The 68,434-nt window shown below is 53.0% G+C and overlaps 15 protein-coding genes across 15 annotated transcripts; 10 read left to right on the top strand and 5 right to left on the bottom strand.

The window, feature by feature from the left end:
* Positions 1-501: 501 nt before the first annotated feature.
* On the top strand, positions 502-1,643 carry UCRPA7_1656 (putative pheromone receptor 1 protein; the record flags this gene model as incomplete). The annotated part of the gene is made up of 2 exons (XM_007914235.1): positions 502-1,081; positions 1,135-1,643. 2 exons carry the CDS (start codon positions 502-504, stop codon positions 1,641-1,643), a joined length of 1,089 nt encoding a protein of 362 aa, XP_007912426.1.
* A 13,386-nt stretch (positions 1,644-15,029) lies between these two features.
* Positions 15,030-16,358, top strand: UCRPA7_1655 (putative pak-box p21-rho-binding protein; the record flags this gene model as incomplete). The annotated part of the gene is made up of 1 exon (XM_007914234.1): positions 15,030-16,358. The coding sequence occupies one exon, from the start codon at positions 15,030-15,032 to the stop codon at positions 16,356-16,358; it is 1,329 nt and encodes a 442-aa protein (XP_007912425.1).
* Positions 16,359-28,048: 11,690 nt separating this feature from the next.
* On the top strand, positions 28,049-28,834 carry UCRPA7_1654 (putative der1-like family protein; the record flags this gene model as incomplete). The annotated part of the gene is made up of 2 exons (XM_007914233.1): positions 28,049-28,216; positions 28,277-28,834. 2 exons carry the CDS (start codon positions 28,049-28,051, stop codon positions 28,832-28,834), a joined length of 726 nt encoding a protein of 241 aa, XP_007912424.1.
* Positions 28,835-29,692: 858 nt separating this feature from the next.
* On the top strand, positions 29,693-30,415 carry UCRPA7_1653 (hypothetical protein; the record flags this gene model as incomplete). Its single annotated transcript, XM_007914232.1, has 1 exon — positions 29,693-30,415. The coding sequence occupies one exon, from the start codon at positions 29,693-29,695 to the stop codon at positions 30,413-30,415; it is 723 nt and encodes a 240-aa protein (XP_007912423.1).
* A 204-nt stretch (positions 30,416-30,619) lies between these two features.
* Positions 30,620-31,302, bottom strand: UCRPA7_1652 (putative -dihydroxy-3-keto-5-methylthiopentene dioxygenase protein; the record flags this gene model as incomplete). The annotated part of the gene is made up of 3 exons (XM_007914231.1): positions 30,620-30,751; positions 30,818-31,189; positions 31,273-31,302. The coding sequence occupies 3 exons, from the start codon at positions 31,300-31,302 to the stop codon at positions 30,620-30,622; spliced, it is 534 nt and encodes a 177-aa protein (XP_007912422.1).
* A 1,474-nt stretch (positions 31,303-32,776) lies between these two features.
* On the top strand, positions 32,777-33,709 carry UCRPA7_1651 (putative retinol dehydrogenase 8 protein; the record flags this gene model as incomplete). The annotated part of the gene is made up of 1 exon (XM_007914230.1): positions 32,777-33,709. One exon carries the CDS (start codon positions 32,777-32,779, stop codon positions 33,707-33,709), a length of 933 nt encoding a protein of 310 aa, XP_007912421.1.
* A 918-nt stretch (positions 33,710-34,627) lies between these two features.
* Positions 34,628-35,959, top strand: UCRPA7_1650 (putative gdp-mannose transporter protein; the record flags this gene model as incomplete). The annotated part of the gene is made up of 4 exons (XM_007914229.1): positions 34,628-34,897; positions 34,951-35,041; positions 35,099-35,467; positions 35,520-35,959. 4 exons carry the CDS (start codon positions 34,628-34,630, stop codon positions 35,957-35,959), a joined length of 1,170 nt encoding a protein of 389 aa, XP_007912420.1.
* Positions 35,960-36,987: 1,028 nt separating this feature from the next.
* Positions 36,988-38,905, top strand: UCRPA7_1649 (putative mboat family protein; the record flags this gene model as incomplete). The annotated part of the gene is made up of 5 exons (XM_007914228.1): positions 36,988-37,009; positions 37,074-37,118; positions 37,184-37,283; positions 37,350-38,371; positions 38,439-38,905. 5 exons carry the CDS (start codon positions 36,988-36,990, stop codon positions 38,903-38,905), a joined length of 1,656 nt encoding a protein of 551 aa, XP_007912419.1.
* An 881-nt stretch (positions 38,906-39,786) lies between these two features.
* UCRPA7_1648 (putative serine-rich protein) lies at positions 39,787-40,835 on the bottom strand (the record flags this gene model as incomplete). Its single annotated transcript, XM_007914227.1, has 2 exons — positions 39,787-40,040; positions 40,097-40,835. 2 exons carry the CDS (start codon positions 40,833-40,835, stop codon positions 39,787-39,789), a joined length of 993 nt encoding a protein of 330 aa, XP_007912418.1.
* Positions 40,836-45,949: 5,114 nt separating this feature from the next.
* On the top strand, positions 45,950-46,954 carry UCRPA7_1647 (putative prenyl protease protein; the record flags this gene model as incomplete). The annotated part of the gene is made up of 3 exons (XM_007914226.1): positions 45,950-45,967; positions 46,029-46,409; positions 46,469-46,954. 3 exons carry the CDS (start codon positions 45,950-45,952, stop codon positions 46,952-46,954), a joined length of 885 nt encoding a protein of 294 aa, XP_007912417.1.
* Positions 46,955-47,382: 428 nt separating this feature from the next.
* UCRPA7_1646 (putative mitochondrial outer membrane protein mmm1 protein) lies at positions 47,383-48,704 on the bottom strand (the record flags this gene model as incomplete). The annotated part of the gene is made up of 2 exons (XM_007914225.1): positions 47,383-48,601; positions 48,667-48,704. The coding sequence occupies 2 exons, from the start codon at positions 48,702-48,704 to the stop codon at positions 47,383-47,385; spliced, it is 1,257 nt and encodes a 418-aa protein (XP_007912416.1).
* A 538-nt stretch (positions 48,705-49,242) lies between these two features.
* UCRPA7_1645 (putative vacuolar protein sorting-associated protein 45 protein) lies at positions 49,243-51,079 on the top strand (the record flags this gene model as incomplete). Its single annotated transcript, XM_007914224.1, has 2 exons — positions 49,243-50,301; positions 50,438-51,079. 2 exons carry the CDS (start codon positions 49,243-49,245, stop codon positions 51,077-51,079), a joined length of 1,701 nt encoding a protein of 566 aa, XP_007912415.1.
* A 3,728-nt stretch (positions 51,080-54,807) lies between these two features.
* UCRPA7_1644 (putative mitochondrial protein) lies at positions 54,808-56,931 on the top strand (the record flags this gene model as incomplete). Its single annotated transcript, XM_007914223.1, has 2 exons — positions 54,808-54,920; positions 54,975-56,931. The coding sequence occupies 2 exons, from the start codon at positions 54,808-54,810 to the stop codon at positions 56,929-56,931; spliced, it is 2,070 nt and encodes a 689-aa protein (XP_007912414.1).
* A 372-nt stretch (positions 56,932-57,303) lies between these two features.
* Positions 57,304-58,290, bottom strand: UCRPA7_1643 (putative phosphatidyl synthase protein; the record flags this gene model as incomplete). The annotated part of the gene is made up of 4 exons (XM_007914222.1): positions 57,304-57,421; positions 57,516-57,762; positions 57,860-58,182; positions 58,274-58,290. 4 exons carry the CDS (start codon positions 58,288-58,290, stop codon positions 57,304-57,306), a joined length of 705 nt encoding a protein of 234 aa, XP_007912413.1.
* A 2,034-nt stretch (positions 58,291-60,324) lies between these two features.
* On the bottom strand, positions 60,325-61,459 carry UCRPA7_1642 (putative gti1 pac2 family protein; the record flags this gene model as incomplete). The annotated part of the gene is made up of 2 exons (XM_007914221.1): positions 60,325-60,375; positions 60,497-61,459. 2 exons carry the CDS (start codon positions 61,457-61,459, stop codon positions 60,325-60,327), a joined length of 1,014 nt encoding a protein of 337 aa, XP_007912412.1.
* Between the last annotated feature and the right edge of the window lie 6,975 nt (positions 61,460-68,434).

The raw sequence follows: 68,434 nt of genomic DNA, 5'->3' as shown, positions 1-68,434 counted from the left end.
CCATAGACGTCTACTAGCCAATAGCCAGGCTACCACCCAAACTCAACTCAACTCTCTCTTTTGTCTTACTGTATTGCTCATGTGTTCCGGGTTCAGCGGACCCGGTTTTGCCTTTTGTTCTCCTGAATAACATCCCCAGTTCGACCATGGCTTTGCCTCCTTTGGGTGGCGGGTTACCGGAAGCCCCCATCTCTCCCCCTTTTCTATATCAAAAGACGGGAATTGAAACTTTTCTTTTCCAAGATACCCTTTGACTAAAGAGTTGGAGACAGCCGGGCTCTTCTGTGACCAAATTGCTCTCTACGATATCCTCACGAAGAGGTTATATGGCAGCTCTTGTGTCTAATACACTGCACATCTCTCTCGACGATCGACCCAAGACCTCGACCAGGTGAATTGAACACGGCTTTGATCCTCACGGATAGTTGAGTCCTTACAATCGACATTACTCCTTTACTTTGGATTTCCAATATGGACGCAACAAACTCCACCATGAGCCCCATGGATGAGAGCGGCAATGGGTCCACGAACACCAGTCTACTCGTGAACGTAATCATCCGAGTCATATTCAGCTTCATAGCTGTTGGTGCATGCTGGGTACCTATGAGACTCCTGTGGAAGAATCGCGAGCTCGCTGGCACAACACTAGCCATCGTTGTCATCATCCTCAATCTCCGCGATGCAGTCAACCCTCTGATATGGCACAACGACGACATAGAGCACTGGTTTCGAGGCTATGGCTGGTGTGATCTGCAGATTTATACTGTCATGCCCCTTCAGACTCTATACGCGGCCTCCGTCTTCTGCATCATGAACAACCTCGCCAGCCAAGTGGCCCTGAATAGGGTAACTGGCTTGACCAGCAGCGAGAAGCGCAGGAAGTTTATCTTTCAGTCCTTGATTCTCTTCCCTGTACCACTCTTACAGGTTATTTTGACGTACTTCGTGCAAATCAAACGATATGATATCTCGGCTGTCATCGGTTGCTCGGCTCTTGGTGTATACTATCCCAACTGGATGTTCCTGGTGTTCTTTCTCCTTCCTGCTCCGATATTTGCATTTCTGGCAGCCGTCTTCGCCGGTAAGTACACTCCCTAATGTATCTAAAGGAAACAAGCTAACATACCGGACAAGTTGTGGTTTACTACCGCTACAGAAAGGTGGACCGGGCAACTCGAGAGGCTGTGTGGAATACCTGTAACTCCAACGCGCAGAGCCGAAGCGCGAGAACCAAGCGAAAGTTGTACTTCATGGCTCTCTGCATCGTCATTCCTTACACTCCGCTCCAGCTGGCGTTTGCCGGCCAGAATATAGCGGTTGGATGGCCTTGGAACCTGCCTTACAATTTCTCACAACTTCATGGGCCAGCATGGGATATCATCTCGTTCACCCCTTCCGCCTTTGTCAACTCTTTGGACATGTACTTATGGATCGTCGTATTCCTTACGGCCGTTGTTTTCTTCGTCTTCTTCGGAAGGACTAAGGAGGCACATGACACATACCGACGATACCTGAGATTTGTCGGACTTGGCAAGATCTTCCCGAAACTCAATGAGGAGTGGTTCCCATCAGAGAGTCGCAACCGCGGTATACAGTCTGGTTCGCGATCATGGGCAAACCGCAGCTCCGAGTATGTCAAGTAATCTCCTTGTCCGTACTAAGAAAGTCTGATTAAGCTAACATTTGCCAGCAACTCGTATACCAAAGGCTCGTCCGTCGCTGTTGTAAGTCATTACACAGCAACAGATGATGGGCACGGTCTCAATTCCCTCGAAGTTGCTCGACCTACCGCCTGCCCCTCTCATACGGACTCGATCACACCGGTGGCGAGTGGATTGGCGGGAACATCGACCAACCTAAGGGAGCCGAAGACTGAGTTACCACACCGCAACCCCTGGATCTTCCGGACCGGCCTCGCTCTTCAGTATCCTATCAGATTTCCGACATTTTGGAGGAAGAAGACGGCAGCAACTGATCTGGAGGCAGCCCCAGCAAGTTTGAACATGTTAAGACCGCCTATCACGGAACCACTACCAACTTTCAGCCATATTGGCGAAAGAAGCGCCAATTCGCAGTGGGACGACCAAGGGAATAACGAATTCGTACAGACGAGGATTTGGGTGCCAGAGGACGGTGATGTTGCCCGAGGGGATAGTCCTGATATACCATCCTTAAGGTCTGAAAGGGGTGTTCACGTTCGAACCCACATATCCCACTCAACGGAAAGCTCTCTGGGAGACAGCCCAAGATGCTGATTTTGCTTCTTCACACACATGCAGTCGATTCAGTCTTCATGAGGTCATTCTTTACATATAGGCTTCGTAGTTTGTCATTGGCACCAGTCACTACCTCGATCGATCATGGGTTAGAGACCCAATTGCGCGAAAGGAGAGTTCCCAGATTCTCTAATTGCTATAGTTTGATTTCTCGATATCAAGTAGGAGATTAGACTGGCATCACTCCGAATTAGAAGCAGCTTTATTAAGTCTTTCGGCGCCTTGAGTATGAATAGCTTTCTTGTGCCAGCTGTATCTCACGTGAATATCTGATCGTGAACCATAGTCGATCGTATCGTCTTTTCATGATAGCCATACCTACTATAATATGTGATACTTCAATGTGAAACCCCAATCAATATGAAGAGACAAATTCAACTCATGGTGATAACTAATAATCGGACATGCCCATATGATCCCCTTTACCGTGGTATGATGGGCAAGTAACACCAATACATGAAGCTACTACAATACATTTAAGTATTATACAAGCTGCAACAAGTTTGGCATGTCACAGCCGACAGGCATTCATAAACATTGGCTTTTTACGACAGCATATAATCGTGTACCAGGCTCTCTCGCAAGCACACGCGTCCTGCAGGGCCAAGTTTTACGCGTTTGGTCGCAGTCCGCAATGCCGCCCAAGCTCCGTGCATTCAATGCATAACGTTAAATGTAGCCCATGCAGACCGGCCGGTACAACTCGGACCAATGGTGGAACTGCCCACAGTCTGTGCCCTGGCGTGCCTGCACCTCTCGTTCGTCAAACGGCAGACCAAGCTCGATGCGGCAAACAAAAGGAGAGAAAGAAACGTCTCGGTCCCCGCACGTTACCTATTGGGCGGAGGCGGCGCTGGACGAGCCTCAGACAAACCACATCTCACGATTTCAGCCTTGCCGTCTGTGCGGTCGAAGCAAGCTCGGCAGAACCAATGCAGGTGACGGCTGCATGGGAGTCATTCTATAGGAAGCGGTGTGACCGACCGGAAGGCAAGAAAGGGGCGTGTGTAAGTCTCTCACTTGAGAGAAGCTTTTCGGTAGAATTTGAGAGGCCGGGAAGCAGTATGCTGTGCTTCCGACCGAAACATCAGGATTCAATAGTTCCCGTGAAGAGGCAGGAAACAGGACGAGACAGACCCATCGCAGCGCCGTTGATGCCTGACAATACGAAGTAAAGCCCTGCACCAGATCAGGGCCATCCTTGACGATGGAGAAGGGCATGCAAGAGACAGGACTAGACAGCTGGTGCCTCACCTGTCTCGTCCCAGCGCTGTGATTCGAGTTCGTGTCGCTAAGGCGGCAGTGTCCGAATCACCGTTGAGAATGATCAGCCATCGGCAGCCAACTCGGCAGTATAACGGCCGGCAGTAGTTTCTCCAGTCAATGGGGAAGACAACGGGGTGCCTTGCTTGGGTGGACCGGAAGTTCTCTTCCACTTCCCGACCACCCATCGCCGTCGACTTGCCCCTGGCTGGCGTGAGACTTGTGTGTCGCGGGCTGCATCGTCAGTGATTATCGATTGCCCTTCTGTAGAAAAATTTTCAGCGCTCGGATGCCAGCTTGCCAATGCCGGTGACAGGACCCTTAGGATCGCTATTAGGATCTTAGCAGCGAGGATCATCGCTCGTAAGGGGCAAGGTGGGAAACAATGAGCGTCCGAGCGAGAGCAATTGCAGGGCTACCTAGTGGCATTCTGCAGCGAGGTCCAGAGCTTCGCAAAGTCCCAGCATCACAACCCCAGCGCTAAAAGTGCCCGAGTGTCCGTGTGCTTGGAGAAAGCCAATCCGGTGGAGGCCACGTCTGAGCGGACGAACGCCGTCTGCTTCGGGAAATGAGAGTGAGGAAAGCCAAGATATCTCATGAGCCATGGGCGAGATTGAGGGTTATATGATGACCATTCTATCGCGACCGAGCGAGATGAGCAAACCACTCACTGAAGTTGTCTGTCTGCGTTGCGACTCTCCTCCCGCAATCGCGATCGCGCGTGATGAGGTTGCATTCGTGTGGAAGGAATGTCACGTCAATAGCCGTGAGAACGCTGACCGAACTTTTGACCGTGAGGTGCCGACCCAGGGCCGGCGCGATCCTACCGTCTTCCTCCCGAGACATTGCCTTTTTGGGGTGAAGGTGTGCAATAGTTTTGGTACTGGGTGCACCCGAGACGGCAAGAAGATGAGCGCTGCGAGAAGGCTGGCGTCAGCACCATGTCTACCATGGCATCGTCAGAGACCGGTCAAGCCCGCTGTCTTATTCATCAATACGGCTCTATGACTGACGATTAAGAGTGACGCTTTGTAAGAAGATGATTGTGCCTTAGCGAGATGAGAATCTCGCCAGCAAAAGGATGATCTTGACGTTGGCTGAACGAGGGACGAGAAGCGGATTGGTTTTCGGAGCTATTCGTAGTGTTGTAATAGTCTCTACTTTCCAGCGATTGCCTTTCATCTCCTTTGTCTACCAGCATCGCTAAGAGTCGAGTGTGGCTTTCAATAATTCCGACCTGATAGGGCTGAGATTCAAGCCTTGTGCTCCGTGAGATCTGTCATTTTTTATCTTGATTTGAGCTGTCCTGTTGGCGGCCAGTGGTAATCTAAGCTTGCCAATACTGCAACATGAAGTATGTCAAGCATATTGACTAGGCTTAACAGACTTTCCAGTGTGACATTTACCAGTGAGGATGTGCGCTCATGACTAGTCCGTGGGGAGTTGAAAGGGGTCAACAGCAACTTCCTGAAGCACACCATCGATATGTGAAAAAGTCCCCAATCTACAAGACTACGAGGTCATAGATTCGTAACTCAAAGAATAACAAATGATGAAGTCTACACCGCCTCATTCCTAAAGCCATAAGTATGCCGAGAAGAAGCTACAAATGCTGTCTTACAGCTTTTTCACCGTGCTAAAGTGGTTGAGAAGCGTGTCTGAGACCTCTAAAGCAACGTCAACGTCCTTCGGCACCCAGAACTTGCTACGGTGCCACTCCAGCAATCAGGTCAACGTCAGATCTAGTACTCATATGCCACTTAAGTCGTGTAGAGCCAAGGTGCGCGCATTAACTGAGCTATAGCAGCTATTACGCTAGGCATGCTAGTTGCAGAGGCGAAAGGTTCCGGTCACTTCGGGCGCGTCACAGCGGCCTGTGGCTGACTTACTGCGGCCAAGTGGCGGCTCAAGGCGCCCCAGACCGTCGGTCCGTTCATTATTTTGGCCATCCAGGAAAAAAGGTACTCAGGGAGTCAGGGAAGCTATTATCGGGTAACGGAACCTCGTTTACGAGTTTGCAGGTATAAGTTGCAGCTAGGAAACGCAAGCGAGGAGCGCCGCTTTTCGCCTCCTTATTCCGACCGTGTTACCAAACTCACCGGGCAGATGAAGTCGTTACTTCTCCATGTGGTGTCGACGATGCTAACTATGCTCGGAAATGGTACCCCCGATGATTCCAGGCGTCCAGTCTCTGGAGCAATCACATTCCGGCGGGTCGCCGTGGAAGAAAGGCCTCGGGACTGCTCCGATGCCTTTGATGCATTGACTGCCACAGGACACTTATCCCCCCGGGATGCGTCACTCAGGGGAGAGTATGATCTGAGTGGCTCGCCTCGCATTTTGCTTCGGTACCTCACCTGCGGGTAATGGAACGCATCTGAAGCCTGCAGAGGCGTGCCAGCATCATTGTGGTCGCGCAGGAGGTTAACCGAAGGGCCCAGTTTTGCCATTCATTCTGCTGGTTTGCTTTTGTCCGGGCATTAGTCCTCAACCCGAGGATATCTCGTTTCGCTGTGGTGCGACTCAAGCCGCTTGATGTTGTGCGATTTTGTCTCAGCCATAGCACATAGCTCAGCCCAGCAAGGCTCGGCCCTTCGGCACATGGCTGGCGAAACAGAAAAACGTTGGATTGTGATGGTGGCATTGAGGACAGGAGGCTTCAGCGGCCACTTCTCTTTCCACCTCGATCTTTGATGGCAAGGTCGCACGGAGTGTAACGGTATGTACAACAACCCGCTCATGAGCATGCGTGTCATTGAAAATCCCATTATGTACCCCGTTGTCGATCGTCGTCAGCGAAACACACTTGGATGGGGTCGCTCCTATCTCGTTATCTAAGGCTCTCTGATCACCACACCGTTCCCTCTCCTTGGGTCCTAGGGCAACATTTTCATGGGGTGGGATCTCGGCACTTCCGTTTCATTCGAGATGGAGACAGGCACTCAGAATGTGTTCAGAATTAAGGATGGTGACGATGAGACAGCGTGGCTGATTGGAGGTACTACCTGGGACAAAATCACGACGTTGTGGAGTTTCAGGAGACAGACGTCTCGCAGTCACAAATCCACCTTCTCGTTCTCGGCCCAGCCGTGGTTGCTCGTGATAATGAGAATGAGATGTTTTTTCTCGCATGTGGTTCTAAGAGAGCGACAGATCTGCTGCTCCTTTGGGACATGGCTGTTTCCAGACAGCATGTGTGACGCATTTACACCATGCCGAAAGAACAGCTTGCAAATGTAGATCTCATTCTGTGCGACCGGGGGTGCAGGGGACAAAGTCACCAAGTCCAGCGTAGCGCGCTCTAATGTGAAGATACCTCGAGTTCTGCATCCGTCCCCATCAGGCGGCATAGTTCATGACAGTGCATAACAGCTAGTCTGCTGGCTTGCTGGATATGTCGTAGTTCGAGCTGCACGATAGAAGGATTGCTCTGCTGTCGAGACCTTCCTCGACCCCTGCTGTGCCTCCACTGTGCCTTTCGCTATCCTTGCTAGAGGTCCCGACATTGATAAACATCGCAGAGGGACTGCTGTAGTGCGTGGTAGCTTGCAGTGGAAGCGCATTGGCGTGGGTGCTGGCGTGCAAGCAGTGCTTCTTCTGGGGCAGGCGGCCGGGAGAGGAGTGAGGTCCGGCGAGGTGGTGCGCTGCAGAAGAAGACAGGGGAGAAGGTTCCATCAATCCTTCGAAGTGCATGGCAAATCCCTGTCTCTGCGTCAGGGGCAGACGGCCACCCGGCCACCGAGCCGCGGCCCAATTAGAGACCCTGTCAGGTCTGTGTGACGTTGACGCACACAATGCCACGATGGTACTATCCATCCATCGGTGCCATATGGCACACAATTCTGGCAGGCTGGGGAAGGCGAGCCAGGAAAAGATTGTGCAAAGGCAGGGGAGCGATGCAGAGTTGCCAAAACAGAGATACATACAGCAGAATCCTGCTCCAGGCGCCGCAAAATTGATTAATTGCTTAATGCTAAGCTTAAGATCCTGGGGCATCTGACAATCAATCAATCAATCAATCAATTGAGCGACGGTTCGTACCGCCGTCCGGTACGGATCGGGACCGGTTGCGGGTAGTAAAATCGCAGGTAGCGGGCGAGAGCGAGGAAAAGAAAAAAGGTCGCCTTCATTCATTACACGCCGCCTGGTCAACCAGGAAATCAGTCTCTGATGCCATATGCCTGTACATCTGGGCCTTTTACGCGACCTGATGCCGGCCAGTGTTCTCACCTCCACATAGTCCACATAACTCCATCGTTACACAGTACACTGCCCCCGAGCCCCCAGATGGATTGCGTATACCCAGTGCTACTGTAGAGTATGCAGCGTGTATCCGTACAGTTCGGACAGGAATGATCCCTGGGCTGAGGCTGGAGCTTGCCCGAGTACTGCGTAGTTTCGTCGCTCTTTTCCCTTTTGCTTGCCAGTCGTCACGCGTTATTTCTTTTTTGGCGCACTACGCCATGGCCAAGCGTCCCGTTGCGTTGGTACGGCCCATCAGAAAGCAAGCAATCCCCTGTCGGCGAACTTTAGGAGGCAGAAGGAGGAGGACCATTGCACTGGAGCAGGAACCACCAGCAATGGTCATTGCCTAGTTGGGCACTCCTCTGTTCTCATGTCATGTCAGACCATCGGACTCTGGCCGACAAAATGGCAAGTGCCATCACCACGTACGCCCCATTGCCCATGCTCGAGCCATGTCGCACCTGCCCAAGCTCGACCTAATCAACCTACAGTAGGGAGTGGCAACAAACCTTCGCCTTGCCCTGGCTGCCTCGTGTCGTGTCTGTCCCTTTTTCGAATGCATGCGGCGGCATATCCAAAGAAGAGGTGCCAACCTTGGAGCAGAATGCATGCCTAGGTACCTAGGTATCTCAGACAACTCACATCAACAGCTTATCGTATCCATCAGATCCCAGGCCTGAATCTCGCTGAGAAGGGAAGGCGGCTTCGATCCAACATCAATCCAGCATCGAACCCCCACTTCGATGGAAGGGAGGTCCACCAGGGCCACCGACCTACCTACCATGCAGTTCGTAGCGACCAGGATTGCCCAGCAAGCCATCGCGCCTGGGACAGTATGAGGCTTGAGAAAGCGGCGTGCAGATTCTCAAGATATCTCCTCTACCCAGCAGAGTGCATGTACGGACCTCGAAACGGCCCCGTCCAAGACCCCACGCTGATCCGGCGCCCCCCTTTACCTTGTCTATTCTTGCTTCGCCGCTGTGGGATTGGGACAGCCAGTTGGGACGCCATCTCGCATCTTGCTGCCCAGTCTTCAACATGGTCTTCATTTTTTCTCCCGGATCCATTGACCTCAGTCTAGAGTCGAGAACTCCCAGCGGGCGAGCAACCTCCTTTGAGCAGTTGTCCACATATCTGACCCGGTCGGAATGGCGTTTGATGACACCATGCAAACAACACACCAACTTTCAGGCGGCTGAAGCACCTGGGTGACAGACAGATTGCTCGTTACAGCCACCTGAGCCTGCTCAAATAACGGCGCCAGAGATTGGGGGTTTCCGTCCACGGCCTTGCCCTGGAGGGCAGTCGGGTTCTAGGTAGCGCCAGGGCAGCCAATTGGAGAGCCCTGCCAGTGTCTGATTGGGCAATTGAGAATGAAGCAATGCAGGGCTGCCCCGCCAAATGCACTCTCAACCTCACAAATTCTGTTTCCACGCTGTGATACTTAGTTGTGTAAGCATCGGCGATGCCTCAAACTCGCCGTCAACTCCTAGTGCGCAGACCCCGATGAAGCCCAAGTCCCCGATGTCGTCGTCGGCCAGGTTAGTAAACATGCGCCTAGGGTCCTCTTTTTGGCTATTCACGCCCGACGGATCTGCAGAACGAGGCACCAAAATAGTCCAACAACCGACTTGTCGACTACCAGATTACTATGGGTATAGGGGTATCGCCGACCTAGCCAAGGAGGGTCCTTCTCAATTCAGGAGCTATGAAAGCCGTCCGGTCGCACCATTGACAGATGGTCTGCCTCCTAGGCTGTACTTGTCTTCATATCATCGATTAGCGGAATCTCAAAACGCCCCGTTTTAGTGGACACTCTCCAAATGATAAATCATCTTGACTCCACGTCCTGTTCCGATGCCTATACGGCACTTGTCGATCCCAACATGACAGTCACGCTATTTTAAAGCACAGAGTTTTGGGACATGCTTAAGTTCCATGGCCCATCCAATTGGGACGGCGGGTATGGTGAGAGATACTACCGTTCTCCTCAGTCGCATTCGATTGCAATAGGAGCAACTTATCAACTCGAGATCAATAAGCCCACCAGACAAGGCAGAAAGAAGAGTGTTTTTCAGACTTCGTCCATAATCCACAAGACGTCTGTGGGTTTCTTGAGGAAATGGCTGAATCTTAGATGATGAGTCCACGTCAGAGTGGATTTCGAAGAAGTACCGCTCTCACCGGGCATTGAGTTTACGCCCTAGTTCAAGGAGTGGATTCAGCCTGATGAAAACCTCAGAAAGAGACTACTCTTGAGCATGTTGATCATCGTATGCAGCAGAGGATCGTGAATATGCCCCAGCCCGTGCCCACCTGCTTCGTGGGTACTCCCAGATCCCGTTGCGGCCCCAGCCGGGTGGCTGATTCCATTGGTCTTCTTCAACTTGATCCGTGCGAATGTCTCGGTCTCAAACGCATGGCAAGAAAAGTTTTCTCTTCCCATATGCAACGCTTTTGTTCTGCCAACAACAGTCCCCATAACAGTTGTAGCATTAGGGAACGAACACGATATCGGCGCCAAGTATCTCAACAAGGTACACCTCCGAAGGGCATACTCCTTAGGCAACATCGCCTTGGTTCAACATTTCAAGCAAAGACCCAACGCCGTCGAGGTGGGTCAATAGTCTAGTTTTACCTGAAGTCTTGAGGCTGCAGCTTGACGTTCAATACAACATCTTCCCGGATTGGTCACTTGCTTTCTAGGGGGATGTCCGCCAAACCGTCCATAATATGCACATGGATAATGTTAGGATTTTGAAGCGGACGAGATGACAATTTCAATGTGACGCCTCGGCTCGTGAAATACGTGAAAGACCACTTGAATCGTAGCTATCACACATGACAGGAAGTATGGTGGATGGAAGAGATTGCACCTGTGATCAGACACCCAACATCAATGGAAGACTTCCCAGCCCGTCAACGTCGCCAACCTCCCTGTGATAGACTTGGACTGCTCAGAGGCAGCATTTACAGTGGCTTGGCTCGACTTTTACAGCCTTCGTTGAGGCGTTGAAACCAACCAGCCCCACCGGGCTGGCGAGCCAGGGTGTCTGAGACAGGAAGCCTATCCCGACGACCTCAGCTCGTGGGAATGCTTGCTCAAGGAAGAAATATCGAGCCAGTGTTCGACGACATTCTGCGGAGTTGTGTTCCGTGTTGCAGTGACTTCCCAACTGGGAAGAGAAACGGAAGACAAGACAGGCCTACCTTACCTGGAGCCTGGCTCGCTGCTTGTCTTATCATGCGATGCGGGGGTGTAAACCACCCACCCGAAAAGGCTTCGACCCTCCATAACCACCTTTCAAATTCAGGATGCCTGGCAATATTAGCTGTCAGATATACCAATCAAAATCGAACCCCCTGAGGATGGGAGCGCCGCCAAGTAGCCGATGCGCCACAACATCGCGCGCAACACCGTGTATCCATGTCGTTATTAGTTCCGGCCCTCAGACCTAAGACAATTTTGAGTTTTCGCGTCAATGATATTGGGCAGCGTGCTAGAGGGACACGACGGTGCTGATCGGAATCTCGTCGGCCAGCCAGGTCCTTGTGACTTTGCACGTCTCAGCGCCGGGGAGATAGCCATGTCTGCTATATTCATTTCTGTTTCTTTGACCGCAGATAGCAAAGAGACAGTGACAAAGGAATTCTCAGACCAGGTTTGGCGACCGAACCATGTTGTGGTCCTGACCCCTCTCCCACACCCCGCCAGCATCAGCACCAGCACCAACGCCAGCCTTTTCTTCCAGGCTTTTCCAACACCCCGGTCCGGCCTGGGAGCCCTGTAATCCGCCATCGACCCGCCACGCCAGCCTCTATTACGAGCTAACGTACTTATCAAAGGCCTGTAGGTTGGGGTCTGCTTGCATGCTGCAGAAAGGTACGAGAGAGGACCGAGAAATTGTGAACTGGCATGCCTCCATCCACATCGGCCAACAAGACCAGCCTACCATCGATGATGGGAAGAGGCTTCTAGAGGAATCAGTTTGCAGGTATTTTCGCAAGCTATAGCTGGCAAGCGGCCCGCGTCGTTTTTGATGTCTCAATTGGCGGATACAAACGTGGTTTAGAAACACTACCTAGGCGCAACTGCGGAAGTTGTCTTAGTCCAGCATCATCCCGCCAACAAGGTAGAGAAACGCCTCAAGTCTGAGACATTTCCCCCATCACCGCCGCCTTCCGTGGCCTATCTTTGAAGCCGCCAACAGCCTGCGGCGGCGCGGCGCCAGTAGAAGGAAGACTAGTTGGAGACCCGATCGGGAAACCAAGGCCAGGCTGTTCTACGCCCATTGGATCTGGCGCATCTCACCACCCGGTGGAAACGCTTGCAGGACTTAGAAGTCTCAGGCCCCAGTATAGTAGGGGGTACCGTTAGAAACACTCCCGTCTTTTGCTGTGGCCGCTGTGTGCCATTCAACCACAACGCGATCGCCGCACGCCATCAATCTTACTTGAGCAGAGTATAACTCTAGCACGCGCATCCTGGCACTCACCAATCATTGAGAGGCTATCGAACAGCCGATCAGCGACTTACACACGAGGGGACCTGCATCCGCTTGCATACCTCTTCACATTTCCTATTCTCATGTCGTTGAAGCGGCAGTTACAACTCTGACTTCGTCCCATCATCACGCGTTCTGGACAAGCAACTGAGACACTTGCCTCGAGGCCTCTTTCTCCCGGAAGCAAATTCCCTGCTGCTACCTTGTGAGTATTAAGGTGGCAGACAGGCTCGTTTGACAGGGCCGAGAGTCAAAGTGGCAGTCCCGGGAGTCTGTCACGGCGAGATTGGATATATATCCCAATTGGCCCTCACTCACACAACGCCAAATTGATGCAACTCGGCAAGACAATCGCTAGCATTTTCTCGCAGCATCAAGTACCTCGCCATTCCCGCGTCAGCAGAACCCCAGGTCAGGTCCAGTCTGACCGAGACGGACGCCTCTGCAACTTTCCCTGCCGGTCTTCCTTCGCTTCTGCATTGCATTCACCCAGCATTTAAGCCGGGCACGCGCAATTTATATTAAACCCCCCAGGCAGGGCCGACCTTTCAAAAAATTGGTCGACATTTTCCCGGCGAGTACTTCCCCCGGATTCAGCTCTCTCCCGACCAGCCGGGCGAATTGACCAGCGTCGTCAATTGGGACCAGCCGCAACACAGAAGACAGGTGTCGTTGTGTCTCTGTCTGCATTGGAAAGTGAAGGAGAGATTTGGTGTGTCTGGTTTGGCCCCAGGCCCAGGGATCCCACGACTCCGCACTAATACAGCACCCACCACCACCCCCTTTGTGCAAGGCCAATCTTCTCACGCGAGCACAACTCGAGTTGTACATCGCCCAACACTCTTGCAAAAAAGCCAAGCAAGCGAGCATAATCGTTAGTACCCTCGGAAAACGCCAGGAACCACCTTCAACGTTAGCCTCTCATTATTCCTAGGCCAGGAACCCACACCGGAACACCCACACCCCCCCGGGACCACAATTCCTTGCCAGCCCAAACGGCTCTCCACGCAACGGTCCGCAGAGTGCTGCACGCTTGCAATTTCACTTTGGGTCCTCTCCCAGGTACCACAGCCAGCCCAAGCAGCCCCTGGCCTGTCTGCATTTCCCAGCAAGCCAGCATCGCCATCCCCCCCAATATATTGACCCGTCGTATCCCCCGCAAAAAATCTCTCCTGCTTGCTTGCGCATTGTTTTGCAATTCGACACGCACAACACGGGACGCTGCGTAACTCGACGGACGAGAACCGTACTCAGCGAGCGGACGCAACGCACGTCCTCGACGACTTAGACGTTCCATTGCTGCACACTGGACGGCTCGGCATCTCACCGCTGTGAATAGGTGAATAAAAAAAGACACGGGCCACGCAGGGACGGGACCGTACTGGTCCACAAAACGCGAGCAGGATACCCGGCAGAGAGGAAATAACAGGTCAATCATCGTCCAGGCTCCCCTAGCTGGTACCCACGTCGCCCATCCTAGAGATCAACAGACAAAATGTGGGTAGCATATGCGCAACCGCCTGTGCCCATTTACTCGGTCCCACGAGTCTCGAGGCGCAAGGCGAAGAAAAATGCCCAAGCTGCCGCTGCCGCCGCCGCTGCTGCTGCCGCCTCCTCTGACCTGTCCCCGGATTCTTCATCCCAACGGTCGAGTGAACAACAATCGCCAACAGCACCAATGCGCCTGAACACTCAAAACCTGACCGAACTACTGGAACCGGCAGTTGATGGCCCACCGTCTCCTGAGCGAATTAGGGCCCTAAGCAAGCAGATGAAGCGTGGTTCCGTCATGGATAGACACCAGAGTCACCAGACAACCTCGTCTGGGTCGTCTTCCTTGCGATCGCTTGCCTCAGCCGATAGACCATCATGGGAACAAGCTCTGGAAGGTATCTCGCTGTCGAGACGGTCGTCTCAGCGCTCAACATCAAGCAGCATGCCGTCACGGGACCGACCAGAAAGCGTGCAGATTTTTGGTAAGACGATCTTCAACCGCCGAGGCAAGTTGAAGAGGGAGAGCAGTGCGACAGGCTCGTCTGGTAGCTCCATGTACTCCACGGATGCACCCTTCGACACTGTCACCAGCCCGCCAACCTCCGCGAACAAGGAGAGCTTTATTCCGGCCATCCTCAACCGCCGACGGACACTGAAAGCTGAATCGGCCGAAGAGTCAGCTGCACTGAGGAAATATCAGATATCGGGACCGTATAATTTCCAGCACGTCACCCACACCCAACGAGACCATCTGCCGAACCTGCAACGGACAAACAGGGTTGCCCTTCAGTCAGAGCTTGCGGCATTGCGATCGTCCCAGTCTCCCACAAAAGGCTCACTACAGGGTATTCAGGCCGAAGACTTGCACTTTGCAAACTTCTCATCTGAAGCCCTGCCGGTAGATGAGGAGGACACGGTCGCGGCCTCTTTCGGACCGCTCGCGCGGGTACCAGAGAAGTCACCTCGGCGTCTGATCACACACACTCGATCTCAAGAACAACTCCGCGCCCCACCGCCACGCCCACCAAGATCACCAGTCGAGCCAACTTTTGTCCCACCCGTGCCGCCGCCGCGGATTTCCAGTCGGACATCGACTCAATTTGATGAGATTGATCCTTTGGCAAGTGGTATCTTTGGTCGACCGCAGACGAGTGGTGGCTTCCGTCGGCCGCAACCTCTTGCCTTGGACATGGATGGTATTAGTCCCCCAGCTACGTCACACGGATTTGCCGCCCAACAGTCAGACATGTCCGAGCAACGGTTTTCACGCCTATTTGTCGCTCCTGATGATGCAAATTGGCCATTGACGTGCCCCATCAACCACTCTTTCGAGGCCGCGCTTCCAGATGTTCCAGAGGAGGAAGAGCAATGTGTCTTAGCTCGTCGCTCCCGTCTTAGTGTCAGGAGCAACAATTCTTCGCTGCGAGGGAGCCAATCTGTTCCTCTCCTCCGACAGCTAGTACAGAGCCAGGCCACGACAGCGCGCCCGCCAAGTGGCGAGTCTGTCACTCTTGGTCGCTTTGATTTGTTTGCTGCTCAGACAGCTCTTCGAGAGGGTCTCGAGAATGAGGATGGCGGAGTTGAGATACTGCCGCGAGACAGCTGGGAGGAGGTCATCGACTATTGTTATGACCATGAGGCCGAAGCTGACTGCGACTATGCCTGGGACCGCCCGTCGCTCGACCTCACTCGAGACGACAGCACAGTCACCCCTCCCGCCGAAGACGACATTCGCCACTTCCGAAGCAGCAGCCAGGTCCTGCCAGCTATGCTCACCCCCGGCGGTTTTGATGTGCCTGCTTTGAGCCCGGCCAGCCAAATTTCATCAACAACCATGCAAGAGGCAGTTACTCCCACAGCCCCGGCCATGTCAACGAAGTCCCCAACGCGGTCCAACTTCTCCTTGCCGCGAAAGGATGGTCGTCAGGCACCTCGCTTCTTGCACGTCCGCACAACTTCGCATGCATCAAGCTTCAAGGAGTCGCAAGGCTTCACCCTTTCGCCATCTCTTTTGATTCCAGGTGACTACCACCAAGAGCTACTATCCCACCAGGCCGAGCTCCGCGAGAACGATGAGTTTGTCGGAAAGAGTCCATATGAGGAGCCCACTCTTACCCTGAGCACATCAAACTTGTTTGTCCAGTCACGATCGAGCGCATCGACCACTGGAAGCAATGATTCATCGCGATCAGGATCCGAGCGTCACATATCGACGGCATCTACCGCCACTGACTACACCCGCTTGACCATGAGCACATCTTCAATCAACATGGAGGACATGGTCACCAAAGAGCCGGTGCCGTCTTTTGTTGACCATGATGATGTCACGGAGCCTACTCACACCCGTAGCGGCAGCAAGGCTAGCCCAATGGCAGTCCTTCTAGAATCTGAGACTTTGGGATCACCTCTGCGCCGCGACTTGAACCGAGGTAGCGACACGAACCTGTCCAGCAAGCGAAGAGATTCTCTTCACACTCGGCGTGGCCGTGCTCGCACGACGAGCCTCAGCACTCCTCCGCCTCCGGGTCAATATGCGCTGTTCCCGCAAATCAACATGACTGGCCCGCGTATCTAAAAAGTGTCACAAACATTAATCTACCCCATACACTCACTTATAGTCCACTTAGTGGACGCAATCGGATTCCCTTTTTATTTCAGCAAGCGACATGGTCATTTTGGGGCGGTGCATTGGAATCTTTTTCGCCATGTCAACAATATCATTCTTGCCTGGCTAGGCGTTTCTCTTCTTTTGGAACAGCATTTGAAGCGTGTAGGAAAGAGAATTATAGAATTTGGGCCCGCACGCGACACTCCGACCGATCTATTGTCTGTCAACAACACCACAGCATTACAGTCAACTGTTTTCACCAACCGTTTTTTGTCTTTTCGGAATCGTCTCCACCACTAGGGAGGGACCGGCCCCTGTCCCTTGTCTGCACGCCTGTCGCTTCCGGTCTTGTACCTTTTTCTTTTTTTACCCTGTCGATCAGTGTTGTCATATGGGATGGAGTCTGCTGCGCGCGTGGAGCCTTGGAAGGCTCCTTTGAATAAAGAAAGAGAAGTGAAGGCAACTGGGCGCTCCAAAAAGTTTCCGAACGTTTGAGGTTCGTTGAAAACCACAAAGCGAAAAGAAAAGCAGCCTCGCGGGCTGTGTGCGCAAACAACAAGTTCTTTATTTATTTTATTTTTTGACACGAAGCATCATGGGTTATGACCGAGAGAAATGGTGCATTTTCAATGTATATACTTATGATGGTTGGGATGAGCCATCGTCCCCAAGGGGCTGGGAATCTCAGCCAGCGGATGGGTGTGGAGGAGGCATGATGAAATCGCCTGAACGCGGGGTATTGGGGGATGTACGTGACGAGCGAAAGGGAGGTAGTCTCATTTGAGTGGACTTGAGATAGATGGGATTTCCGCCATAGTCTATCCGAGAGAATGCAAAAGAAAGTCGAATACTTTTGACCGTCCTCAATTGAAGATTGTGAAATTGAAGGGACACTTCACAAAGGTGAGTATGAACCTCAGAGGAAAGAATCAGAAACGGGCGATGAGATGATAGCTGGTATCAGTCGGCCTTGTTAGGCCCCGAGGGCACGAGACGGTGAGTTTGAAGGGGACGAGACGTTGGAATCGCGGAGAAGCCGGGACTTGGAACGGATGTCGTCGAACTTGATCGATCTACGTCACGCGCATGTCTCGGATCTTGCGCCGGGCCTTGTGACCGCCAGAACCTGCTTGTCCGGGTCACCTTACTTCAGCTCAGCCACCAGCTGAGCCACATGACTACGCACGTGACCTGAAATACCCCCTTAATTACCCCTGACTTGCCTTGTGCCTCGGTGAGGTACGGTGAGGACCTGGAGGTCCAGCACATTCTTCTCGGTGTCTACAAATATTGCCGCTTGACTACTTCTACTCCTGCAAACGGCATTCACAGTCACGGATGGTCGATCGGAGACTCGGACGCCCATCTACCAATATGCGCCGGCGCCAGCAAAAGCAATTCTCGGGCATCGCGAGTCATGGGCGGTGGCAAAAAGAGAGTTTCCCGAGACATGGACAAACATACCAGCGAGCAACCGTTCGTCCGGGACGGTAGCCGAGGCAAGTTTCTCGTGGCTTTTTTTTTTCTTCTTTTCTTTCCTCCATTTATGACATAATAATCACCCGACGGAGCATGATCCCGCTGTCCTGGGACGAGTCAGGACCACGAGGCGCGACAGAGTTTCTGGTTGGCACGGTTGCTCCCGCCCAAACGACGTTTAGTCTGCGAGCGAAAAACGACGTCTTTGGGAGCGCGTGTAAGTCGGTGATAGAGGAGTGTCGATTGATGGATACGTTTGTTGGGTTGGAGGATCAAGACAGAAGCATGGTCAATCTTGTTGCCATTTTTGGACAGCCAAGTTGATGCCGATTTCTAGAGTAGGACATATGGCCCAGCGAGGCACCACCAACTCGATGTAGTAGCCTAGCCGGTATCAGTAGCAGCAGTTGCGGCTTTTGCTCACGTCGGTTGCTTGGATATGGTTGAATGTCTAGACAGGGAAATGCAGCAATTAGCAGGGTTGTTTGGGTAAGGGAGAAATCCAAATGCCATGTCAGTTCCCAGGGGACTGGTTGTGAAGTGTTGAATGCCTCCGGAGCGTGACAATCTGGCCGTAACTTCCCTCCCTGAGTTGCATGTGGTGTATCAATTGGTAATAAAGACGTTTCAGAGCACTCGAACAGTGAGCTCGATATGGTCATATGGTAGTTTCGGAATCGTTCCCGTTGGGTTATGTTTCGTAGTATCGGCAGAGCTGTTGACAGGAGTAGCACACCGGTTGTGAGCATCCTTTACGGCACAGAAAACAGCGCGTCAAGAACTTGAAACATTTAGAGAGTTAATGGATATAGAGAGTATCTTATTCGCGTCATTGTAGGTGGACCTGTCGAAATGCAGTCTTGGAACCTGTCGCGGTCGTCGGATTAGTCCTGGAAAGGGGGAGGAGGTTGTCGTCTCGAAACACTCTCGGTCAAACGTAGAAGCTAGATCGTCTATAACTTATGTTTAGTAGTCGGATAACACTCCGTTTACTATCTGTTCGAGGTTTGTGTTGTTTACGATTGTAATGAGCGCACGTTGAAGGGACGCGACGATCAATCGGCATAAGCCTTTAGGGGACATGGCAGGCTAGACAAGACCGCGAGGATATGTCTGCTGTTCTATGCAAACGTAAAATAACTGTATCCAGAAGGCTTTTGTTTCGTGTGTCTAACCAGTAGCTCAAGGATGGGGTAGTTGTCGCGGTTGGAATCAGGATCGGTGTGGACAGTCGACGAGCAGGGGTTGATCGTGGGGGAAGGCAATTCGTGATCAACACATCGTGTAAAGAAACGATAAAAGTTATTTAACACTGAAAGCTTAAAAGAGGCGTTTCTTTTCAGTATCGAGAGGGAAGCTCGTTGACCGAGCATGTGTCGTTGCGAGAAGCCGGATCGGGGCAGTCGTTGAGGTTTGCAGTCTTGGAAGTCGTCTCCAGGGGCTTGCGCCAACGCCGGGAAGATGTTCGCAAATCCGGAGAAGATGCCAGCCATTTCTTTAAGGGTCAAAATTTAAAGCTTGAGGCAAACATTGTTGGCTCGAAGATTCTACGGCTATCTGAGTGGAAGTCCCTAGTTCTCGGCATAGTATGCCGGGGGAGGCGACCGGGCAGCACAAGCCACGTAGTAGCATTGAGACGCCCAAATAGAAACACCAACATAGAAGAGCCTCGAATCAGACTCCAAGGTGTATTTCAAAGATTCACATAACGTCTCGAGATGTGACGCTGTGCTTCAAGGTGTGCATGTGACCAAGCAGACTTTTCTAAGGGCGTCCCAGTGCCTCTCAGCCCCCGGTGTCCAGGGCACCATCCGCATCATCTTCATACCACTGCATCAATATGACCGTTTTGGAACCGCTTTGCCACAATACTCGTTTGCCCTAATCCGTTTCGATTTTGGTGCTACCATTTGACAGTTTCCGTGTGTCCGAAACCGAGGGTAGAAGGTGAAGAGCCAATGAATACTGCTATGCCATACTTGGAATGCCTTCAATTAAAAGATTACCGGATCTGACTCGTATTACGTCCTGTGTGAATCACTTTTTCAGAAGTGTCATGGCTTCATGGCGGTCCTGTGTTGTGTCAAGAGGCGGCCTTGTCGCGACATCACGCTACCGTGGCGAGTACCGTCGCATCTCGATTCTACAAGCGCGTGCTTTTGTTCCATCCTAGAAGAATGCCAATTTTGACATAGAGATTTATCTTAAGGCCAGTCTAGAATACCTACGCGAAGAAAATGAACAAACCACTATGGCGTCAAATCGTGCGCATCACGAAGGATGCCGAGGGAGCAGCAGTCAGCTGGCCCATCTCGGCGACGCTGGGCACGACACTGCAGGGGAAACGCTCAGATATTCTGATGAGCGGCGTCTTAAACTGCCCAATGCGTACCCGATGCGAGTGATGATAAGCACATCTTCACGGTCGTAGATTGGACAAGAACCAGTCCCGACTTGAGGTGGTCTAAGCTACACGGTCTGTCACAAGATGTTCAAAGGAATGTATTGACTTGCTTCTAAACGAATGCTGACATCAAACCGTTGCAAGGACGTTTCTTCCAAATTCTGAATAAGGTTGGTGCCCAATAAACGTTTCCAGAATGAGAATCCTTGGGACGGGACTGTTCTACGGCTTCAACTGTCGTACTAACCAAAGAGAGGATGGGTTTCCGTTTCGCAAGGATGGATGGCTGTCCCCCTTGACTCATGTTTATTAGTATTTCGGTTCCAAATGGGGCATTGGCAAAAGTTCCTGATGTCTCTTGTAGCCGACCAGGCATAGAAAGAGGGGCGGTAGCTTCAGCTCAGGACGAAGCCATATTCGTTTCCGTGTTAGTAGGGGTTAGGGCCTGAAGCGTTGCCGCCCCGTATGCTCGTAATGTGAAGCCATGGCCCAATCTACGTTGCCGCCAGGGGATTAGCCGTACGTTTATGATTGCATTCCCGGGATGTCATGTCTTCCCTTGGCGTCGGGGACTAATAGATGAGGAGAGACTTCATCGGTGATCGGGTACGTCTCGCGTTGGTAAAAGATACATGGAGCCAGTAGCGTGACTATACCTATACCCTCCTGGGTCCGGAAGACATGCCGAGGCAAATCATTATGCCTGTGACCATGCTGTAAATAGTCAACACCAAGGGTGAGTTGGTTTGAATAGCAAGACGCCAGCAAGAAGACATCGAGATCGCTTCTCGACGCTGTCACGTCTCAGTGAGTAGAAGTCAGCTCGGGAACAGATAGATGCATTACGGGGTGGTGAGAGATAGGCGAGCCAAGCAGGGCTAGGGCGGTACGCTGTGTGTAGCCAGGTCAAGGAGCCTATTCCACTCCTCCAGACTACGCAGTAGATTTAAAAGATGGCGTGCGTAGGCGCCTCCTCCATCCCCACGTAACGCGGAAAGAAGCTAGAGGAGGATAGGATAGGGCGGCTGTTCCGGCCGGCCATCGGCAGTAGGTAGGTAAGAAAGACAAGGCAGGTAAGGTAGGCCTGGGTGTACATACTGCATTGTACCTAGGCTTCTAGGAATGGTCGACTCGGTGCGTCTTTTATCCCCAAGTGGCGGGTGGGTGGTAGGTTAAGGTAAGGTAATAATAGGTAGGTTGGTAGATAGTAAGTAGTAGGTAGGTAGATAAATAGTAGGTAAGTAATAAATGTACGCAGGCAGGCAAGCAGGCAGGCAGATAGGGCAGGCGGTGCTATGCACATCCACACACACACACACACACACAGCCAAGTCCTGGAGCCCCAAGATTGCTGAAGCGCGCAGCATCTCTTCCTCCTTACATCCCAAGAAGGGAAGACACAACAGAAGGAATGGCGTACTAGCGTCGTCCCCATGATGAGCCACCATGAGTAATGAAAGAAGCACGCGGTACTGATACCAACGGAGAAGTCACAAACGCCAAAAAGCAGTAATACAAAGACATAATACAAGACAGAGCAAGGAGAGAAGCAAGGCAAGAGTTCCAAGTGCCCGCGAGAGAGCGACAGGCAAGCAGGGAGCCCAACGACGACAAGGTGGCCAGTCGCCTAGTTGCTTGCGAAGACAAGACCATACAATACGACGCAGTACAGCAGTGCCGCTTTCCCCAGGCGCATAAATAGGTTTGCGCGGAAGCGAGCGCACATGACAGGCGACATCAAGATCAACAAGCAACAGAAGACTCGACCAGCCGCGAGAGCCTTCCAGAACAGGGCAAGGGGCAACAAGGAACAGCATCTCATGAGAAAGGGAAGCCTCATGAGTAGGAGGGAGCAGCAGGTCAGGGTACCTGTGTGCATTTAAAAACTGGAACAGCCCAGCCCAGGAGAGCCCATCGAGCGGTGGGGTGACCCGGGAAAAGCACCTGTTCGTCAAGCCCCGGAAAGTCGGAGCTCGCAAGCACCCACACAAACGCGACTCTTCTTTGAGCCTCCTCGAACTTCCCCGACCTTGCGGCGAAGTTTGACAATCAATCAGGTGATCAGCCTCGAGTTTCTCGAAGATACCTCTTGAGCTTAACTTGCAGCTGGCCACTGGCAGTGCAGCTTCCGGTACGAGCCACAACCAGCCCGGAGTCCCTAGTACACACGGCCAGAAGCGGTCACACACGCCCCCGAGCCTCGGTGGCCCGAAAGCGCGCGTACGACACTCACCTGCAAATCCTTGAATGTCTAGCCATCCAGAGACCGCCCAGGGCTGTATGTATTGCCGTCCCTTCGGAGGGTGTCACCTGCGATATATACCAAGTGGCTGGCGACAGAATCGCCGCCCTTGGGACCAGACCTCAACCACCACAAGCAGCTGCTGTAATAAAGGCAAAGATAATACGAGCCAAATCGTCTCGACCATACCTATAGCGACTGTAAGACCAGTTCGCCATGGCCCACGACGCAGACGACCAGAGATATCTCGACTATGTGGCGGACGATCCCGAGGTATGCATCAGTCTTTTCTTCTTCTCGCGCCTCCATCCCGTCTTTTTCCCTCTCCTGTCTGCTGCCCTACAACGAGGCAATGGAGGGTAGTACCCGCGCGCCCTCTGCACCACTCACATTCGTCGTGTCTCAGTGGATATGGCGGGTAGCGGAAACGCACATACAGGGCTGGCTATATCCCCGGAACAAGTGCCTTGCGGGGCAAGTCCAATCTCCAAAAATAAAAAAAACAGCATCCAAAAACGTGGGATAAAAACACAGACGTCATAGTGTCGTAAGGATACAAGTGCATACCTAGCGGGCCGACAGTCTGTGGTGGAGTGTCCAACCTGTTGGCAAGGTTGGGCGGTGCTGGTGGTGGTTGCGAGCATGGGCATGCTCAGGCCACCACCTAGCCAGCCCCTTTCCTAGAACCTTCTTCGTCCTGCGACCCTCTCCCGGCTGCCAAACGCCTGCTATCCGAGGCAGCAGGCCTCTCGAGCCGATCCATGTTTGTTTGTGTCTTTCCTCGGGTAGATGGAAGTGCCTAGTGGCATGCTGGACTCCATCCTGTTCCGGGCGCAGAGAAACAAGCGCGCAAGCTTGTACCAGATCGATCTCTCGGCAGCTGCGCGAATCCGGGGTCAAATTCAGTCAGTGGCCCAGAGGCCGGGCTCTGAACCCCATCACGAATCGGCGCCCGGCGGATGGTTGCATTCCTTGCCACTCCGGCCCCAGTGGGCGTGGCACATGAGCCATCAACATGACCCGAGATGAGCGCATATGGAAAGTTCGCGAATGCGGACGGTCCGTTCTTGCCCTGGCAAGTGCAGAGCAGAGAAAAAAGAAAGAAAAAAAAAATCTACTTCCCGAATGCCCGAGAATTTTCAATCGCACCCTTCATTAGCATATATGGGCGGGTATGGCCGTTGAAATCACGAGGTTTTTGAGTGTACAGCGTCATAAGTCGCTAGAAGGCCCCTACTAATTGGTCCCACCCCCGGTAGATAATCGCAACCACGCCGCTATCACCCCAGTTCACACCCGACCTTGAGGGCCTGGATCCCCTTGGCGTCTCCCAGCACGCGATCCCGGCCGCTAATCGAGGCCCCGAACCACGGTCCCGGCACCCACCGGCTTACAGCTACCCCACCGCCATTTCCAACCAGCGAGCTGGAGCTGGAGCTCGCAACTTCCAGCTGCAGTCCACGACAGCCTCATCTTCCAGCTCCCTGCAAGTGTCTGCAGGCGGCAGCACGGCCCCCTTCCCATTCGCGCCGCCTCCCAGGCCCATCAACACCGCACCCACACCAACTTTCCAGACCTCGGGCGACTGGCAATCATCTGGCAGCGGCTCAATCTACAGCGGCTCCGCGTCGCCAGTCATACCACTCCATTCCAATCCTTTCGACTTTCAATATGGCCAGGGCGGCCCAGAACAATCATATGGAGATTTTGTGACACCAACGAATATTCATAACGTTCAGCCCGGCTTCGACTTCACGTATCCCTGGGCGGGGAGCGGAGACAGCAATGATGGCGGCAGCTCAGTGCTCAGCGGCGGCATGGGCCTCAGCAGCTCACTCCCGGGAACAATGCCGTCCGGCATGCGCCCAGGCCTTTCGCTAGGGGCCAGCCCGGAGGACTACTCGGAAGGAGCAGAAGTTGAGGACAGACGGCCTAGCTCGAGCAAGCGCGCAAAGAAATCGCCAGCTTCAGATAGGGCGTCCTCATCGTCTCAGGGAACCCATGCTAGCCTGGGACCACACGGCACGATCTCCGCGACACCGCTCGACAGCGGGACAGGGAAGCAAAAGCCCATGAGCAAACTGCGGTCCGCGGCTCGGACATCAAAGAACCAGGTGCACAGACCAAGCGAGACGATGGAGGAGCGCAAGTCCCGGAATTCGCACAACATTGTCGAAAAACAATATCGAAATCGATTGAACGCCCGCTTTGAGAGCTTGCTCAACGCGTTACCCGATACCATTCGCGGCGAAGGGGGAAGTGGAGAGGAAGGGGAAACGCAGAATTTCGACATTGGGGAAAAACGTGTGAGCAAGGCTGAGGTGCTCGACATGGCCCGGAGACACATCCAATCCCTTGAGAGAGATAGAGATGCTCTAGAGAAAGAGAGAGACGAATTGCTTGAAGACATGGAGCAACTGCGAGGGACATTCACGGAAGGGCTCCAGCGAGGAGGTCAGCTCCCGGAGCCAAGTTCGAAGCGCAAAGGTAAAGAGCCTGATCCTGGGGAGGAAGAAGAGGAGGAAGAAGGGGAGTGAGCCAGGCCCATTTACCCTTTTGGCACCAATCAGTCCGTCGCTTCAAAGAACAGGAGGATCCAGGCTCGGCCGCCTTGCAGCTACTCCGATCACAATGTGCAGTTTCGATCCCGTTCGAGAGGGAGAAAGAGAAGGACGTAAACCCGGAGCTGCTTTGCAAAGCAATTGGGCTCAAATATGGGTTTGACGATACTGCTTCAGATTGAATGAGTATTGTGAGCCGCTCCGTCTCCTCGCACCTTGTTGCGTTTTATGCTTACTGCAACCATCCCCAGAGCTCTACTTCCTCGAGCTCTGGGTAGATATCAATTGGTTCAGTATTGCAGCAGGGTTTGCAAGAATGTCGGTTATGTTTTTATGCGAGCTTCTGGGCAGTTTTGGGAGAGCCATCGTCGGGACGGTGAATCTCAGCTGCCCTTGGTTTTTGGCTTATGTTATGGCTTCTAGGTCACGACCACGCTCATGATGGATTGACGACGCATAGATTTGTTTCATAGACGCCCTCGTAGATAGGCTGTCTCTTTGGGGTCGTAGAGCCTCAATTTCTCTGCCCAATTTCAATCCTATCCCTCGATAGCGATCTCCCCATTCCAAACGTACTTCAACTTGAAATACTAGATGTCCTCCACTCCTCGTTCATGGCGCATTCCAACACCGCGATGGTGGCAGTAGAGCCAGTTCCTTGTCACCTACCAGGCTTCTCCGACCCAGTACTTTTCGTGACGAGCGCTCGTACTTGAGACTTCTATGCGCGTCCCCGATATCCTCCTGTATGATAACTACCAGGTGAGAGACAGGTGCAAATGCCGCAAAGTAGATTGAGAAATAATACCAGTTTAGAGGTGTAGGAGGAGGGAAATACTCAACACCACTTAGTACTAAAATTTGGCTGATAGTTAGTAGACGCATGCCCCCCAAAGAGACTCGCTGTAGAAATATTTACTCTCTCATATTACACTGATAAACACATCAGACTGAGACTTGATGATTGACTTTTGGTGGTTGTCTATGAATCCTTGGTCGACTGTTCCCGGACCTATCCACTGAGGCAATGTCACAATATACCATCCTGAAAAGCTAATGGCTGCACTTGTAAAATTTTCATCTGAATGCTTGGAGAACGTGCAATTGATCTAGAAGTAAGAACGATTGAAATCCACGTGTTTTATTGACGGCCAACGAGCCTTTGACACCTGTAGCCAGGGAGTCTTCCTAACCGAATTCGCTTTCTGGCTGGGAGAAACACTCCTTTCCTGTACAGCACATAGTCGCTTTATCGTGTTCGAACAAGCGGTTCGAGCCCTTTCGAGATGAAATCTCTAATTCGAACGACACATCTGCCTCTGGACCTGAGCGAAAACTCGAAGTGCCTCAAGACAGCCCTCCCCCTGAACGCCGCTACCTCATCACAGCCCCCCCTTACTCGATAAATGCATCCAGACAGACCGCGGTGACATTGACCGAACCGTATAACGCCTTTGCCGACAGGTCATTATAATTAACACAGAAAAGCGCAAAGATCAGATAGCGCATTCTCTCCTTTCATATCCAGCCAGCTCCTCCCCAGACACCGCGTATCCGCCTCGCTAGCTGGATATCCTTCTGCATAATGGTAACTCTCTTGGCGTGGATGGCGCATAGATTTGTGTCTTCGAAAAGGTGAACTAAGAAAGCTTCTGCCGCCTCTTGAAGCGCTGATATGGCGTGCGACTGCCACCTCATTTCCTCGTCTGCTGGTCGCATCGACATGGCGATTTCGCGCACCTGCGTAGTGGACATGTTAGCGAGATCTCAGCTATGCGGCTTGGGCCACCATGGCGCCGGGAACGATGAACGTACTAGTCGCGCAAATGGTAATTTTAATAGCAGCAGGTCGGTGCTGTTCTGATATCTCCTGATTTCCCTCAAGGCTACAGTTCCAGGTCTGTATCGTCTCTTCCCCTTCTGAGGTACCGGGTCACCCGCTGATTCGCGTGTTAATGAGAAGCTCTAGAGCGACCGCTGAGAAGCCGACTTACGTTGTACATCGCTTGCTCTGCCTCCTGATCTCCTTTTCCTCCCAGCAGCAGCTGCACCGCCTGATTTCCGGCCTGCGCCGCCACCCCTGGGTCGTCCTCGTCCAGCCATTTGGCTTTTGGTGTACAATGAATGAATGAATGAATGCGCGCGTGCCGCAACGTGGGGCACTTTCCGAGCTTAAAAGAGTGAGAATGCGAATGCGACAGCGGAGTTTAAGGCACAAGGGCACAGAATGAAATCGCAGAAACCGTAAAATAAGAATCTGTAGCGTTTCAATTAGGTATTACTGGTGTTTTCTCGTCGATAAGAGCAGGGAGAGATCAGGTTGCGCGAGACCAAAGGTCCGTCAGGGTATCATGGGAAAATTGGGGTGGCTGGCTTAACTCGAGGGACAATGAAACGCGCGCTGAGAGCGACTGAACGCGTCAAAATCAATTAACGGGATGGCCCACCCCAGCCACCTCCAGCAAAGCTAAGAAGACACCAAGCACAGGCCAGTCCCGGGCTCCAGCTCCTTGCGGCCTCGACACATGCATATCCTGCATTGATCGATGAAGAAGTGTGGCATGAGCCTCCCTACATAAGGTAAGGTAGAGATGCAACTAGAAGGAATACCTCACTAACACCCGCTAACGACGGGCGCTGTCGTCACCGCCTCTAACCCCTAGAACTACCTACAAGCCGATTAGTGAGGACGGGCACCCTTCCGAAAGGCCACCTCAACATCAGCCTTACCTCCCTCCGTCTTAATAATTCCACGACCAACCCCACCGGTGACCTACGACTTCGTTTGATGTCGCACTCCTCATCTACATCTTGGATGCCCTACTAAAACGCCATTCAGTCTTTCTCCGAGTTTGGGACGTTCGCTCGTTCCGGATCCTAGTTGCAGAAAGACACATCACCTTCAACTCTCGGGTACCCCTCCGCTCCCGGCACCGCCGATCGCGAGTAACTGCACAGCATGGATCAGATGATGGGAGAAGGCGGCAGATTCCCGCTCGAGGAGTGGTTCTGGGAGATGCCCATTTGCACACGATGGTGGACGACAGCTACGGTGCTCACCAGCGCCCTGGTGCAATGCCAGTTGATGAATGCCTTCCAGCTCTTCTACAGCTACCGCTCCGTCTTCCACAGTGGACAGGTAAGCGATCCCTAAGAGGCCAGCTTGCGTTTGCTCTTGCATCCTAACAGTTTTGAACAGTACTGGCGACTGCTCACCACCTTCCTCTACTTCGGCCCCTTCTCGATTGATCTCCTCTTCCATGTCTACTTCCTCCAGCGATACTCGCGGCTGCTCGAGGAGTCTTCGGGACGATCACCGGCGCACTTTTCGTGGCTCCTCCTCTACGCCATGACGAGCCTGATCATCATCTCGCCGCTCGTGGCGATGCCTTTCCTCGGCCATCCGCTATCGTCGACGCTCGTCTACATCTGGTCGCGGCGCAATCCGGACACCAGGCTGAGCTTCCTCGGCCTGCTGGTGTTTACCGCGCCGTACCTCCCATGGGTCCTCATGGGCTTCAGCCTTATCCTCCACGGCGTCATCCCCAAGGACGAGATCATGGGGGTCGTCATTGGCCATATTTGGTACTTCTTCAATGATGTGTACCCGCCCCTGCACAACGGGTCGCGCCCCTTTGACCCGCCGTTCTGGTGGAGGCGCCTGTTTGAGGGCCGGCCGCAGGACGACAGCGCGGACGCTATCAACCATGAGATCGCCGTCGCTGGGAACGAAGTGGCCGCTCCAGAGGTTCGATGAATTTATCATGTTGCGAGCTAACTATCTCTAATCATTTGCACCGGCGTTCTGGAAAGTGTTAAAAGGCGTGGAAACCTTCTCACAGCTCCTTTGCTATATGGAGCTAGGTAGACGGCGTTGGGTTGACTTTTTGATAGGGGCAATGATCTCTGAAAGCAAGCAGAGCAGGTCCTGAGCTGGAAGAACGGCCTGTTACCGAGGAGCCTTGGGCTAGGGAATATGTCTCTCGGTGTTGTAGTCGCCATTTGTGAGGCACATTGGCCTAAGGCCCTGTCATACTGCTGGAGATGCTCCTCGTGAATTATGCGCGGTGATCTCGAAGCGCAATACCAATGTATACTGCATTTCGCAACGCTGTGATCGCAGATAGAGTCAATGTACAAGCTTCCTCAAAACAAGTTTCCCTGGGTGCCCCTTTTGCATACTGGGCTACAAAGTTGGTCTAGCTGAAGCTCGGATCCGATGTGGGCTCGTATATAATAGCCCCTGTATGATGAATATATCGTTGGCTCTGCAAAGCCTCAAAAAGAGGAGGGGCGGGGGGAGGGGGGTCGGAACAGTATGTTGAAGCGAGTCTGTGGCAGAGCTGAAGTGTCAGCTTATCTGTCATTCTCAATGGGCAGGAATCCTTCGAAGTTTCCACACTTCTCAACAGGGCCGTGTTTACGATGTCGACCGAGAACCGCGATGCCGATCCAGAGTCCGGCTACAGGGGTACAATGCTGACTCTGATGTCGGATCGAAGGTCCGAGGAAGCTGAGAACGTATATACAAGCATGTTTGCCCTCAAAGACAAAAAGTCACAGTCTTAGTATCTACCATAAATCTAAGTCGCTTTCAGACCATCTCTAAACCACCATGGGTCTCCCCGATCATGCTGTTGAGCTCAAGGGCGGCTGTGACTGCGGCGCAATCAGATACAAGATTTCAATCCCACCGGTCGAGGAGCGTCCCCTGAGTCTCTCAAAGCCGGGGCCGACGTTCGACTCTCCACCGCCTCATATCGCCAAAGCACCACACATTGCCGTGTGCTTCTGCAACAGCTGCCGAGCCGCCTCCAGCTCCTTTGCACCGGCCTACATCGGCAACCCGGCGTACATGGTGACCGTCTCCTGCCTCCCACAGGCAGACGAGCCCAGTGACGTCTCCCTCGAAGGCGTCAAGCGCCTTGTGGAACGAGACCAAGTCCGGTCCGACGAAGGCCGGCCCCCGTTTGTGCCCGCCGTCGAGGTGATGCGGCCCGGCGCCCCTGGCGCCAAGGGGACGTGGGTGAGGTTCTACCGCGGCGCGGGCTGCAACGGGTTTGCCTCCCGGAGCTTCTGCGGACGGTGCGGGACATCTGTCGGGTACCACTTCAACATGTTCGCCGCGACCAACCCGCGCATCACCCGTCCTGACGGGTGGGAGGATATCATGGATATATGCCTGGGTACAGTGGACCGGGAGGACCTCGAGAAGCCGTATATGCAGCCAGAGAGGTGGTATAACTGGCCGACCGCGTTGCCGTGGATCCAGGAGCTCTTCAAAGATGCGCCGGGGCCGAGGCACCCCAGCTTCTTCACGGAGGACGTCCTGGAGTAGTTGAGCAAGCAAGCCGATCTCCCTGAAATGTGTCTGCAGCGGGTAGTGCTGGAGTACTTGAATGAAAGAAGAACGTTTCTCATTACTATAGTCTAAGGCTTTTCTTAAATATGAAACATTGAAGAATGTGGGTGACCACTGTCAGGTCAGGTTACCAAATCATGTCGCTATCCATCACCGTTGCGCCTGGGAGTCGTTCAGCCCCTAAGCCGTGACACCCGAGTTGAGGTACGACTGGACGTACTCCTTCCGGTGAGGGTTGGTGTCCAGTTCACCGCTGCGGTTGAGAGGAGTCCACTTGGGCTCGTCTTTGAAGAGGCGCATTGCCTGGATGTACTAGATATTGCCATCAGCACAAGTCTGCTCCCATATGCCGGCTAGACAGCGTTGCCGCAGACTTACATTGGAGTCGTCGGTGGTGAAGCGGTGGTAGATGCCAGCGGGGAGGATGAGCAGGTCGTCCTTCTCGAGCTGGATGCGGATCCACTGGTCGCCCTTGTTGCGGACGTCAAAGTAGCCGTGGCCGTCGCGGACGTAGCGGATCTCCTCGTCCTCGTGCAGGTGCTCCGTGAAGAAGGACTTGACCTTGTCCTCGTAGATGTCGCCCATCTTCTCGGGCGACACGGTGATCTCGTCGCGGTTCTTGTAGCCGCGCTCGCTCGCCAGCTGGTCCACGCCGGCGATGTCGCCGATGCGGTAGTACAGGACGCCCAGCTTCTTCAGGTCGTCCACGACAACGTCGTTGCCCGAGTCGTGGGGCAGGCGTTGGTCGCCCTGCGGCAGTGTTATCATGAGTTGCGCACAGAGATTTCTGGCTGGTATGCCAGAATGAGATGGTGGCGAGCGTAAGCACTTACGGGCAGGTCGTCGTATAGGTAGGCTCTCATCTTGATATATCGCCTCACTGGTGATGGGTGTTTTTTTTCTAAGACAATTCAAATTCAGTGCTGAGTTCTGAAACCGGACCGACAGCTATATAAGTCGCGATGAGCCGTTCGACAAGCTTACCCTGCTAGTAAAGTGGAAAGGCTCCCAGCTGATGTCAGATCTAAATAGCAGTCTTTTCAGATGACGGTGGTGAGTAGAAAAAGGTTTCTATCGAAAGTTCTTATTGCCTCTCTGCCCGACTCTTCACTACCTACCCACCGAGCCACCCACCATCTCTAGGCTAGCGGGGTGACGCTGAAAATAGCGACGATTGGCCAGGGCTGGCAACGTGCACTTGCGTGCTCGGCCCAAGAGGTGACGTAGCGGGGATTACCTTATTAAGGGCCCTTTTCCTTAGGGGCGCACAGCGATCTACAGGCCTGCAGGGTCAGATTTAAGGCCCTTACCACACACTCCATCCACCCGACTGCACTGCGCTGCAGCGCCACCCGTAACGGCGTGCCCAGGTGTACAGCGGGGTTGGAGCCAGCGGTGCGGTGCTCGTGGTCGTAATTCAGCTGCTGTTATTGGGTCTTGTATGCGATGCTTGCGATCTTCCTTGCTTACATCCCGCAACCCAAACTGATAGCGCGGTCGCACCCTTGTGGAGAGCACCAGCCGGAGGTTTAATGCTTGTTTCAATTTCTCTAGGCCCAACGAAGGATTCGTCTTCTGTCTTCATCTCAGGATTTGGTTATTTCACAGAATCATTGCGCCTGTCTAGGGACATATCGTCTCGAGGCAGTCCAATTGTGGCAAGAGGCGGGGGCTGGAGGGCCGGAGAGGGGTAAAGAACGCTTGCTTGCCTTCATCCATCCAGCAGCTTGTCTTTTTGCCGGTGAGACAGCTCATGTGGCAGCTGCTGCTGCGGTGAGACGATCGAAACAAGAAGTTTCTTTCTGTTTCTTTTGGGGCAGGCCCAAGTTTCGAGCTTCCCCGCCCACAAGCGTCATTGGGTGCTGATAGCTGCAGGACGCTTCCCGTGCTTGCAGCGCCGGAGAGACTCACTCACTACCACTAGTAAACCGACCGCCCGCCCCCAAATATCGTCAGTCAGCATTTCCGTCATTGCTCGGCCATCTCGGCGAAGACACGCCGCAGATCGGCGCCCGGGCTCTGCTTTCACTGTGGCCTCTGGACTGCCTGTTGCTAAGCAGACTGAACGGCCAGATTTGTGGCCTGGGAAGACAGCCGCACGGGGAGGAGGGGAAGCTGCATGGTGGCCGCCATAATGGACGCCAGAAGCACGGCAGATGCCTCCTCCACGGCCGGTGATGGCTCGGCGAAATCACGGCTCCAACTCCCGGCGAGCTGCGATCCTCCCCAGCCCAATAGTCCAACAAAGCAGCAGGTCTGGGTTGTAGGTCGCCTTCTACGCCTCCTTGTCTGCTACATTATGGCTAACTCTGGCAGGTCTTTGGCGGTACGGGCCACATGGGCCGCTCATTGGTCAGGTCCGCTCTCTCACATGGTGACCTCGTCACCACAGTCGGGCGGACGTTCGAGTCCAGCCCGGAGGCCATGGCCAATCAGCAGGAGAACTGCCTCGGCCTTCTCTGTGACGTCCGGGCAAGGGACTCCGTGGCTCGGGTGTTTGAGCGGACGCTGGATCACTTCGGCAGGATCGACATTGTGGCCAACTGCTCCGGGTATGGGGTCATTGGCGCGTGCGAGGATCAGGATGAGCATGAGATCCGGAACCAGTTTGAGACAAACTTCATGGGAACGCTACACATCATTCAGTCGAGCCTGCCGTACTTCCGGCAGCAAGGCGCGGGCCGGTATTTGATATTCAGCTCCACTTCAGGAGCATTAGGCGTTCCAGGCTTGGGGCCTTACTGTGCCACGAAATATGCCGTTGAGGGTTTGATCGAATCTATGCTCTACGAAATTGACTCTTTCAACATCAAGGCCACGCTGGTGGAACCAGGGCTGGTACGACGCGATGAGCCGGACTCGCAGACGAATCCGCTCCCTACCTGGGGCCACTTCCTCATCCGGCCGGCGAGCGAGGCATACTCGCACGAGTCTTCACCTGCTATGCACGCAAAGAGAATGGTGCGATGGCTAGGAGATAGACAGCCCACGAGCGCCGTCAAGTGCGCCGAGCTGGTGTGGCAGCTGGGTCATTGCTCCTTTCCGCCCCTGAGGCTGCTGCTTGGCAGCTATGCTATTGAGAGCATTCGTGACCGGCTCCGTTCTGTCACGGAGGAGCTGGAGGACTGGAAACACCTCAACTTTCCTGTTGCCCCGGACGCATCGGGGAGTCAAAAAGAGAAGTCTGATAAATCGGATCGGGACGAAAAGGATGATGACGAAGCAGACTCAGCCAGCCAGGCCGATACGATCACTGCGAGTGTCCCTTGAAGAGACTGTGGAGTGTGCTCGGCATACAAGAGATGTGCCGATGATGAATCGAAGGGAGCGTCTCATACCAGAAGACCATAGCAGTGGGACCTAAAAGAGGACCATGCTCAAGGTAGCTACCGAGATAAGGTTAATATGCCAATAAGGTGTGGTCGCGTGCCTCACCTCCCAATTGTAGTAATCATCTAGTTAATCCTTGCAAACGTATGTAAGTAGCAACTAGTGAACTTTTGGATGATATTCAGGACTATCTCGGTATAGTGATGTGAGTAACGAAGGCAGCTTAAGCTTTAGCCAAGGAGACGGATCAATGGGAAACCCAGGAGTGCCTTGAACGTCAATTTACGAATGTTCAAGGCAAGGGGGAAGGGCGATCTTTTGATGCATATCCTCTTGGGCGCTATGAGGCTATCAGATGTGTGGCTCGTGTTCCTAGCAACTAGCACTAATTTTGTGCGAAGACTGTCCCACCAAAAAATAGCACACTATCATTATGACCATAAGATTCGCGGTCATTATGTTTGTATAATAACAGCTTTCCGAGGTGAAAGGCGAAGTTAGATCTAAGTGCCGGGGTCTGATTGGCGCAAGATCGCAATTCCAAGGCTCTGATAGGGGATAATTTAAACACCCTGGCAGAGAGCCAGGAATCTTCAACTTGTCCCTTTAACGCGTCAGTGTCGCACCTTTGCCCTCTCTTACCTCTTCGCACACCGCACTCTTTTCTTCACTTCTTCATATCGAAACTTTTCAGAACGGGTCGTCGTTCCCTATAATCTGTCCAGTGTCTTTACCTGCCTCGCCCGACTTGACGAACACCCGGACAGTCCAAGCCTATCCTCGCTCTCCCGAAAACGTCCATCTCGGCACCTTTTCTCCTCACCCCCTTCTTCAACCACACCGTCGAGAGCCGTCAAGATGTCCGACAAGAGGAACGACGACTTCGCGGTCCGGATGCCCGAGGGCAGCTTTGACAAGGCAGAGAAGGATCCCTTCCTGGCCCGGTCCAATTCGCACAAACATGTTCACGCGCCTGCTGCACTGAAGGACTCGTTCTCGAGGATTGAGAACAGCCCGGGCATCTCTATTCTGGCATACTGCATGGCTTCCATCAGCATGACAGTAGTAAACAAGTACTGCGTTTCAGGCCCAGATTGGAATTTGAACCTCTTCTACCTCGCTATTCAGGTATGCTTGTTCCCCACTCCTGGTCACAGCTTGTCTCTAACTGTCTTGGATAGTCCATCGTCTGTATAGGAGCTATCATGATCTGCAAGTCTCTCGGATTGATCACAAACTTGGCGCCTTTCGACCCTGAGAAGGGAAAGCGATGTATGTCTCATCCGGTGGCATCTGGAGACCAAGCCCGGGTATGCTAACTTTTCATAGGGTTCCCTATCTCTCTTCTCCTAGTCGGCATGATCTACACCGGTCTCAAGGCTCTGCAGTATCTCTCTGTGCCCGTATATACGATCTTCAAGAACCTTACCATTATTGTCATCGCCTACGGAGAGGTCTTGTGGTTCGGCGGTAGCGTGACCCCGATGACTTTGGTGTCATTCGGCTTGATTGTCCTCAGCTCCATCGTCGCTGCCTGGGCTGATATCCAGATTGCTCTTTCTGGCTCCGCCGGCGCCACGGATGTGTCTACGTTGAATGCTGGCTATGCATGGATGGGCATGAACGTCTTCTGCTCGGCTTCGTTCGTCTTGGGTATGCGCAAGGTTATCAAGAAGATGAACTTCAAGGATTGGGACTGTAAGTTCACATGTGTGAGGGGTGCTCTTGTCAAGATACTAATGCTGCATAGCTATGTTCTACAACAACTTCTTGACTATCCCAGTCCTCATTATCGCCTCCCTTTTGTTTGAGGACTGGTCTTCCGAGAATCTGGCACGAAACTTCCCCATTGAGTCGCGTAACTCTCTCTTGATCGGCATGATCTACTCCGGTCTAGGCGCTATCTTCATCTCTTACTGCTCTGCCTGGTGCATCCGTGTTACGTCTTCGACTACCTACTCTATGGTCGGCGCACTGAACAAGCTGCCGATTGCCATTAGCGGCCTCATCTTCTTCTCTGTACCCATCACTGTCGGTAGCGTGTCCGCCATCATTCTCGGTTTCATCAGCGGTCTTGTGTATGCCTGGGCCAAGGTTCGCCAGTCGGAGCAGTCTAAGATGTCGCTGCCGACACAGCAACCGGTGATGAGCGCCAGTGCCCAGAGCAACAGAGATGCCGCGAACTCATAGATAGATGGGATCGACAGAAGACCTCGACCGCTCGGTGCCGTACTCAAGCTCATCACCGAGACGACTCTGCGGAGGCATAATAACTTTCACCGATGAACCGGAGATTGCCGATTCGACTTCTTGTACATCACTTGCTTTCTCTTCGCTGTCTTGCAAAGCAGTTGGCATAGACTAGGGACAGGGCTGGGTTTCATTCGGCGTCTGCATAATACTGGCAAGAGACGAAGAGGACAGCGCGCACTGGGGCGGCGTTTATTACGGGCATAGGGACTTGCGATGTTGAGGTCCAGTGTGAAATTAGATCAGTTGCGGCCGGCAAGGCTTGGACGATATGCATGTAACGGCAAACTTGTTGCCTTTTTAAGAAAAACCTAATGAGATTTATCACGTTGTCATATTTGAATAAAGCACACATCAGTAGGCATTTGGACTATAGCTCAACACAGGTAATTGTTGTGTTTAGTTGCGTGGCTCTTTTCCCTTGTGACTTGCTGCCTGCTGGTTGTTTCGAGGCCTTCTGTCTTGAGTAACAAGATGAACAGTTGCAACGATAAGCTCAAACCAAAGAATACAACCCGTGGCCAGGTGACGGCATGCAGTTGGAGCACATCTTATAGCAGGTGAGATCTGATCTCTTTTTGGTGTTGGTCCCTTGTTGGAGGGGTGGGTATGGTGGGTTTCCAGCTGTCCACATGCCAAGGTGGCCTAGGGCGCATCAAGCCGCGCCTGAGTGGGCTTGACCCAGTGATGTCACACACATGCTCCGACATCGAACAAGGGGTTGCTTCTTAGTCCTGCCGCACAACGAAGCTTTGATCCCCAACAGAAGATCTGAAGAGAAGAGCCAAATTGATCCAACTCTGGCGTCTCAGCCTCAGCATATCACGCCCTCTGCTACAGGCAGCTAATCATTAGAACAGCTCGGTTTTCTGCTTAGGAACTCTGGTCGTCTCTGCGGCATGGATTGACCCAAGACCACCAAGCGAATATTTCCGATTTAAGCTCTTCCTCAACACCACTAGCCCAACATGCTACCTCTAATAAACGCACGTACGTGATGTTGCACGAACAAGATAACATCGTGAGTCTAGTGCTGACTTCTCATACGGAACAGCCTTTGTATTCTTGGCGGGCAAGATCGGCGCCTCTTCCGATGAACGTAAGTCCGCCATGCCTCTATACATAGAATGAGCCAGCAGCTAACTGAAATCTGTGTCTTTCCAGTGAAGCTCATCTTCTCCTTCCTCCTCTCCTACCCGCTTGCCGGGCTGCTTAAGCGAGTGCCTGACGCACGACCCGAACAGAAGAATCTATTTATAATAAGGTTTGTGGATGAAGCTGGGACAATCGCGAAGAGACACTCGGGGTGCTGATGAATTCGGGTTGCTAGTATTGGCATCTTCTACTTGGTCGGCCTCTTTGATCTGTGGGCAGGCCTACGCACGCTGCTGGTAGCAGCCATCGGCGCCTATGGCATCGCATACTTTGGCCGCGGCTCACCCTACATGCCGTGGGCTGGCTTCGTCTTCCTGATGGGCCACATGTCCGTTAATCACCTGGCGCGCCAGGCCGCCAATGACCCCTCGAGCGTCGATATCACTGGCGCGCAGATGGTTCTCGTCATGAAGCTCGGCGCGTTTTGTTGGAACGTTGCCGACGGTACATTGCCGGAAGATCAACTCTCTGACTTCCAAAAAGACCGCAGGTTGCTCCAGCTACCGAGCCTGCTCGATTATGCTGGCTATGTCTTCTTCTTTCCGGCTCTGATGGCGGGGCCGGCTATGGATTTCGCAGAGTACAGGCGATGGCTGGACACGACCATGTTCGAGGTACCGACGAATATAGACCCCGCGAAGAAGCCACCTACGCGCAAAAGGCGCAAGATCCCGCGCAGTGGTACCCCCGCGGCATGGAAGGCAGCTTCGGGCCTGTTTTGGATCCTGATGTTCTTGAACTTCTCTGGCTGGTACAACTTCGACACGCTTGTTGGCCCGACATACATGAACTACGGCTTCCTGCGCCGAGTCTTCATGATGCACATGTTCTCCTTTACCGCGCGCATGAAGTACTATGGCGTGTGGTCTCTCACCGAAGGAGCATGTATTCTGGCTGGACTGGGCTACAATGGCGTGGACCCCGTGACGGGTAAGGTATCATGGAATAGGCTGCAGAACATCAACCCCTGGGGTGTCGAATCGGCACAGAACACTCGCGCCTACCTTGAGAACTGGAATATGAAGACCAATATGTGGTTGCGCAACTACATCTACCTGCGCGTCACGCCCCGCGGCAAGAAGCCCGGGTTCCGTGCGAGCATGGCGACCTTTGTCACCAGCGCCTTCTGGCACGGCTTCTACCCCGGCTATTATCTTACCTTCGTCTTGGCAAGCTTTGTCCAGACCGAAGCCAAGCGTAAGCTCTCCTACACCGCCAAGATACATGAACCCCAAGAACGGATGTAACTGACAGAAACCGCTAGATTTCCGCCGCCACGTGCGCCCCTTTTTCCTCGACCCCGTTACGCAAAAGGGAACAGCGAAAAAGAGATATTACGACATCGCATCGTACTTCGCCACGCAGCTCGTCTTCTCCTTCACCACGGCGCCCTTCCTGATCCTGGGCTTCAGCGACTCCATCAAGGCCTGGGCGCGCGTCTACTTCTACGGCATCCTCAGCGTCGTGGCATCCATGGCCTTCTTCGCGTCCCCTGCCAAGGCGACGCTGCGCAAGCAGCTTGAGGAGCACAACGCCCGCGCGGGCGTCAAGCTCAAGAAGTCGGCCAGCACGGAGAGCCTGACGGGCCGCGAGCCGGTCATGGGCCTGTCGGCCGACCTGGAGAAGGATCTCGACGAGGCGGTGCAGGAGCTCAGGACGGAGATCGAGGCGAGGCAGAGGGCGAGCACGGCGAGCAACCCGAAGAAGACGCACGCCGCTGCTTTCAGCTAAAGCCTGTGTGGTCAGATGTGCACATTTTCCGAAGAGGAGGGAAGGAGATGGCTTCTGTGGCATTGTTGGCTTTGGCGGACGAGGCAGGAGTCCAGGCAAATACATACCGCATGCATGCTTAGCTAGGCAGCTATTGCATACGGACCTTAGAGATAGATAACCATAATGATCGCACTTGAAGCAGTGGACAGCGCTTTTTTTTTTTTTTTTTTTTGATAAAATATATTGATCATTTTAGATTACTATCATCAGCGTTAGGCGCTGGGAAAATACGTGATATCAATAAGTCGTTAACAATAAGTTGTGGCAGCTTGGGATCGGGAGTGGGACCCACGATCCATGACGCAAACTTTCTAATGGCTGCCAGTCTTTCTCCTTTCCCCCTTTTCCCAAGTAAAATAAAACAAAAGCCTAGCAGGATCTCTGTCCCTCGCCAGCTGTGCCGGTCAATTGGGGGGGGGGGGTATCGTTCGGAAAATAGAACTTCCTTCCTGTATAGCCGCCAGGCTTTGCCTTTCTATCCAGTTTGATGCGAAGTAGAATGAGTATTCTGATGTTTGATGTACAAGAAAAATTGTTACAATGGTGCGATGACCTGAATGAGTTTGTGTGTGTATGTGTGGGTTGCGCCCCTTGAGGGGGTAGACGAAGGAAAGTATTCTCTGTGATGTGTGATCTAACAAGGTTGATCATTCCATTTCGTACAGTCGTTAAGTTTATGGTAAGGAAAAAGGTCGGAGGCCGTAAGCAGCTCGTGAGGGTAGGGAACATATGTAGCAGATGATGAGGATAAATGTTTAGGCAAATACATGGAGATCGAAGGTAATTTGGGTTATGCATGGCTTGGGCGAACGTCTGAGCCGTGCTAAGGTAAAGGCTCGTCACCTAGCCCATCCTTGCTTGACAGCGAGGACTACGAGGGTGATAATGGCGGCCACGACGAGGACGCCAATGACTGCCATGCCGCGGTTCAGTGTCCTCCACCACTTGGCACTCTGGTAGCGGATCTCGTCCGCGAGTGCATTGTGGCGAGTAAAGTCGTGAGAGACGCCGAACTGACTCTGGCTGTAGTCCACTTCCGCCATCTCCAGCTTCGGGTTCGGGGGTAACGGGAGGAAGGCCGCTATCATCCAGGCTGATATATCGTGTTAGCATACTAGTTATGATTCGGGCACATCAGTTGCGACTTACCAAATGGGAAGACAAATCCCACAATAAACATTACTACCTGGATGTTGCGCCGACCCCACATGCCACTCTCTGCGGACCAATTCACCGAAGGCGGCTCCCATATGCTATATCGGGAGGCGCGGCGGTCCATCCGTAGATGCGGCGACCATATGCTGGAGGTCTTCTTCTTCATGCCGCGGCTAATCTGATGGTAGCCCTCATGAGGCTGGTATGGCGCGATGTCCATGGACGCCGAGTCCGAAAACGGCCGTTGGCCGCCGGGCTGCACTTCTCTAGCTCGCTTGCGAGAGCTGTAGATGTTGAGCGGGAAATGGTCGTTGGCCGGTGAGCCGCCGCGGAAGATCGACCCGGCCCGGCTGCCGGACTCGGAGGTGGATATGGACGGCGCGCCAAGATAGCGCCGCTCGCCGCTACCGTAGTACAACTTTGCCCATGCTGGGATGGATGCTGAGCTGAAGCTATTCGCGCGCGAGCTCGCGGAGCTGTTTAGTCGTTCGAGAGACGTGTTGCTGGAGAAGAAGCTAGACAGACCAGTCCGGGATGGCCGCTGGTTAATCTGCTGTAGATCAGCCAGCCCATCCCCGTGCTCATCCTGGTCGCGGACCATGCGCATGCTTGGCCCGCCGTTACCCCGTGCATGGGCGGCTGCAGGGCGCTCGATCGAGTCCGTTCCGGAATGAGATCTGCTGTGACTGCTGTGCTCCATCTCGGCGGCCAAGGACGAGGAAATGCTCAACATCTGCCGGCTGTGCGTGCTGCTTGCCCAGCCACGACTACTCCTCCTACCGCTACCTGGAGGGGAGGCCATCGAAACTGAGCGCGAGCCGCTGGGGGAGCTCCCGCTTTCGCTCTCGGACATAACCGTGGAAAGTTGGGAGCTCCATTGGTGCGGTGTGCTCGGTATCATCTGAATCCGTGGTGGGGCGAGATGGGTGGAGGAGGAGTTGGGACTGGATCCTGACGCTGCCCATGAGGGCTCCTGCTGCTGCAAGCGGCCAGACGGGCTCGGAGAGTATGTGCTCGCTGGTACGTTTGGGATGTTGATGAACGCCTGCCCGGCGAAGAATGTTTGGGCGGAGCCTTCGCTAATTATAGAAGATATCGACTTGATAGACCTAATGGATTTGATTGAATTCGCACGGCTTCGCAGTGACTCCCTCGACTTCGATTTGTAATATGCAGATCTCTCAAACGACTTCTGCCTGCGTGGATTCAAAGGTGGGACAACTAAGCTCTCTTGCGAATATGTCGGCCGTGGGTTGCGAGAAACAGTGACTAGTGATGCCTGCGGCGACGGAGATGGATCGCCGTGTAGGATATAGTTCTGGTCTTCGTCCGAAGAACCCGCAGATCGTGTATCAATGGATGGGGCTGGCGACGATGAGCCAAGGAGTTCGATATTGGAATGGCTGGGTGAAGGTGGTCCAGGCAAGCTCTCCGTAGACTCGTACTGCGCTGGAGAGCTGTGTCCATAAACCTTGTAATTAGTATTCTCGGAAGTGGTCGACTCGGTTTGTGCTGAATTGAACGAGGCTTTTTCTAGAAGTGAGTGAATCGGTGCTGTCTCGTCCTCAATGGCAGAGGTAGAAGTCTCGGGCAGGGCTGGTAGACGCGTCTCTGACGATGTCGTATGCGCCGTGTAGACTGCAGGCTTGGTTTGCTTTAGATCAGGTGTCTTGGGAACCTTCCGAAGGCCACCGACCATGCGGTAGTTCCAGGGTGACGAGGCAATAGGATCCTCAGATAATTGGATGGTTGAGGAGCCAGGGGAGCTGGGGGAGGGGGTAATTGGAGAGAGGCTGCGGTCCGGGATGGTGGCAGCGGATGTCAAGGGTGAGCTGGGCCGGCCGTCACTGCTAAAGGCGTCTGAGGAGCGCCCTTCATGCGAGCTGGACGTTCTTGGTGTCGTCGTGAAGGACAGCGGCGGTGACTTGAAGCTCCCAGTACCATAGTCAGACGTCGACAGTGAGATGGACGTCGGGCGCAGCGGCACCAGAGAAAATGTTTTGTCCGAATGGACTGCGACAAAATTGCGGCGTCGCGACAAGGGTTGACGAGCAGCGCTGGTCGTCGATGAGGCAGAATTGGGAGGCTCCTGCTCGTCAGCGCTGAGAGAATCAGATGGCTGGCTGGCATCGGGACCCTGTTGTGTGGATGCATTAACAGCCGTGATATTAGTGACATAAGACGGTGACCTCAGAGCAGGGGTGGCCGTTGGTGTTCTCGGGCCCTCGCCTGAAGAGCCTGTAGCGAGTTTCGAGCCTGAAACCCCTTCATCGCCCCGATGCACCAATGAGACGACCGAGGACGAGGGTGAGGATAATGCGAGCCCTTGGCGGGTGGCATAACCACCCTCTCTTTCGTCGCCATGCGATTTCGTCCAAGTACTGCTGCTCCTGCGGCTGCTGCTAGCCTGCGCGCCTTCAGCTTCGGGTGCTGCTCCAGAAGCCTCGGGTGCGTAGGGCTGCGATGCAGGCTGTTGCTGGGTTGCGGACGAGGCTGCATTGCTGGTGCTTGTGCTGGTGACTGTGCTGCCGCTGCTAACCCGCCGGTCGGGTCGCGGTGGTGAGTATGGAACAATGCGGATCTGGAGACGGTTGTTCTGCGACTGCGATCGCTCGTGCAGCGGTGGTCGTGGTCGGCGCTCACGGTCTTGTGGCGCCGACATTCTCCCGCCCTACTGTCCCTCAGTCAGAGAGCTGGTCGGCCCTGCCGGCACAAATCCGTTGCTCTTTGCAAACAGCGGCCACATCAAAGGGACGATCAGATCCGGGCCATGTCGATTTCATGCGCCTTACTTGGGGATCCCCAGAGTGAAGAGCTGAGACCAGGACAGGACATCCACCGTCCACGAGGGTTCAGCCTGCGATGCTGTCTGCTTTGTCGTCGTAAGATTAGGCCGTAAGCTCCTTGGGGTGCAGAAGATTTGAAGGGCGTGAATGAGTAAATGCAATTGCGCCTGGGTGGGCTGAATGCCTTGATATAAGCTGGACCTGGTATTAGGGGTTCGCAGGGCCTCTGTCATGCGCAGCGTCCAGAGTCGTCGTCCGGTAATAAGGTAGTGGTGATTATAACAGGTTATTGCATGAACGAAAAGGTTCCGAGAGAGTGTCGAGAAAGAGAAACAGAACAACGTTGATGGGCTTGGAGAATTACAAAGAGATCGGGAGAGAGGGAAGGGGGTAGGACAGTCTTAATTCTTAATGGACCGGGATGGCTATCAAGAATCAAGATCAGATCGGGCGGTTAAGGTAGCATTAGAGTAGGCTGAGCAGCCCAGATGAGGACATTCGGAGACCAGGGGAACACCAGGGGAAGGCAGAGGAGGTAGTCGTCCGCATGGATTTAATCCAATGGGGCAATGCCGTGGCCTCCAAGCAGGAACTTGAAGATGAAGAGGTTTGGGAAACCCTGAACAGTCTGGCAGCACGCGGCAGGGCGATATAATAGCAAGTTGCCTTTTAAGAGCCAGACTGGGGGGCGTCTGCCTCCGTTCGACTTTACCTACTCTACAGTCCTAGTACGGACTCAGCAGCAGCGATGATCAATGAATGGCTGCAGGTCTGCTAGGCCGAGCCATTGGCCGGGGAGGCGGCGGCTGTACTGCTATGCAATAGTCAGGAGGGCAGCAGACGCAGCTCCAGGACGCGATGGGGTTGGTACGGCGAGATGGACATGTCGATGCAGCTTACAGCCCAGTCAGATGGGACGGCGCGGTCTGGTACAGTACAAGGTAATTTGCCATGCTTCTCCAAGCGTCGCTGGCCAATTTACACCATGTCGTCTTGCCCCGACCGCGCGGACGTGGTAGGCGGGCTGCACTCACCGCTGCACCTAGGGAAATGTACTACTACATTACTCTGCAGTAGCTGTCGTCCGTGGCTTGAAGATCCTGCTCACCGGACTGCAGCGCTTTATTTGTATTTGACTGTGCTTTGCATGTCATTTGGAGCTCAATGACAGCGGCCCGTTGGACCTGCATACATAGACATCACTGAGTATGCCACAGAGTCACAGCTGCCTGCGAGTCACGCTCATCTCGTGGACGAGCTGTGCTGCTTGCGAGACGTCGGCCACCTGCATACGGCAGCATACATGCCTTGAGCTTGAACAAGATGACGCTGAAGCTCACGGTTCTGCAGCAGAGCTCGCAGTCCAAAACGTAGCAAGCGTAGCTATAGGCCATGTCCAACACAGGAGGTAGCGTCGCTTGAGAGGCGGGCTAGAAGCATTCGCTCTCATTGACCCCACAGACAATCCTTGTCTCAGGAGGCGCCTCCTGAACGACCCTGACCCTGACGGAAGGCTAGCCGGGGGCCTCACTTGGTCGGCTGCTGCCGGACCAACCGACCTGTGAGATGCTTGAGAAACCGTGAACTCTGGAGTTCGAGTTCTCAGATAGGCGAGTTGACGACATTCCTGGCCTGGCCTATTTTCTAGAGCCTTGTCATATCGTGGCAGCGTGGGCGACCTGGCCTATATGCCCGCAAAGTACAGACACAAGGGCAACATGGCCTGTGAAGATATTTCCGATCCTAGGCAGCTTTTGGTGTGCTCATAAAAAACCACTATGCGGAAGCCCTTGCAAATTGTTGACTGACCGCTAGAAACCGACAGAGAGCACGCGAGGCCGACGATGTTGGGCAGGGGGTTGCGTGGGGCTGCAATTTCCGTCGTCATGCAACGCGTCTGGGGCATCCTTTGGCCAGCCTGTGTCCGTATTCACGCGCTGGGTTCGCGTTTCGCTTCTAACCTGATTAGGCGAACTCTAGGTCACTGTACTGTACTCCTCCGCCAGGGTAGTAAATGTTAGTTTGGCAAGGATATCATCACCTCTTCAACGAGGGTTTACTACCTTTCTAGAAGCCGATAAACCCATAGCAATAAACAGAATACTCGAGAACTTGACGAGTATCATAAGTCTCGACATTGAGTATCTTCACCCTTCATTAATTAACGTGTATTACCCTGGCGGAGGAGTATATGTTTTTTTCCTTTGAAAGCGCCAACCTCCCGGGCAGACCAAAGATGCAGTGCATGTAGAAGAACCGGTGAACTTAGAAGCACACTGCGTAGATATATCTGCTGGTGCAACAGGTACTTGTTGTTTTGTATCTCGGCCGTCTTGATTATTGAATGCATGCATTGTGCTATTGGGAGACGCCTAAGCCAAATGTTCGTTAGGCTAGGTAGGAAGAAGCAAAAGAAATGGGCAATGAGAGACAACTAGGAAACAACACTCCTCCATCCATGAGGCAAGAGGAAGGCATCCATCCCTTTGTTCTGTCTTGAAATTCGCAAGCTCCATTTCGGCCATAGTATTGCATCGTGACATGCCACCTTTTACCCACATCTACCTACCTAGCTAAGGCCAGATGTCTTCCATGTCTCGCTTAAATAGACGTTGGCCATAACACCCAAACTCAAAAGCTTCATCCCGATCTCCCATGCAGTGACGGCTCCATTTCCAGCAATAACACAACATTCACCAGCCAGGACCGCACGGCTTTTCCAAGCACACGGGGAACTGCAGGGAGCCGTGAATCGGGTATCGCAGCTGTTATTATTACATGGGCAGCCTTGCCAGTCGATATCAAAACATCGCCAGTCTCCACCGCCCCAGACCACAGGCGCCATCAATTCTCCCATAGGCTGAGCTGCATCGCAGATCAATGCACCGCCGATATGCCTTCCATTAGATCGTTTTTCACGGACCTCTTCCACAAAAAGCAGCGTGAGTGAAAACCTGCCCTTTTCGGGGCTTATTGGGACTATTAAGTGTCCGAATCGAGACGCGAAGCTTAACCTCATCTCATGAATCCAGCAGAGGCTCCTCCACCCATCAGCACCACCATGGCGGTGTCACTCCTGGTAAGTATCATGTCACAAGGTCTCCACACGTGAAACACGATGTTGAATGTCTGCTGCTTAGATCCTGTACACTCTCATCTATGTGGTGCCCTTCTATCTGTCCTCGCGCACACGGCCCTCGCCGACTCTCTCGCGCGATGCACCGTCTGTCATCCGTGCGAGAATCACGTCAGTGTCCTTGACCTGCTTCGTCTGCTCCGTGACCACCCTCTGGGTCCTCTGCCGGGTCGCCAAGGCTACGGCCCATGATGCCGCCCACACCTTGGGCTACTGGCCAGTTGGCCTGACCGAGACGGCCAGCTCTTTACTGTTGACGGCCGTGTTGTTCCTCGGGCCCCTCTTCGAGTACCTCATCGTCGAGGCCGGCTGGAGGGAGTGGTCAACCCTCGCGCCCGTGAAAGAGCTCTTCAATGAGTGGACCACGTGGCGGAATATCGTAGCGGTGAGCTCATAACAACATATTCTCTTTCTCAACATGTCAGATTCTCATACATCTCTCAGGGTCCCGTGACCGAGGAAGTGCTCTTCAGGTCTGCCGCGGTTCCGCTGATGCTTATTGCGAGGACCTCCGTGACCCGGACCATCTTTATGTCACCGCTGATATTCGGGCTCGCGCACGTCCACCACTTCTACGAGTTCCGCATTACGAATCCGCGGGTCCCCATCGCGGCCGCCATTCTCCGGTCCGTCTTCCAGCTGGCCTACACCACCCTGTTCGGATCCTACGCCACCTTCCTTTACCTCCGCACCGGCAGCCTGCTCGCCATTTGTCTTGTGCACGCCTTTTGTAACTGCATGGGTCTACCCCGTGTCTGGGGGCGTGTCCAGCCGATTTCGGGCTACTCGCAGGAGGCATCAACTGAGCAGAAGGGGAATGTTCTTTGGACTGCGGCTTACTACGTTCTTCTGGTGACTGGCGCGGCTCTATGGTATAGGAACCTCTGGGTGTTGACAGAAAGCTCGAATGCCTTAGTGGCTGTACGATAAATCTGTGGCTCAGCGATTCATGCGATAAATTTAGAGTAATACTATAGCGTCTGAAGATTCTTGCTCGTTTATTACTATCTTAATAGCTCATGACCTCAAGGGGGTTGAGGTTGTCCCTTGAGCGATGTGCTGCTAGTATCGCGCGTGGCGGTACTTGGCCGCCACCACAGAGACCTCAAACCCTGAGATGAATATCTTCTCTAGCATCAGTGCCATTGAAAATCCCAAGCCAGGCATTACTGCCATCTACCCTCAGACCTACGTATATCAGCGGTATTCTGATTGGTGTCGGCCTTGGTGACCACCGCCCTGTGTGACTGGATGGCTAAGCTGCGCTGCTGAGGCTTCACGCCCCCCAATAGTGGTTTGTCGATAGGTATGATACTGAGTTGAGCAGAAGAGTGGGGTGTATCATAAGGACCCGTGGGTTATGGCGGTAAATCCAGGCTCAATCCGGGCATAGAACCCGGCATGGAGAAGGCATCCTCTGCCCGTGGACGCCGCCTATATCTCAGCGAGTCCTGCGTCCTGTCCGCCCTCGCATCAGCTTCCGCCTCTACCTCCTTTCTCGCCTCCTCTCTTAGGTCCCGTCCAATGTCAACGCCTTTAGCCTTACCCATTGACCGCTCTGCCTCGATGATGACATCATCACCACCTCGCGTGTTCTTCTTTCGCGGCCACAGGCTAGGCACAGCGATTTCCTGGAATCTAGGTTCGACCGCTCGCTCATCGAACCACTTGTGCAGCCGGGACTCAATGAGCTGAGCAATCTTTGGCACGTCCTGCAGTCGGGAGCGGCTACCCAGCAGACTTCGAATAGAGAAGTCAAGGCGATAATCATCGAGAAAGCTGAAGTTCATCATGGTAGGTGTGCTCTGAGAGGGGTTGCTAGGTATGAAAGAGATGGACAGCGTGCCGCTAAAGCGGACTACGGAGACAGCGAGAGCAACGGGGAGCACCGCAGACAGCCTCTTTGGGTAGTTGAGCAACAGCTTTGTTTCCAGGGCGAGAGTGATCATGTCACTGAGGTCCACATCCATGCGAGCCTGTAATCGTGCGCCTTCGGCCATGTTCTTGTCGGACGCTTTGCCTGGCGGGAAGGCAAGCCCATCATCATCCACAGGTATGATGCGACAATTGCTGAATATGGGGAAATCCTCGCCCAGACTAAGCTCAGTCACCCGTATCTCGTCCAAGAAGTCAGGTCGCGACGTCCCATTGAGCGCCTTCGTGAGCGATGTCAGGATCGCATCGTCATGCTGGGCATCGCTCCGAAATTGAGCAATGGTCTGGGCTATTAATACATTGAACCAGTCCAAGCTCTCAGGCTGGTGGCTGTCCACCTTGTAGTATGTCTTGTTTAGGATCGAACCGATCGTAAGGGTTGGCGGTCCGGACCGCAGGATGCTCGATTTCTTCTTGTTCAGTACAGGTTGCTGTTGGTGCTGGCTGCCAGGTCGTGTGGCTGTCCTAAGGCTCAGTAACGACTTCTTATGTGCCAGAGTTCTGGATCGCCGCTCAGTCGCCCGCAAGGAAGCTGTGACCTCGGGGGAGGGAGGGTCGCCGAAAATGAAGAACTTGATGAATGCCGCAAGTAAAAGCACGACTGACAACTGGCCAACCACCAAACCTTGTGTGAAAGACAAACTGGAAAAGAGCCATGTTAACATAACGTTCGAATAGAAGAAATCTATTCATTGATCATCACTTACGTTGGTTCGGACCTCGTTGGGCACATCTCGGAAGCCATGATGTTCGAAAGCTTCGCGGGATCTCGAGGATCATGCACAGGCAAGCAGCGCGGCCTCGACAAGCGGGCATTTTCAGTACCCGCCGCATCGAAGCTTTATCGTTATCGGTTTCGAGTAAGTAAAAGTACTTATTGTAGCGCAGCTCTCGACCAGGCATAGAAGTAGATGTACTTTTAGAATGACGGATGTGCTACGCACAGACACTACCTAGGTAGTAACCCCTAATAAAGCTAAGGCACAGTGGATGCAGCCACCCCTCAGCCGCATCATACCTACACTCATTCAAGGCAACCTCTCATAGAAGGCGGTACTCCACATATCAACACCAGCTTCAGCGACTCAATCTCAACAGTGGCAAGCTTCATATATCGAACCTCACCCGAATATTAGAACACAGCAACGCTTGGGTGTGCATGAACTGTGACCCGGCCATCAGAGCGTAAGAGCAGTAGGCCCAATCGGCCACGGTTGCCTCGGAGTCTGGTTGAGGGAGGCCTGTGAGACACGCTATCGTCGTCTTCGCAATCAACTGCCAAGATGGATGTAGTGCAGGCTGTGTCCGGCTACATCTCTAAGATGGTGTCAGCGGGAGATACAGCGGCGGGAGCGCCGTCAGCCAAGATGAAGATCCTCTTGCTGGACAAAGACACGGTACCCATCGTGTCAACCGCCATCACACAGTCGTCTCTTCTCAATCACGAAGTCTACCTAATAGACCGCCTGGAAAACGCCAGCAGGGAAAAAATGAGGCATCTACGGTGTCTCTGCTTCGTTAGACCATCTTCCGACTCCATCCAATTCCTGCTTGATGAGCTTCGGGATCCCAAGTACGGAGAGTACTACCTCTACTTCAGCAATGTTGTGAAGAAGTCCGCGCTCGAGCGCCTCGCCGAGGCAGATGACCATGAGGTTGTCAAGGCCGTTCAGGAGCATTTCGCCGACTTCATTGTCATTAATCCAGACCTCTTCTCCTTCAGCCTGTCCATTCCGCAGCAACGGATATGGAGTGCTACCCCAGATATGTGGAACACCGACGCACTGCAAAGAACCACGGAGGGACTCATTGCAGTCCTGCTGTCGTTGAAGAAAAAGCCCCTAATCAGGTATCAAAAGAACAGTCTGCTAGCGAAGAAGCTGGCAACAGAAGTGCGATACAACATCACCCAAGAAGACCAGCTTTTTGATTTCAGAAAAGTCGACACACCACCCATCCTCCTTGTTCTTGATCGAAGGGACGACCCAGTGACCCCGCTATTGACACAATGGACCTACCAGGCAATGGTTCATCATCTGCTAGGGATTCACAATGGCCGTGTTGATCTGAGTGATGTCCCGGAGATTCGCCCGGAGTTGAAAGAAATTGTGCTTTCTCCAGACCAGGACCCATTCTTCAAGAAGAACATGTACTTGAACTTCGGCGATTTGGGCGGGAATATCAAAGATTACGTAGAGCAGTATCAATCAAAGACGAAAAACAACGCCAATATCGAGTCTATCACAGACATGAAGCGCTTCATCGAGGAGTATCCCGAATTCCGAAAGCTATCAGGAAACGTGAGCAAGCATGTCACGTTGGTCTCTGAGCTAAGCAGGAGGGTAGGTAGTGAAAGCCTCCTGGAAGTTAGTGAAACCGAGCAGAGTCTTGCATGTAACGACAACCATGCCGCAGACTTGAAGGTGAGTTTGAAAACCCTGACGCTTTCGCAAAGATGGTACTAACACATGGGAATAGAATGTACAAAAACTCATTCAGTCGCCCTCAGTAACAACAGACAACAAAGTCGGATTGGTGGCTCTCTATGCCCTTAGATACGAGAAACACCCTTCAAACTCGCTACCAATGCTGGTCGATCTGCTCTCAGCTGCTGGTGGTGTTTCTGCACGAAGAGCCGATCTCGTTAGTAAGCTTTTGGCCTACCACTCCTCTCTTCAGCAGTCACACGCTGCTGGCGGCATCTCAGACATATTTGAGTCCGCTGGTATCTTCTCGGGAGCGGGGAACCGGTTCAAGGGTCTCAAGGGTGTAGAAAATGTTTACACACAACATTCACCACTACTGGAGACAACTCTACAAAACATGATCAAGGGGAAGCTTAGGGATCAACAGTACCCTTTTGTGGACGGTGGAGGGTCCACAAGGGACAAGCCGCAGGATATTGTAGTATTTATCGTTGGTGGAGCGACTTACGAGGAAGCCAAGGTCGTCGCAAGCATCAATGCGTCGTCTCCGGGTATCCGTGTTGTCCTAGGTGGTACGACGGTACATAATGCAGCGACATTCCTAGAAGAGGTGGATGATGCAGTATCATCCTGGCCAGAGCCGCCGCCAACTACTGCTGCAGGCCGTCTGAGAAAGGAGTTAGGACGAAGGTAGTTACTGAGCGCACTAATGATGATATATGATGAAGCCTAGAGCATTGAACTCGAAGAGCCCCGAAATCTCATCTTGAGAAAACCCAATTTGCTCTGGCATTGGCGGAAAATGCTCCACAATCAATTGCCTTACCAATAATCATATTCTCTGCTTTACTATAAGATCAGTTTCATTGCGTGGTAGCTACCTCAGACATCCATAAGCGATAGTCTGCATGTCCACTTCCTATCGTTACCTAAGGTACCAGATATTCAGAAGCAACATTCTTGCCCTTATACGCCACCCCCACCAAGGCGAATTATAAGGCGAACTACAAGGCAGACAAACGTATCCCTCAGCGGTCTCTTCCTGAGTGTCTAAGGTAGGTTAGCATTTTCCATGTTTTCTCGTGTGTTCGTCTCTCGAAAACATTCAACCTTCATACAGAGAAGAAGCCCATCGCTCCTAGAACGAGGTGTTTCTCCAAGTCGAGATGTCACTGCCCACAAAAGAGATTCTGGTTGATCACCATATTACTGATGCGAAACCTTCATTTGCGAGTAGGGAAGGCGAACCGTCTTCCTTATTGTTCCAGCCTACATCAAAACATCAACATCGTTTATGCTCAACAGATATTCCAAGTCCACTTGAGAGGGAAGGAAGCTTACTCGCTTCTGAGGAAGAAAAGCAATTACAGAGCCAAGTATCGTTGCCAAGGTCTTCCTCCACTTCCCAAATCCAGACTCTTGATGAGCTAGCAACCCCCTCTTCGCAAGTAGAGCCATACATGGTGTGCAATGCCTGCAGTGGGCTGAGTTTGCAGTCATTAGCAATAGAACGCGGTTATTACCATCTTCCTAGCGCAAAAGCTTTGGCAAAAAGTTCCAAGACATGTGGGCTGTGTGAGCTCATCTGGCAAGCCAGGGACTTCTGCGTTGAAGGGAAAAGACCAAACAAGGGCAGCCAGTTGATTTGCACCTTGAGCACGATCAATAATACCGCCATGATGATTACCCGGAGTCGAGAATATCACTTCCGCTCAAGCGTTCCATTTTTTCTTCAAGAAGGTTAGTAACTCGAGCTTATTGCGCGAATCGAACTTAATCATCGAGTGCGACAGGCGATCCTTTGGCGGAACTCGCAGTTTCCGTCCAAGAATGGACGCTGTCTGGCTCTAATGGCAAAGTATTTGGAAGAAACAAAAATATCGTTGGCAGTCCGGCTGGTACGGCAAGAGGTAAGTGCCCAGGGATGAAAACAGCGTCAATGACATAGCTTCTTCAGCTTCCGCTTACCAAGATTCTCATCCTTAGCCAACCTCCGTCTGCTTCTGGAACGGAAAGTAACGACGACAGACTCGGTTTCGAGTTTCGCTGCAGCAGAGAGTTGGCTACAGACTTGCATCTCTGGCCATAGAAGCTGCAAGTCAATATATGAGGCTGAGGCCACATCAAAGGGGTATACCGGTCCATCTCCGCCTGAGGCAGCACTCTGTACGAGTATGATCCCGCCGGGGGAAATTCGTAAAGTCACCCCAACTCCGACAAGACTTATTGATCTTGAGTTCTTTAATGCGCAGTCGCTTGATGCCGTTGTCTTTATGACCGAGGGAAAATCCTTCGCTTATGCGGCCCTCAGTTATTGCTGGGGTCCTTCGAATGGCGGCACACGATCATATGTAACGACCAAATTAAATTTCGACGGCCGCCAGCGTCTCCTTCTATTCAAAGATATGCCACTTACCATACAAGATGCGTTTAAAATATGTCGTAAACTACATTTCCGCTATTTATGGGTTGATGCATTATGTATTATTCAGGATTCTCGAGCAGATTGGCATTCAGAGTGTTTAAATATGGCCTCGATTTACGGCAACTCGTTCTTGACCATTGCAGTCGATCTTTCCGACAGTGTCGACCTTGGCTGCTTTAATGACCAAAGTATTTCTCAAGTCGAGGAACTGGACAAATTAATTCGTATCGCGCAGTACACCGAACATGAGCTGAAATCTTCGCTCTATTTTTATCGACCTCCAAACCGGCCAGTTTTAGAGCAGATCATCGAAAACTCGCCTCTATCGACGAGAGGCTGGGCGTTTCAAGAACGTGTACTCTCCCCGAGGATTTTGCACTTTACTAATTATCAGCTCGTTTGGGAATGCCGAGAATCTTATGATACAGAGGATGGCCTACGCACTTACAACTCCCAATGGGATAGACTGCAAACTCTATGCGGATTACTGAGCACGGAAAGACAACAAGTAGACAAAGATCTTCTTCTCTTTGAATGGTACAAGAAAATTGCTGAGCCATATTCTCAAAAGCAATTTTCTATTTGGGAGGACAGACTTCTTGCGTTATCCGGTATTATCAACCTTGCAAAGCCACGAATTGGTGCGGAATACCTCTGCGGAATCTGGACTTTTCGACTAGAATTCGGTCTTTGTTGGTACAGATGTGGATGCCCATATGGTAGTGATTATTCAGGTACCTTATCCGCGCCATCATTCTCCTGGGTCAGTGTACATGCGCCCGTGTTTTGGGTCTTGAATGAAGCCCGTCGACACCAGTGTCAATGCCTGATCAGCTTATTCGATACTGGACAGGATAGCTCGATGGCAAGAAATATGTCCGAAAGCAAATTTTCTGCGTGGCTCATGCTTAAGGGACGAATCAAACCAGCTAGAATTCTCCTAGATTTCGATGACGATGATTTACTCGATGATATTGACAGTGGTGTCTGGCTTGAAGGTGCCTTGTACGAAAGGGAGGACGATCAAAGCCCCATCTATGGAGATATAATTCTTGATACGGACCATGTGCCTAATGAGGTTTATTGTTTCCCCTTACATGTTGATGAGGAGGAGGATATTTATGCTCTACTGATCGAACGCTTGCTACCGAAGAATGGGGTGTATAGATGGAAGCGAGTTGGTCTAGCGTGCGTGTCGAAAGCCCCGATCAGCTGGCGCTTTGGAGATATACATACTATTCTGCTTGTGTAGCACTTGTAAGATTCGTTAGTCTTATTGGCATGACTTGCTTTACCATGCAAGGTACTCTTTTCAGTATCTAGACGACTTCCAAAAGGTAGCTTCTACCAACACCTTAGAATGTTAACATTTCTGAGCACAATGGAGTTTACAAGTGATCCATCTCCTAGAATCCAATACCTGAAACGCTAAATCATCATGGTGATAGTCAACTATCAGGGAGGTTGTCCTGTCAGTGAGCCGATTGGCGCTGGTCTAGAAGAGAATTTAGCTCAGAATTAGAGAAAGCCGCTACTGGTCAAGCGATCTATTGACATGGACGCGGCCATTCCGATTGAACCGTTCTAGATAACATCAGAAGTGAGCCAGTTTCCTCTTCTGAATGGATTCTCAAGATAGCCATTAGAGTCAATATGAATTTTGCCTGAAGGTGTTCTGTGGCTCACCTCAAAGGGTCGTTACATAGACCGAGTCTGACGAACGAGGCAAGAGGATATGGTATTACTCTGGTTACATGAGCACTGGATGCACCCTGAATCCATTAACGGTGTACGGTCAGCCAGAGAGACGGCTCAACTTATTTCGCTATTCACTGACCACTGAGGTGTAAGCTAAAGATTTGGCGTTGCGCCAGGGTGTGGAGATAGCCTTATCTTATCGGAAATTTCAGGAGTCCTGGACTTTCGCGAATCTCTACGCTTGCCACTCAACCTCACGATGGTTTTTTCCGCGCATGAGATCGCCAACCATCTTAATCATGAATGAAACGTGGGGATCGGCAGCCCTTTGGCGGCAGTCAAGGCTGTTTGCACGACGAGCAGGTCGCGCAACCCGCGCACGGGGCTTCGCGACTGTCGCGCAGGATCTGAGGTGTGTTTTCTTACCAGACGACCATTGCGGTTCGACATAACTTACACGGAACAGGCCATTCGATGTCGTGGTAATCGGAGGCGGCCATGCCGGATCGGAAGCATGCGCTGCAGCTGCGAGAGCTGGCGTAAGGACGGCCCTAGTGACACCAAAGCTCGACAACCTGGGCACCTGCTCCTGCAATCCCAGTTTCGGCGGCATAGGGAAGGGCACCATTATCCGAGAGATTGATGCCCTGGATGGACTTGCCGGGCGGACGATAGACAGGTCGGCGGTACAATTCAAAGTCCTCAATAAGAAGAAGGGCCCAGCGGTCTGGGGTCCGCGGGCGCAGATCGACCGAGCGCTATACAAGAAGCATATGAGGGAGGAATTGGAGAACTACCCGAACCTGTCCGTTGTGCTAGGCAGTGTGTCCGACATTGTCATTGCAGATAACCACGAGACATCAGATGGAGCGAAGAGCAAAATTACTGGCGTTCGACTGGAGTCAGGCGAGATCCTACCAACAAAAGCAGTTGTTATCACAACGGGAACATTTCTGGGGGGAGAGATACACATCGGGCTGGAGGCCTACCCGTCCGGCCGTATAGGAGAAGACGCCACTTTTGGCCTGAGCAAATCTCTAAGAGACGCGGGCTTCAAGCTTGGGAGATTAAAGACGGGCACACCACCACGACTCGCAAAAGGTAGCATCAACTTCTCTATTCTTGAAGAGCAGCCTGGCGACGAACCTCCGGTACCCTTCAGCTACATGAACGACACAGTGGGTGCCGAGGAGCAGCTGCTGTGCCATGCAACCTACACGAACAATGCGACGCATGATGTCGTGCGGGCCAATCTTGACAAGACAATACACATTCGAGAGTCCGTCAAAGGTCCCCGATACTGCCCGTCTCTAGAGTCAAAGATCATCAAATTCGGAGACCGCCAGGGGCACATTGTCTGGCTAGAGCCCGAGGGCTTTAACAACGACGTTATATACCCAAACGGCCTTTCTATGACGATTCCTGCCGAGGCGCAAGAACAATTGCTCCGGACTATCCCCGGACTCGAAAATGTCACCATGCTACAACCAGGCTATGGTGTAGAGTACGACTACGTCGACCCACGCAGCCTCAAGTCCACGCTCGAAACCAAGGCCATCAGAGGTCTTTTCCTCGCGGGTCAGATCAACGGCACGACGGGCTACGAGGAGGCGGCGGGGCAGGGCATCATAGCAGGCATCAACGCCGGCCGCACCGCCCAGGGCCTCCAGCCGGTCTCGCTGTCCCGCGCGGACGGCTACATCGGCATCATGATCGACGACCTCATCACCAAAGGCGTCTCGGAGCCGTACCGCATGTTCACCTCGCGCAGCGAGTACCGCCTGTCCACGCGCGCCGACAACGCCGACACCCGGCTGACCGAGAAGGGCCGCGCCTGGGGCGTCGTCTCGGACCGGCGGTGGAGCCGCTTCACCGACGACAGGCAGGCGATGGCGGACCTGCGCGGCGCGCTGGAGGCTCTGTCCATGGGTGCGGAAGCGTGGAAGGAGGCCGGGTTCAATGCGAAGAACAATGCCAGGCGGCGGGACGGCTTCGAGATCCTGCGCCTCGCGAACGTCAACGTCGAAGACCTGGCGTCGCTCGCGCCGGAGATCATGGGCTTCGAGCCGCGGATAAGGGCCCGTATCGGTATCGAGGCGGTCTACGCGCCGTACGTACAGATGGAGAGGTCGCAGCGGGATCGGTTTGAAAAGGACGAGCGCCTCCTTCTACCGACCCATCTTGATTACGACAGCATATTTGGGCTGTCCATAGTAGAGAAATCCATTTTGAAAGCTACAAGACCGGAGTCACTAGCGCAGGCCAGACGGCTTGAGGGCATGACTCCAGCGGGGTGTGTCAGGCTCTTGGCACATGTTCAACGGGCGGACAAGCTCAAGGACATTGCCGCTGTGGCCGACCCCTTGCCTAGTGGGAAGGACATGGAGACCCTTGATGCAGAGGCTCGAGTTGCTGAGCTGTAGATCTATCCCTTTATACGTGGAGATGATGTATGAATATAGTGGTAATTATAGAGCGACAAAAAACCTTAAGGAGTAAGGTGGATGGCAAGATCACATCTCGGTCACGGCGCATGTAAGTTATCCAGTCATGTTCAGCTTTGGACGGAGTATTTATTGTATACAATATCCACAACAGGATTGATAAATCAACATCAGGCGAAAACGCTTCTGTTAGCTTGATAATGTGTTAACCCTTTGGTCCTGGTCCTTTCCCTTCTTTTGTTGCCTTTTCCCCGATGTACCAATGTTTAATATACACTGCGCCTATTTCTGGCCATGGAGAATGTCAGCGATCATCCCGTCGAAGTTCTCTTATAGAAGTAATCCACGAGCTCATGAATCCTTCTTGTCCTCTTTCTCCTTGACTTCATCTTTAGACAAAATCTTCACTGCGTCCTTGGTATAGACGTAGCTTGCACCACTCCACAGAGTAGTCGTAGCCACGATATATCTAGAAAAATTGCCGTGTTAGTCAAACAGCTCTCCAACCAGCCAAACAAAAAACAAAAACCCTATACAGAGGCGTGAGAGGGGACACGGCTTACTGCATCGCTGTTAATGACGTCGCCATGTCCATTGGGACCACGGGCGCCATGGTAGTCAGGCCCATCAGCGCCAGCTGCAAGAACGTGTTGTACTTGCTGATGGTAGTAGGATGCACCTCCGCAGAAGGCAGAGAGAAGTCCCAGTAGCGGACAAACGTCTTTGGCGGCGGCAGGGAGATCCAGCGGTAGTAGATGGCAGCGATGCCCAGGCCCACATCTCTCCCGAGGATTATGGCGGCCAGCCACACTGAAACACACACAGCGGGATTAGCTTAAGCACGTAATCAAACGGGTTGTAGCATCAGAGAACGAGCTTGAAGTCCCCGTGTTGGGTTTACGCTTACCAGGCAAAGCACCCTTCATAGCCAAGGTAACCGTCAAGATCGTCATGAGCGTCTTGTCCGCCATGGGATCGATGACGGTCCCCACGACAGTCTTGAGGTTCCATCGCCTTGCAATCCATCCATCAAGTAGGTCAGTGATGCCAGCATAGGCAAAGAGCCCAAGAGCCCAAGCATGCTGGTCATGCAGGATGCAGTAGCCGACGAACGGCGCCGCGATGAGGCGCGAGACCGTCAGCAGGTTAGGGAGGGTGTAAATGTTCTCCCGCGCCGTAGGTAGAGAGCTCAGGACCTTCCGCAGCACTGGCTGACGAGGAGCAGGCGGTCTGAAACTCGTATTAGCATCACGCAGAATTTCAGCGGCAACCGCCAAGATTTGTCGATGTCATGGAAGAGTGGCCAACTTCTGTGAGCAACCTACTTTGAGTCCTCATTCGGACGACATATCGTCACAGAGAAGCACCTTACATGTCTCAGCGGCAGTGATGACACAAACGACCCGTTTGATCCCACAAGCCCGGCCCCGAGACCGCACCGGTTAGCGGGGGATCGAGCCGTATGAGTCGCGGAGCGGAAGCCAGCAGCGGGCAAGGACCGGAGCTGAGCGGCGGAGAAGCACGGCCGGGAACCAGCTATCCTCAACGGTGGCAGCATCTTAGGCGTTGTCCCTCCTCGACCGGCTGCATATTCCACCGGACATTCAAGAAGGGAGCCTTAGTAAGTAGGTGCACCCTGCCAAGCCGTGCTATCAAATCGAGATGCCGAGGCTCTCGCTCTCTTCCAGCTCGTGTCTCGGACGAGAGCGAGTCGATGATCCGCCGACCTAAATTCTGGTCCCAGCTGGCGATCGGCGATATTTCGCCCTCCCTGTGCACGTGCACGAGAGTCTCACAGCGCCTGGATTGAGTGTGCGGTGTTGGCGAAGAGACGTAGGTGCGGTACTGGAGAGAAAGAGCCTGGTGGATGGTTGAATGAGTGGATGGCTTACCCAGCAAAATTTGTGACGACAGTGGTTGGTCAGTCGTTGTCGACGCCACAACAGCAGCACCAGCCAGCCGCGGTTGGTGGCCCGGGCTCCGAGGCGCACCTCATGCAGCGCCGGAAGCCCACACCAAGCCGCTAAGGGCGCTGTAGCAAACCCCGAAGAGAGATAGGCGACAGCATCCTTGTCTAGTTCTTCAAGATCGCGACAGATCACATTTGTGACAACTAACAGTCTGTCCCTACCTGACCCCCGGGCACGCCGGCAACCGGGTTCCGCTCCCTTTCAACGCTGGTTTCGTCAAGTTACTCCACGATCGAGCAAGCTACTGCAGGATTGCTTAGCACTCATCTCTAGCCCTGGCCGGAGTGTGCTCGTGTGGCCTGATTGAGGCGTCGGCGGCGTTGACAGCAGCTGAGTGAAAAGCCGCTGCACTAATGCAAAGCCGGTTCAAGTCCAGTCGATCCCCCAAAAGATGCGCTTACATATGGCAGATGGAGTGCATCTGGTTGTTGGTAAGGTACCGTACTGTATGTCCATGCATGTGGCCGCTCTTCAACGTTGTTAGGTTACATCTCCTCATCTAACAACTCTCGAATCTCCTCGCCGGCAAACACATCCGAATCTAGGCTGGGCGACGACAGCCACGCCTCACTAATCTTGAGACTCGTAACTCACATCGAGAATAGGTCCTTTATAGGCTGCTTCGTAATTCAACAACTCATTGCAGTGAAATAAACGTCTCTATCCAAAGAGTGGGGAAGAGAGATGCGGGTTTCTTGTCTCATCCCCATTAGCTGTCACCGAGCGCCAAACCCCCCGGGCCCCTTTCCTCTCAAAACCCCAGTTGGTAATGCTACCTTAGATACAAGTGCTCCGAAGACATCAAGAGAGGCCGTGCAGTAAACGACTGGTTCCGCCCACCTTGTATGTCCCTAATAGTACCATTCCTGATCAAACTCCAATTCCTGGTGCCGTCAAATTTGAAATTCAAGACCCAAGTAGCCCTCCAAAGCACCCTCTCTAGCTTTACCAAAACGCCTGTTCAAAAGATATACCCCCATAGCTTCCTGAAAAACGCCAGAGCCCCCATAATATGCCCTCAATGTGCCACCGTTGCGCCAATTAGATATAGAGAAACCTCTCTTCTCCAGAGTATAAACGGCGTATCAATGGCGAGACTTATCCGGCTTCAAAAACTCTTCTGATTTTGCGCGTTTTGCTCCGTGTAATTCCTCTTGTGGCTCAGGCTTGCACTGCTCACTCTGTGACATCCTGCGCGCCTCCTAGGTGTGCGAAACACCGCGTGGCCAGGCTGCCTGTGGTGCCCCAAGAAGATGACTCTGGCTAAAGTCGTTTGAGAACCAGTTGCGGTCGACGTCGTCCAGACTTAGCCCTTGAGGTGTCCTGTCAAATGAAAGAAGCTGATCTGCGCTGAGCTCACGGGATGTCTCGAATAGGTCAGATCCCGAAGCCGCCGACATAGCTACTGAAGGGCGATGAGTAAGTTGATAGGCGCCTTGGTAATAGTTAAGACCTGATAAGTGTCTGGTCTCCGGAATAGTTGCCAATGATGCCAGGTTAGGGTCACTGCCTGCTGATGTAGCAATCTCATATGCTGAAGATTGCCGCCTCGACGGAGACTCCATCATGCTCACCGGTTGAGGGGTGTAGGGAATGGTTGCCATGGAGGTGCTACGGGATCGCATCGGATCCATTGAATAGCCATTTGGTGAAGGATGCATGTAGTGGTTATTCGCGAGGTGAGGAGGCACATCGAGATGAGGCTGGTAATTCGGTGGCATACCAAAGTGATGTGGGTTTGCGCCGTACATGTTCAGGTCCATGTTCACGGTAGGGAGTGACATGGAGCGTGGCAAAGAGCCGCCGGGAGTTCCATACTCTGGAAGTCCATGAATTCCATAGGTGATGAGGCCTGTTCGCTCGTCATAGCCATAATCCTCCTGGTCGACAGGGACTCGGAAGTCTTGGGATGAAATGAGGCCGGATCGGGGTATGATCTGACTGAGCTCCGGGTGCTTCGACGGGTTGGTCAAGTTTCCGTTGGTAACGTCTTCGATAGAATAGTAGGAGACAAGGTGATGGGGTACCCCGTTCCATTTAACACTGATCGTCTTCTTTACCAAGCCGCCTTCCTTGAAAGGGTAGGAATCCACCAGCGATCCAATCAGCGACCTTTCCAAATCCCGTCCGTTTGCGTTGTTGTCGATACCTGCAGGAGGGACGACGGAGGTTGCTCGTGAGCCGGGCTGCGGGATCTTGGCGACTCCGCTGTCACTCTTCTTACGCTTCATTGCCCGCTTCTTCTCGCCTGGAGGGAACGCTTTCTCCAATTCTCTGTAAATGAGGAAGTTGCCAAGTATGCGGCTGGGACTCCAGTTGTAACCGTCTGTCCAGCGTTTGATACCTGATGCATTCTCCTCGTAGATAAAAACATGACCACTGCGGATCAGCTCATCTCTTTCCCTGTCGTGCGGCCGGCGGGGAACATGGGCTCGTTGTCCACTAAGGCATGCTTCGAACAAAATCAGTGCATCCATTGTGCTACTGATGTGCCCGATGAAGGTGGGCTGCAGTTGGGGAGGTGTCGAGTTCGACATGGTGACTGGAGATATCAGCTGCTATGGCAGCTGCTCGAGGAGACCTTGTATGTGTTGTATCTAGTATTATAATATCGACGTAGAGAGCATAAGAGTATCTCGGACCCGTCTCCTGGCAACTAAATCGTACTTGCTGCGTTGGCGAGAGGCGATGATGAAGAGGAAAATATTAAGATTAGAGTGAGCGTTGAAACGAAAGACACCGTTGGCAGCGACCGAGGCCAAGGGAAGAATCGGGAGAGGAAGAAAGCGAATCAGAACGATTGGTAGAAGTTGGCTGAGAGAAGAGGAAGAACGAGGAGCGGTCAAGTAAGAGCGTGCGGTGACTTAGATACTGCACTGCCGTTCCTTCTGTGCCTGCACCTGGGATGGGGCTGAACAGCGTGCGGGACTGTTGATGATCTGAAGAGGAGAGGACTGTCCAGTCGGGGAAAACACCCTTTAGAGTTTGAGAGCTGCAAGGTACCCTGACTGTGGTTGCAAGTATTTTGACTTCAGTAAAGACCTGCCAGAGGCACTTTCATCCTGGAACAGAGAAAGGCAAATTCCGGCTGACCCTGGTTGATAGAGGCTGGCAGCTTGGGTTGTGAGCGCCAGACCCTGAGCACAGCTATTTCGGTCGTAAGAGGGGTATTGCAGTTTCTCTTAGCAAGAGTTAGCAAGAGCAAGTTGCGATGCTGAGGGACCGTGCTGCAGGTCTGTCCGTGAGTTCCGCTGGAGCTCTCTTTCTCGAACGCACTCTTTGGTGGCGACACCTTGACAACAACGTCCGGGCGTGCGCGGCCGGCTGGTACTCGAAAGGACTGAAGCTTTGCCAAGCTGTTGCAACACAATTTGATGGAGTAGCTATGCAGCTCCAGGTGCAACTGGGGACTGACCGGGGACCAGACGAGTTGTTGTTGGGAAGGCGGTAGTGAAGAGAGGTGTAAAAGTGTAATAGACGAGAGTGGAGTTGGATGAGATGGCTAGTCTCTTTGTAGAAGAAGATGAAGCAGCCTTGCCCGGTCTCTGCATGAGCTGGGATGCAAAGTCAACAAGAATGAGGACAAAGCTTGAGGGCGAGGAAGAATAACAGAGTCGTGTTGATGTAAGATCAAGGGGAAGAAGCCCACCAGAGCGAGGTCTTGCAATATAAGGCTCGAGGTAGGGGTGATGCAGCCGGGAGCAGAAAGACGACGCAGGACCAGGACCAGGGGGGTCGAGGTACCGTGTTGTAGGGCGGCAGTGGGCCAGTGGCCAGAGCTCGGGGGGAAGGTACGAGGTGAGGTATCTCCCTCTCTCTCTCTCTCTCTTTCCCGTCTGGTTCTCTCTCAACTCCAGATGCAGCGACGGCTTAGGTCCAGCAGGTATGAGGTGGAGAGCGAGGGAAGTGAGGTGAGTTAGGTACGTACCGACCTAACCATCCGTCTTCGACATACGGCAAGAGCAGAGGCAAGACAAGGTAGGTAAGATGAGGTAAGGTAAGTACAAGTGCAAGCAAGTGCAACTGGAAGTGGAGAGTACTATGCAGTAAGGTAGATAGGAAGGTAGGTAGGCCTGGTGGCTCCGTCCGTTTTAGTCCGGTGGACGTCACAGTCGGCAGGTACTCCCCCAAGAACAGGTGGAGGAATGAACAGGACAGGTAGGAACGACCCCAAGACAGGAGCAGATGGGTAGGTCGGTGCTCTCTCTAGCTTCTAGCTTAGGGTGAAGAGAGGAGAGAGAGAGGGGGGGAAGAAGGCGCATGTGCGTGCGTGTGGTTCTGGTGGCCTCCACTCTTCCGATCGACGACGATTCAGGTACTATGCGTCTAGTCTAGTGTAAGATAGGTGCCATCTGCTAGCAGCCATCGATTCGAGTGTGGACTGCCTGGGGCCTGTGGATCTTGGACCGTGGGTTGTGAAGACGGACAGCCAGAGAGGACAGGACAGGACAGGACAAGACAAGACCGGACAGACAGGCACACTGCGCTGCTGCTGGTGCTAGGTATGGGAGGGACTGCTTTTGCTCGCTGTTGCTGGTGATGGATAGGCCGGACTCGGTAGTTGGACTGCCCAAGCCGGAGAGCAGGTCCTGGGCTGTCCGTCTAAGGTAAGGTATGGTACGGTCAGGTACACAGGTACAGAAAACAACCGCCGTCTATTATTACCTATCCCTTCTCCGTCGACATCTGGTTCTGGGCCCGTCTTTCTGTCTTTCTGGCTGTCTGGGATCTGGCTGTCTGGCATGCAGACGTTCGCAGGCCGGCGCGCTGGATTTTCCGTCCTCGTCGGCCGGTAAACTGCAGTGAACTGACACCGACTGTGACTGACTGGCACTTGCTGGCACTGAACCCGGCAGATGCAAAATGGGCTTGTCTTGCCCTGCACGCCCTGCTGCTGTTCATTAGGCCGGTGCCGATCGCTGGTGCAGTACGTACCTGGTTGTCTTGCATTCCAAGGGTGGAGTGGCACCGCCCCAATGCGATATCGTACCTCGCCTAGTCCCTATCCGTCCACAGCTTGGGAGCTGGTCCCCCCTTTGAGACCTCTGCCCAAACCCTGTCGAGCCTGTCGAGCCTGTCGAGCCACTCTTCCTCTTGCATTACTACATAAAAAAAGGCACTTAGGCCGATAACTACCGCATGCACACACACGCCTGCACACACCTACTGTACCCAGATAAGGTGAGATAAGTCAGATTATAGAGTGGCCCGTTCGGGCGGTACGTTTGGTTGAGCACGGGATGACTTGATATGATGACCACCACTCACTCTACCAGCAGCAGCGTTAGGCATGCTCCCCATGCTCTCATGAGCAGATTTCCGCACAGACAAAAAAAATTCGAATCGAGCAAGAGCCGATGCCTCATTGGCAACCCGGAAAACAGCACTTGAATATTACGTAAATGGAGGTCTCGTCCCTTTATGTGAATAATGATGGCAGAAAGGGGGTGTGGCGCACACTAGCATGTGGGTACACAGAGGTGCCACAGAATACTCGGCCTAATGTGACTGTCTAAGCCTCTAAGTGGCTCGACTTACAAGTGGTCGTGCCAGGTGACGACAACGAGCTGTATAAGTGAATCTGGGGAGACTTGGACAAGAGGCTGTTGGGTGCTCCCTTTCACTACTCAACTGTAGAGATCCCTCTCACATCCAGTGCACTGAACAGCACGATCCACTACGGTTTCCTCCGCGGCACACATTACAAGGTCATTGGCCTGTGGTTCTTCCCTGGTGGCTCCTATACTGCCCGTCTTCGGATACGGGTGCTGAATGATGCGTGAGTCAGGTGCTTGAGGGTATTGTGAGGGGCCAAGATGGTTCTTGCTCACGGGGCTGTTGTTCCGTCAAGACGTCTTTTGACTGAGCAGATTAGCCATGACTGTGAGCCGTAAGAATAGCATGATGGGGCGTAAATGCTGGTCTAGCCAATGCAGGTTGTGGATGGAGAAAATGTGCGCATCTGCCACACGATAATCTTCTGTGATGTTGAGAGTTTCTTCTCGGCACACTGACACCTTTGGCAGGCTTGAGTGAAGAAAACGGGGCCCAGGTCTTGGTAGCGGTTGAAGGGTTTGTCAAAGAAGGTTGCAGAGTAGTTAGCGAACTGCCACCTCGCGATTCGCGCATTCGATGTATCTTCGTCCTTGGTCAAATCCAGTTTTAACACATCCTTCCTCAGCTGTACAAAGTCTCAGTCATTGACAAGGATGCCATTCCTTCCCACCGCTATTTACCCCACGCGATACATGATCGCAAACGATTGTAGGCGCACTTGCAACATCCGACAGCCAACAAGCATGTTCAAGTGTACTTGGCTTGAGTGACTCGCCTGACCCTCAGGATATAGCAAATCATTGACTGCCTCGCTTATGTTTAAATACCGTAGTGAAGAGCAATCTGTGACGGTCACTTCTGGGGTCCTAGATGAAGTCTTGTGCCCTAATTCTCGTACGACGACGTCATCACTGTAGAAGCCGTCTTGATATGCGCCATGAAGGGTGGTGTGTTCATTAGTGACCGTCGCTTCGGCAAGGATGTGAGGCATCGAGGAGACGCTTGCAACGAGCCGCTGTATCTGGTGTGGGTGTAGTGGGATTGGACCCCCAGACCACCTTCAGCTAGGCGATCGATCTCTCGTGCATGGCAGCAGAACGGTCGACTAATGTATGCAGATTTGACAGTTGGCCGTTTAATAAGGTTGGTCCCTGTCCCTTGCTCGTCTTTCACACATAGAAGCTTGAACAGCACAGACTTCTGCCAACGGGCCTTTCCATGTGTTTAAAGAAAGACGCGTGGACCATAAAGCGTTTGCGTTGACGGTCCGCCTGTAGAGAATATACTCTGACGGTTGCGAAGGTAGATCAAGAATCTTCTTTTACCTGATTAGACTAGGAGGCCGGTTAAGGGTGAGGGGCGCATTCAGGCACCGAGTAGGTCCTAAAGTGTCCACGAGACACAGAAACCAGCAACTGTTCTCAAGATATCAGATCGCAACTAGCCATCTTTGGACACTTGTCTGAATTGACCTGTAGTTTCGCCCCATCATCTGTCGATCATGGCCAGTTATCTGAGTGCTAAGAGAAGCGAGCTCTTGCTGGAGATAAACTAGCCAGTGTCAAGCCTGCTGAATATGTGAGATGTGAATCTGGCATAGAAGGAGTGGCCCCGGATGCAGAACGGAAATGCTAGATGATTGGCAGCATCGAAATCGCCTCGGACACCGACCACTGAGCGTGTATGATCATATCTTGATACTAATCGTGCCTTAGCTGCCAAAGGAACTTCCAGATCACGAGCTCGACTGCGACTACAGGAGTAGAAGACGACCAATGCCACTTAGCAGCGATTCGGCAGCGCCGCCGGCGGACGACGGGCTGCAGCGAGCGCCACTCACACCTATATCCCCGCTTACGATTGGAAAGTGAGGGGGTGGATACGGTGGCTTCTCAGTGGGCTCGAGGATTGAGGGCCCATCATGGAGATGGAGATGGAGCTGGAGCTGGTGACGGGCGCACAGCGCAGTATGGCGTTTTCGAACATGGATGACAGCAGCTGCAGGCAGGGACCACCAGGGTGCATCTGCCCTGGGAAGTTCCCTGCCTGATCGTCATGGACCCCGGTTCAGAATGGTCCAGACGACCTTCAGAATCTCTGTCTCCCCTGCATTTGACCTAGCTCCCAGGCCTGGTTTGGCAGCTCGGACGCCCTGACCCACAGTCAAGAAACCTTAATCGACGTTGTAGGAGCATGTAGTCATCAACCTGGCCGTGCTGTTGCTCCATCGCAGCTCCATATCCTAGCGCGACCGCGAGCCGTGTGCGTTCCGCAACCTTGATCCCCTCCCAGAGAGAATCGCAGGATGAGCGAGTCGATAAGGCAAATCTCTGTGGTTGTTGCAGTTGTGGTGATGTTGTAGTGCTCAAAGAGAGGTCCAATGGCAGTCAAGCATACCTCATCCGGATCCGACAACCCCCGCCTGCCACGCTAGCCCTCTGAGACACCTGGGTGGAGGGGTCTACTTCGGTAGCGCAATGTTAGCCAGCGAAATATGCACATATGCAAGATCAGGTAAGGTACCTGATTCAAGATCGCCCGCCAAGAATCCAAGCACCACAAAGTCACTGGCCGGATAAGGCAGTTTAGGTTTGGGTCCGGATGGCGCTAGCGGGTTAGCTTAGTCGTCTTCTTCCAACTGCACAGCACGCCGCAAGCAGACTTCACTCTCTTTAAGGACATACCATGAGGCAAAAAGGCCCTGAGTTCTCCCCATCGTCATTGGACCGCGAGAGGCTGCTCCACGGTAGCATCAGGCGACGACCGTCTGCAAGTGACCCCATCATCGTTTCTACGCAAGAGAGCAGCGATCGCCCCTGCGGACCGGTAGAACGGGCACTGTCTCAGACGCTTTAACTTTCCGAAAGCATCTCTGATAGCCCCCCGCTTTTCATATCTTACGTTGCAGTGTGATTATGCGAATGGCCTAGACCTGAGAACTGTGTCCGGCGTCGATATTCTAGTACGAACAGGAGTCCCTGACTTGCAAAGATGGCCGATCTCGCGACGGATTGTAGGTCAGACAGTCCAGCAATATGACCGTGACTATCAGCAACCAGTATGCTAAACGGGTCCACTTGAACTTGGCCCACACTCTGCAAAAGAGGAAACGCGCAACAGTGACATGTCGCTGTGTTTGCCTGATTTCCGTCGCTTTTCGGATGACCGCGGCCGTATCCTGAAGTTGCCAGCACAGGGATAACGGCAGTCGTGCCATCCGGACAGGCCGCGCTGCGTAGCCGCATCCACTCCAATGCCTACTACGCTGTAGCTGGCGGCTAGACACCAGCTTGTGCTGGGCGGACCGCTTAGCACCGGTTCGGGGGCTCCTTAGTGTCGAATGCCCGCTGGAGATTTGTGCACTAGCAGGCATCCATCGGCCTCGAGCAGCTGTCAGTCGAAGGTGTTTCGTACGAGAGAGCGGAGTGCTTGATGGTGTGGCTGCTCTACAAAGCAAGGTAGGTACCACGGAAACCAGAAGACTGTCTTAGCCATGAACATGACCCCTCCCTAAACCAATTCCCAACGGCTGTAAGAGGACGCAGTGTAACAATCATGAAACATGCTTGTTGAATTATGGGATACCTATAGTCGGGAATGTGGTATGCGGCAAAACAATGCTGAACTACAGGAGAGGAAGCAGTTTTCATATCACTAACATCACTCAATCCATCCTCGCTTGGACATCAGGGAGCCTTCCAATCAGGAAGGCACTGTAAGGTAATGAGGCTCACTCATCAGCCTCGTGCCGCAAACCTATCGATGACGGATCTTCGCCATCATTGGCGCCTGCTAATGATGGAGCGAGTCATCGGAGGGGTCACAAGGGTCGATGGAAGAGTATGATCTAGCGCCAGGCCGTCCTCTGGCTTGAGAACCACACACTTGGCGCTGTCATCTAATGCAACACATAACATTGTATGAGGTCCGTCATGATTGGAAGTCAATAAGACCGA

Source organism: Phaeoacremonium minimum (assembly GCF_000392275.1).
Source record: "Phaeoacremonium minimum UCRPA7 unplaced genomic scaffold PA7_03_scaffold_124, whole genome shotgun sequence".
NCBI classification, from domain to species: domain Eukaryota; kingdom Fungi; phylum Ascomycota; class Sordariomycetes; order Togniniales; family Togniniaceae; genus Phaeoacremonium; species Phaeoacremonium minimum.
This window is presented reverse-complemented; position numbering and strand designations above follow the sequence as displayed.